This window comes from Chrysemys picta, chromosome 1 (genome assembly GCF_011386835.1).
Source record: "Chrysemys picta bellii isolate R12L10 chromosome 1, ASM1138683v2, whole genome shotgun sequence".
NCBI classification, from domain to species: Eukaryota; Metazoa; Chordata; order Testudines; family Emydidae; genus Chrysemys; species Chrysemys picta.
This window is the reverse complement of record NC_088791.1, coordinates 225,687,958-225,760,046: the sequence shown is the minus strand read 5'-3', so window position 1 is coordinate 225,760,046 and position 72,089 is coordinate 225,687,958. Positions and strand designations below refer to the sequence as shown.

Below are 72,089 nucleotides of genomic sequence, written 5' to 3'. Positions count from 1 at the left end.
TTGAGAATTAAACAGAGTGAGATTGGGCTGTTTGAGACTGTGGGTGGAATTAGTCATTCAGAGAATTTATCTTACAAAGTGGTCTACTGAATGAAATAATTAGGGGAGAACCACTGTTCCAACCAAATTAAGTTGCAGGAGGAAAGTTGAGTAGGCAGATTGTAATTATATGAACTGAAATTTTGCAAGGACACTAGAGTTAACGTGTTATGTTAAAATAACATTTTTAAAAAATATTTCCCTATGTTACAAATAACAAATTTAATTAATATAACAAAATATTTTTAAACAATGTACTGCTCCCTATTTTAAAAGTTTCTTTACCATTTGCATTTCTTTTAGATTGAACAATGAAAATACAGTAGATTAATTAAAGTCACTTTTTTATGGTCAGTCTCTAATCATTTGTTTATATTAATGCAATGCTGTAATGTTTGGATTGCAGAGACCACAGGAAAATGTTTGTTTGCTTTGTTTAAAGAAGACTTTCCACTGAAATAAAAAATATATCATGGAAACATTTATCTTGGTCTGAGCTTTTGTAAAATCTTATTCAAACTCCCTCACACATTAAACTAAATGTAGGGCCAAATTTCACTTAAGTGCCCTATAACCTTTGTATTCTTATAGCAAGAGTTATGGAATCAAAAGAAAATAGAAATAGACGCTGATACTGCCAAGTCTTGTGGATGTATTTGGGTAGTCTGATCAACAGGACATGCTACATGGACTATAAAGAATCCATGTCAGAGTATCTATTTTGAAGGGGACCAGCTGGAATCTTTACAGTAAACTGAGAATTGTAACATGTAATAATTAAAATTAAATATATTTTAATTTGTCAGAGTTTTTTAGTAGATTTTTGATGCCTTTCACTAGCATAAACTAGATTTCTCTCTTAAAAAGAAAAAGAAATACATGCCCATCATCCATTTTCCTACCAGTCTCCTCTAGGCATCCTAATGATGTTTTTCTATTTTTTACCCAGTGCTGAGTACCTCCAGTTGATTTGCAAGTCTGTCAAAGGGATGCCAGCCAATTTCAGTGTTTACTGCTGTTATTTTTAATGTGAGCTACAACATATATGGCAGTACTGGTGGCACTATCATAATTTTTAATATAATCCTGTGCTTTTCTTGTGGTGTGTGACCACCAAAATCACACCGAGAAACTGTATACCTTGACAAGCTTGACTTAGCTCTAGGCTTCACACTTTCTTTTTTGTGATTTTAGTGTGAGATGGCTTTTTTATATATATATATAAAAGTGGAAGCTATTCACAATTCATGTGTTTATTCTTTAGTTCTTACAATGCCATGATTTTGACTCAAGGAGATCACACAATAGTCAGGATGTTCAAAAGCAAGGTTAGACATGGAGTGGCTTAGGAGTGGGAGTTAAAAATAAAACAGTACCCTCCCGCACCTCTCATTAACCTTAACCTAAGAGTTCCTTTCAAGATGTAGGTTGGAAGACTCTACCCTCAGCATGTCTAACTCTGCATTTGTTAGAGATTGCTCAGGTAAGTGATGCATAATGGGTGGGATCAAAATGAATTTCTCCTTGTTGAATCTCCCAACATGGTGCAGTAAAATCAATCCCCTGAAACATCAAGAAATCTTTACGTACAGCTCTCTTGTCTCACCCTTTTACCGCCAAGTTCTTTGTGGGAGGCATAGATTCTTATTCATTCTTATGGCATGATTCTGTGTGATGATGAGAATCCTCCAATCACACTAAAGTCAGTGGGTGTGTAGGGCATTCAGCAACTGACAGGATCAAGCCTTTAGCAATATATTCCATTGTTATAATTCAGGTGAATATATTAACTACTGTGTAGCACAAGTAACCTTACTGGAGCCCTGAAAAAGTCTTTGGGATTCTCAGTACAAGGTGACCAGTAGAGACCTATTTGTAGCACAAGCCTTCTTACCTGATCATCCCCTGGATCACCCTTGTCTGGTTACAATTATGGCAATCGTAAGGTGGGAAACTGAGGCACAAGTCCACCCAATTTAGGCTTAATCATTTTTTGACTTTATCTTATAAAATTTTAGATAATCACTGTCACTTTTAATTTCTGATCATATATTTATAACAGAGAATACTTTAAATATCTGGAACGGCTAAGAGCCCAAGTTACCATATTCTGGAGCTGGGGGATGCTCTCCAGCACTTCGTTATGGTTGTCTCAGTTTCTGGTCTGAAATACATAAAATAAAAGCACGTTTTTGCTTGGTAAATTATAAGGGAGTCTCAGGTGTTTTTGAGAGTGAAATGAAACAAGAAACTGAAATCTCTCCAATAAATTAATACATAACTGATGCTGGCACAACAACTGGGAATTAATAGATGCAGCAGCTTTCTTTCTCTGTCTTCTGTTCACAGCTCTGTCAATGAATTTTGTACAATGACCAAACCCAGGAAACCAAGCCTTAAAACCAAAACATCCTCAGCTGAACATTTTTCTAACCAAAAACCCCTGAGGAGAAATTAATTACTTCCACATGACCAAGGGAAGCTTGATAATGGAGCCCTTGGGTTAGGAGCCACTCCTGAAACAAAAGAAGCCATTTGTCAGTGGAATCTTAGCAACATTTTTCATAGGCTACTTTGAACAGCTCTGTGACCTCGTGAGATACTGTGTGAAATGCATGGTGACGGACAGAGCAGAAAGGAGATTTCGTGCAATCTACGTTTAAGCTTGATGAATTCCTCTAACCTCTTTGACTGCAAATTGCCCACACTTGGCAGATTCATTTATTCTGTACTGTTCTTTGTTGGATTTTCTGGAAAGCAGTAGGAGTGATGCTCAAGTCAGTCCACTTGGGAGCCTGATCAAAAGACCCAGACAACAGTTGTAAGCAGAGAGGTTAAAGGTGCAGGACTGTGATTTACACAGAAAGAAAATTAAATCCCTCTAACTGATTACCATTCAGTAATGCAGATGCCATTTTGATAATGGTTATACTAATCCATAAGTGGTATAAGTTTCTAAAATCCTTTATTTTGTTATTGTTTCTGTGCACCACTCTTTCTGATGGGCCTGAAACTGAAAAGGTACATATGTAGAATTAAATATTGCTTGCAATCAAAGGCAATGAGAGCCAGGGGCATGAGCATAACATGGGGAGTTTGGGACTCCTGAGGTGAGATTCTTTGCTTTGACTGAAAGGGCAGCAGCACATAACTCATAGCCTAGGGATGGTGGTGATTTTAACCCACCTTTGTACCCTCCCAGTCCTGGGCTACTCTAGGGACTGGAAAGGCCTTCTCTGTAACCTAGACAGCTCTGAGGGCCCATCTCAGTTATAGCAGCCTGTGACATTAAGAACAGCCCAAGGGTAGAGGGCAAGGGACACCCTGATATCTAGCAATGAGTTTCAGCTGGCCTGACCAGCCCAGTCTACCCCAACTCACTGTTGTTACAATCTGTATCTAACAGGTTTCATGTAATATGTCATTGGAAAGATCATAACTCACTGGCAATTAATATTATTGTGTAATGTAGATGCAAGCAACTGATGAAAAGTTATGGACATAAACTGAAATTATAAGTCTTAAAATGTGTTTGCCAGTCAAATAGGATTTACTTCACCTTAAACAAAGGAATGTGGTTTCTCCACGGGGCAGTTACTTTCAAAGTACTTTGAAAGATAATGAGAATGTATTTATATATCAGATAAACCAAATTATCCAGGTAACAAGCAGGAGGGAAGAGACCGTGTGGCTACACCCCAGCAGGGAAGAGAAATTTAATCTGAGCTATAAAGATGAGGAGGGGCCTTTTATGAATGCCTGTAACATACTGGTGATTAATAGCATTTTGAAATGTGCGTATTAACAGTATAAGAGGAATTCTGAATACTCATTTATATACTATTTTAAAGTGTGTGGCTGAACAAAGGAAGGAACAGTTCCTGCTCAGACAGGAAGAGGAGCAGCTATTTACTGCCTCATATGTAAATTAAGCAGGGTAGACTCAAAACAACGGAAGCCCCATATACATCCAGAGAGATGGGAAGTTCATAGGAAAGGAGGAACATCATGAGGTCAGCTTCCTGGTGTACACAGCAAGCTGGGCACACAGGAGGGCTTCCTGCCTCTTGAAACAAGGTCATTGCACTTTGGGAGATACATGCAAGGACAGAAACCATTTTAGGCAGCCATCATTAGACAGACACAAGGGAAAAGAGCCCTCACAAGCTGAGGAAAATGGGTCCTTCAACCAAAGGGGGTGGGTGTTTAAATCTCAGGAACTGAATATAGGTGAGAAACTTGCTTAGGCAAAGGTCTTTCACCTAACAAGATAAGGGAAGCCAGCACCTTGTACTTTTGTGAAAGGTCCTGACTGAGGGAAAGTCAGCCATGGCTGGGAAGAAGAATGACTCATGAGAGAAACCATCTTGAACAAAGTCTGTATCTTGCTAAATTAAGTTTTAGACATTGAGCTGCGTTTTCACTTTATTTGCTTGTAACCCTTTCTAACTTTATCTCCTATATTTGAGTTCACTTAAAATCCTATCTTCTTTTGTTAATAAACTCGTTTTACTTCTAATCCAAACCAACAATCCTGTGTTTGCACTAAAGTGGATGTCAGCTCCAATTAATGTAGCAAACTCCTTTAAGGAGTTTTGTCTCCTTAAAGGAGCAAATGGGTTGTGCTATTCCTCTAAATGTTGCAGGAGAGGGCTGGACATATCAGAGCACAAGAGTCTGGGGACTGAGGGTGCATTGGGGTCACTTGCTAACATTAACCAAGTCTTGTAAAGACAAAAATGTGTCTGTGATAACTGCTGGCAGGCTGTTTGGTTCAAAGTGATGGAATCAGAACTGTATGGCTGTAACTGTGTCTCAGTGGGTCACAACTGAGAATGCAAAACTCAGGACAAACTGCTGAGAAACAGGACAAATGTAACCCACACACCTTGTGGGTGTGGTTTTCTGGCCCATCTAGTGGCTCTGAGACCACTTAAAGAGAGAGAGAGAGAGATAAAATGAGCCTGCTTAACAGCCAGTTGGCTTTTAGCTCATGTGGTAGAGGCTCATGCACTAAGCTCCAGAGGGCCCAGGTTCAATCCTGCCCAGGATCTGTTAGCATTACATAAACACAACCCAAAACTGGCGGTTATTCTTCCATAAGATATACCAAACCAGCAACAAAAGTAAACTTCTGTTTCACCACACTGGCTAACAAGTCATAAAAACAGTTCCTTGGGCATCCTAGTTCTTATATCATCACCAAAACATTGGATTTAAAGATGAGTAGTTCTTTACAACCAGTCTCAACAAATAAAAGGTTCTTCTGATCCCAAAGGACCAGCCACACACCCAGATCAATATATAAGTCAGATCTTACCAAAAAATCACACTGATGCCAATCCTTTAGTATTTAAAATCTTTCATATTCAATTTCATATGAAACATTTTATTCATAAAAAGAAAGAAAGAAAGGTGAGAGTTAAAATTAGTTAAAGGAATCAAATACATACAGTAATTGCAAAGTTCTTCCTTCAGGCTTGTAGCAGTGATGGAATAAACTGCTGGCTTGATAAGCCTCTGGTTGCTTCCAAATCATTGGAAGGTCCTCAGTCCCTTGGTTACAATGCTCCCATTAGTATAAGTCCATAGTCCAGAGGTTTGGGCAGGAAAGAGGTAAAATGGAGATGTTTCCAGGCCTTTAATATCTTCTGCAATGTGGAGGGAAACCCATTGTTTTAAACAAAAACCTCAGCCCAGCTAGTGGAATATTACAGGTAAAAGATGGAGTTTGGAGTTACATGGGCAAGTCACATGTCCATGCCCAATTTTGCTCAGTCATTGCAGGAAGCCATTATCTATACTCCAAATGGAATGTTTACAGGACAGTTCATTCAGTGTAGATGGGTGTCTCCCATGGTCCATTGTGAGTTGTGTCCTTTCAATGGGCCACTCAATTTGAATAGTCGCTTTAAGATGTGCTGACTAACTAACTTGTGGGCGTTACGCCAGGAGCAAACATTTGAAATCCAGGTATAGCGCCAATATGCATGACTTCAAATACAAAAATGATACATGCATACATATAGCATAATCATAACCAGCAAATCATAACCTTTTCATAAACATCTTACATACCACATATTGTACAAGATTTGTTGCAAATATATAACAGTGGTTGCAACAATGATCTATATGGTCATATTTTAATCAGATAATGACACAACAGCATACAGAACAGAAGTGCATACTGGCTCCTGGCTGTGTGTACATTCTGGATAAGGACCACAAATAGCAGAATCATTTTGTGGTACTCAGGGTTAAAATACAAATGATGACACAACCTCTCACTGGTCTGAATTCCATCCCAGAATGTCACACAACCTTTCTGAGCTGCACTATGGGCATCGTCTGAGATCCTGTAGTTCTTTGTGCTGCCTGGCACACTCGTGCCACCCCAGCTATGCACTGTATACTAAGGCTTACAATTGGGTCCTCAGAAGGCAGCCTTATAGCTATCTTCCACAATGCCTGAAATGGTGGAATCAAGGCTTTTAATGCCCTTTTACAGAAAGGGGTCAGATGGGAACTGAGGATCTCACCCAGGAATGCTCATTTGTAATTCTGGTTATGCCATTAACCTTTTTTCTGTGTCCTTGAGCTTCAATTCCTCATGTAAAATGTGAACAACACTTTGCTACCTCAGAGAAATGCTATGCATATAAATTAATTGACATATGTGGTGTGCTCAGATATTATAGATTCCATGCAAAAAGCAATACATTAATTAAATACTTTGTGTTGTCCTCCAGCTCTTTGACCAGGTATAACACTATTCTTAAGTAAAAATAATTAAATGCTTTTTAGCAAATTTGTGACTGACATGACATAACTAAACTCTTTGGCACTATTAATACAATATATGTTATTTTGAAGATACATGTTTTGTATAGTGAAAGAGAAAACACATATTTCAGAGCTTTTGGTGACTGAGAAACAATTGTAGTACAACCTTGGGCCCAGGAGAATAAGGTAACAAGGGTACTTTTCAAAGTTAACCTCTGAGGGCTTCTATTCTGAGCAATGCAGGTACAGGCCAGAGTGAATGTTCTTGTAATGTCTTAAAAATTAAACTGTCAACTCTGTTGACCTCACTGCAAGATACGTATTTTCCAAACTTCCATATTTCAAGCATTAACCTTAATGGAAGGTATTTCCCACTTTGTATTGCTTTGCTGTATAGAGGATCTCTCTCTCTCTCTCTCTCTCTCTCTCTCTCTCTCTCTCTCTTTTTGTTTTGTTTTTGTTTTTGTTTGTTTATCATTAGTGACCAAGCAGGAATGGGTTAAAGATCTGGAAGCTCCTGAGAAAGTGGAGGTCAGACAACTAGGTCCATCTGGTTTGTATGCAACACCCAGATCCTGAGAAAATGGAGGTCAGGCCCATGTGTTTTGTATACTAGACCCCTATCCTCAGTGGTCCCTAAACCTGTCCAAAAGCATAGGAGTTGGAGTGGCTTCTTCTTCAGAACTCCAGTCTCAGTGTTCAGAGTGCTCTCAAGGTCCAGGTGGGTAGTATACTCCGTAGCTGGCCGTGGCCCTCAGTACTGCTTTAATTCAACCTTTGTTTGTGGTTATTTCTTGGCCTGATTCCAGGGAATAGGCAACATACCCCATCACAGGGGACGGGGACTTTAAGCTTTTACATTACTGAATATTCAGAAGGCCAAGAGACTCAATTCCACACCAGTTGTAATCAAAGTGAGCTTTGACAATGATTGCAGTTGAAACAGGATCAGATACAACAGCGTAGAGTCAGGATTCACTCCTCTCCTGTAGAGCATACACAGCAAATGAACTGGAGACAATGTAAAGAGCAATGAGTATTTTGCTAATGCCTATGGCAAGTGCAACTAAGGAACTCGTCAAGCATTTCACATGGAAGCCTTGAGTATTCTACACCTGCCAAAGCCTGTAACGGTATCTAAGGGGAATTTACACAGGAAAATGAAGAAAGTCAATTTTAAATGGAAAGAGCAACTAACACTTAATGGCTTGGAGAGGGAACCTGAAAATAAATGTTCCCCAAATTAATTTCTTGTTCAGCAAAGTCATCTGTGATTTGGTTGGTCCTCGGGTGAGAGTTTACTTTTATTGTTTCATGATACATGATTACAGTATAACTTTATTCCTGGAAATCCATCAAAATATCATTAAAAAGCTGACAGAAGTGGTTTCATATTGGGTTTTGTTTATTTTTTTAATAAAAGGAAGGCCCCACTTGTGCTCTGCCTGAAATACTGCAGCCATAAATGAACGTAATGAGCACTCACATCTTTGAAAATGGGCTGGTTGTTTCCTGTTATGAAAATGTGCATTTGTTCTGCAGTTACTTCATCCAGCTGGGTGTGTCCAAGTTAGAAATCAAGGTCCCATTTGCCAGAACGCTAAAATACAGTGAGATCTGAGATTTGCATGCATGGATCTGAGCAATATTCAGTTTCATATTTGCTACATTCTTCAGGAACTATGTTTCAGGGGAAAATTGTTTTGTCAAATAATAGTAGTTCTCAGTAAGACTTTTGAACTTGTTACATAAGCTTGTCAAGAGAACATTATTACACACCCTCTGATATTTGAAGCCCCAGTTCTGTTATGGAAGGGCAGGACCTAAGGCTGTTTTGAAGGCCACGACTATAACAGGGTTCAAAAAAGAACTAGATAATTTCATGGAGGATAGATCCATCAATGGCTATTAGCCAGGATGGGCAGGGATGGTGTTCCTAGCCTCTGTTTGCCAGAATCTGGGAATGGGCAACAAGGGATGGATCACTTGGTGATTACCTGTTCTGTTCATTCCCTTTGGGGCACCTGGTATTGGCCTCTGTTGGACAACAGATTACTGGGCTACATGGACCTTTGGTCTGATCCACTATGGCCATTCTTAAATTGTTGTTTTGTTATTGCTACAATGTTAATGCTTCAAATGTATTTAAACAAAAAAGTATTTGGAGGCAGCATAACCTAGTGGATAGCAGTGGCGCCCAGAGCTGTACGCACTTTACACGTGGTATGTACCATTCCTGGATGCTGGTGACTGCTCAAGGTGAGATTCCCCAGGCAGAAGGAGGCCTCCCACTGCTGATTCAGGTTTAGTCCCTCAGCCCCTATGTCATGACAGGGGAATGGCAGAGCCAACATTGAGTGAGTGAGGTGAGTGGCTTTGTGACTTGGTGAATAGGGAGAGGAGGAGAAGGTGTCACAGCACTGCTCAATTTTGGCCCCGGTAAGCCCCCCATCATGATGGGGAGGCAGTGGGGCCAAAATTGAACAGCACTGCAACAATCCATGTGCTAGGTTGCAACACCACTCACTCAATTTTGGCCCTGCTGCTCCCCTGTCATGATGGAGGGGCCACAGGGCCAAACCTGAGTTGTTTTGTAACCCCCGTGTGACAATGTGGCAGCTGAGGTCCCTGCTCTTCTTGGTGTCGGAATGCAGGACTGACCCAAGGCTTAGAAGCAGGGAGAGGTAAGGAGTAGGAACTGGGGGTGGGGGTAGCAGATTCTCCTGGGAAGGGACAGTGGGAGGGGGTTCTAGGAGGGGGTGAGTGTAGGGGCTCATGGGTCAGGGAGTCAAGATGTTTTGGGGGGTGAGTGCATATCATGTAAAATTTGTCCATGACTTGTGGTTAGGACACTCAACAGGGATGCTGGAGAACTGGATTCTATTTCTAGCTCTGCCATTGACAGTCTGTGTGACCTCAGACAAGTCACTTCATATATCTGCACCTCTTTTTCCACTCCCACCCTTGCCTGGTCATGCCTGCTTCCACTGTAAACTCTTCAGGGGAAGAACTGTTTCATGCTCTTGTACTATACTTAGCACAATGTGCTCTTATTCTTTTCCAATTGAGTACTCCTGTATGAAATAATAATATTATGATTACAGGCCATCATTAAAACTATGGGAGACCAGATTTTCAAAAGAGCTTAGAAACTAACAGCTTCCACTTAGACAACTAAATAGTTGTTTTCAGTGGGAGCTTCTGGGTGCTGAGCACTTCTGAAAATCTGGTCCTGGATTTAGTGCCTGTAGTTTGAGCTGCACATTACTGAATCTATGATGTGATTAGTGGTGGTCAGAATAATTTCAGTGGAATGTTTTCCCATCAGCAGCTCATCAGGTGGGCTGTCATGGAGCTGGGGCTCCCCAGGTTCCCAATCTATTGGCTCTAAGGCAGCCCACTTGGCAGACTACCGCAGAGCTGGGGAGCCTGGGGATCAGATCTCATTTCAAAAGCACCAAAATGGTCCCACTTCAGGGAATATTTCAGTGTTTCTGAAAGGCGAACAAAACAAACTTCCAGTTCTGCAAAAAAATAAAGTTTTAGATTTTCATCCTGATACAGGATGAAAATTTTTCCAAATCTTCAGTTTTTGTGTGTGTAGAATTGAAAGCCTGTTTCCCAGCTTTAGATATAAAGATGCCAAATGTGTCTAAGGAATAGATAACCAGCCGCGGCTTATCAATAAAAACACATTAAGCATCTTTTAGTTATTTTGGAGGAATAGAGCCTAAATTACCACTTATATGATATGTAAAAGGAGCCTCTTTGCCAATACATTTATAAGAAATGGCTTGATTATAATGCTACACCACTTTGCATGCAAATCGACCAGGCAAAAAACAGTCATATTTTTGACAATTTTTGAAATTAATATTATTTCTTTTTCACTCAACTAAAATACATCATTGCTTTGAAAACAAAAATTCTTATGTCTGGAAGCAATAATCTGAGCACATTAAGAATTCCATCCCATGGAAAATTCCAGTATTTCAACATTTGGTTTAATTTTCAATGGAAACAAAATATTTTGACGTTTCATTTCAGTTGGTTAAACTGACCAGAAATGTTTGATTTTGTATCAGTTCTACATGAAATTTCATCTCCCTGTTATGCCGCATTGCCTCATGAGAGTTGTAGTTGAGGAGCCTTGTGTCCCTATTCTCCCTAATTGCCCAGGCTGTCTGGCCGAACTACATCTCCCATGATATACCTGCAGTCATGTGACTCCCATGGTGCATCAAGTGACTCATTCATAGAGGAGATTGCATTTCATGATGGCATATGTAGCCCAGTCAGGGATCTCAGCTAGTAGGAGAAAAGGAGCACATCAGACATCCTAAATACAACTCCCATGAGGCAATAAAGCACAATAGAGAGCTGCAGTTTAATGCTGTAATTACTCAAACCAAAACATTTTGAGTTAGTTCAACAAACTGAAATATTCAAAATTGGGTTAAGATGACCTGAATGCAAAATTTGGTTTACATTTTCCTAATGGGAAAAATCAGAAGATTGTGATTGTGTGGAAACTGAAATTTCTATTGAAAAATCATTTAGGTGGGAAAATTTCCAACCAGCTGTAATAATAACTTTACTGAACATACAAGAAACTATACAACAAATGCTATTCTCATGTGCCAGTAGATAGCAATCTTTATATAAACTAACTATATAAACATGCGCATGCATATATACTGGCATTACATTTTATATGCTAGTCTCATAACATATGTAACGGTCAATGCTGATATTAAGTGAGACACTGAGTAAGCACAGGATAGAAAAAGAGAATTATCATGTGGTTAAGCACTGGACTGGCATGCGAAAGGGCTACATTCAGTTACTGGCTCTGCAGCAGACATTCAAGTCCTTTAATTTCTCTTGGTTTCAGATTCCTAGATACAAAAGGGGTATAATGCTTCCTTACTTCTGTGACCCTAAAAACATCCCAATGCCAAAGGGCAAGGGATTCACTGGTATTAGATAGTGAGTTTCAGCTGACCTGACCAGTTCAGTGTACTCTAATGCACTTATGTTATACTCGTATCTAATGGATGTCATGTAAGGAATCATTGGAAAACCAATAACTCACTGATCATTAATATTCTTGCGTTATGTATGTATGGTAAATGCCCAAAGGACTGTACAATTGTGATGGGAATATGGGACTTATATGTGTCTGAACCAGACATGTCTGGGGAGTGGGCTTACAGATTTCTTCTATTCAGGTGCAATCACAATCACAGACAAGTGGCCATTCATGTCGGATGCTACAGGACAGATCAATTTGCATTGTAGAAAGCATCAGTGGGAAAGAAACCAGCACGGAACCTTCTTCGTCAGACTTCATGGCAGCTTTCCTCACAGCAAGGGCACTGGACTTCAAGAAGGATACACTTCAAAAGTTCACTAGACTATAAAAGACGGGGGCAACAAACCCCAAGTTATCTTTCACCTAAGAAGACAAAGGAACCAAGAACTTTGGACAAAAGTGGATGGTCAGCCATCTTGCTGGAAGGGGAGATGTGGTAAGAATCTTACCTTGAACCAAGACTGTAGTTTTGATAAGTCTTAGACACTAGAAAGTGTTTTTTACTTTTATTTGTTTGTAACCATTTCTGACTTTATCCATTATTCTTGAACTCACTTTGATTAGATAAACTTATTTTACATTTAATGTAAATCAACCCAGTACTGTGTTTGTCTTGAAGTGATTATTAATTCCAGGTAAGGCAACAAGCTGCTGTGCTTTTGTCTCTTTAAAGAAGCAATAGACCTTATTATTCCCCCGAATGTTCCAGGAGAGGGCTGGCCATTTCAGGCCTACGGTTTTGGGGAAATTCAGGACTGGGGATGTGTTGTGGTCACTTGGTTAATAGTAACACAAGCTAGTGGAGCCCAGAATGTAGCTGTAGTGTAACAAGCAGGTTGCTGGAGTCAGAGGCTGCTCAACTCAGAGCCATTGAGTGCATGCTTGAATGCTGGCTGGGAGCACTGAGAGCTACAGCAGCAAAGCAGTTTTAAGGCACTCAAGGTTACAGGACAAGTGGTGACACAACCTCTCACAGATCTGGGTCGAACCCCGAAACATGGCAACCTCACACAAATGTTGTAAGGATAAATTGATTGATGTTTGTGAGATGCTCAGGTACTACAATGCTGGGGGCCATATAACTATGTAGATAGATAATGCCTTTCTGATATCCTAGAGATACTAAATGGAGTATGAAGCCCACAGTGATAGCCCTTACTTTGTGAGAACATATGAAAGGTACTGAACTGAAGAGCCCTCCCTCTTACACAATCAAGAGAATCTTAACACCCTCCACTTGAAGTCTTGGCTCTCTACGTCCCTGGATTTGTGTATGGATTATTACAGCTATAGGGCTGCTGAAATCTCTTTTACTGAGACAGATCAGAGGGACAAAGTGGGATACATCTGTTACCTGGGGTTTTCAGAACCCCCAACAGGGTCACATTAACTATTTCACTTCAGGTGGTGTTAGGAATAAATCAATAGGAACTCAGCAATTCTGTTTGATCAAGGATTAAATGCAAGTAAGCATGCTCTTGTCTAACACTGCAGTTTATTAGATTTAAGCACTCAGAGACATAAGTAATAGGTTTAGAACATTCCAGTTATTAGCCTATATTCTGAGATGGTATTGAGTAATCAATGATGGGTTAGTGCTGGCCAAATGCCTCCCTGCCGAGGATGTCAGGAAAACTGTCTCTCCCAGGATAGCTCCAGAGAACTGCTCCCAAGTACACTCTATTATCTAAACTTTTTAAAATTAATTCTACAAAACACATAGGTCACAATGACCCCTACTAAATCATCAGTTTTCCTAACTTTCAATAAACTTTTAATATCAGAGGCATCTAGATTCAAGGCTGTCCATCCACATATCTTCTCTCATTCTCATTATTTACATTTTCCTCCTCTCCTCCCATTCTGATTAGCAAAACTGACAGTAGTTATGAGCTTGCTTCTGAAAGCCTGTCTCCAAATTAACCCTTAACTATGTGGTGTTCTATTTCATTAATCCATAGTGGCTGAGTGAACATAATATGGTTGATCACATTAGCTTGATCACATTCTGGGGTATGTATACCCTTCAAATCCAGGGCAACACATGTAGCTGTTGGGTGTGTGAGAGTGTGTGCAGGGGGGATATTCATTTACATGCATATCCCCATAAACCCCAATCAGCATAGCACTGTGCCTGTTGCTTTTTGAGGGGGAACAGGTCTGTTTGTGAATTAGTGTGACCATCTTCAGGGTTGGTCAGTGCTTGGGCTAGCTGTCTATGCAGCCCTGTGTGGCTACTGCAATCCATTCTGCTGTTCGAATGTGGGTCACGATTTGACCCTTAACTAGGAGCAGTCTATGGAAAGAAGTTCTTTTAGCTCCCAAGCTGTGCTACCCATAAATCTCCCTTTATGGAGCTCTTATAATGGCATTTTTTAAATAATCCTGTCTATCCCCCTCACCACCACTTCTTTTTCTTTGCTTGCTTGAGAAAACCAATGAAAGTAAATACAGAAACAAGCATCCATTGAATGTGACGACTGATGTTTTAAACCTACCAAAGTCAGGCTATTCAGAATAAAGATTCTGAAGACATCTTTAACTTTACCTCATCGGTATCTGCACTATGAGCTCACCCACCCCACCACTATTATAGTTAAAAGAGCAGAGCTGCTACAGAAATATGCACACAACATTTAATTTAAAGCATTCTTGAAAATGCCCCTCAGTACTGTGTTGGGGTTACCAGATGGTTCTCGGAGCTGCAGGTGTCCTCCTTGTAGGTCAGCTACCTGGTACTAGAGTGAATGGGCATGGATGATCAGGAGTAGAGAGCTGTTAATTTAATTGCAGTCAGTGCAATTAGCCTGCAGTTAATTTTATTTTATTGTAACTGGATTTTATTTAATATGTTTTCTGTGCAAGGCAGTTCCACAGGTGCCTCCACAAGGCAAAACTGCCACAGGCAGTGAAATAGCAATATCCATGCTGTTTGACCACATTCTGACAACCAAATTACACAGCACTTCATGAATAAATAAGAAAACTGTGTTTTTCCCCTGACATGAGGTGAATGAGGTCTGATCCTTTTAATGGTTAAAACTGGCTATTTCTTGTCTCCATTGCAACTTACGCTCTATATTGCCACTTGTTCCAGCCAGCAAATGGTCTGAACATGTGTGACAAAGTGTAATTTTAAAAAGCCCCTAGCAGTGTGAATATTTTTGATATGGCACCTTAATATCAGCATAAAAAGATGTATTCTTTTTTAATATAAAAGTAAAGTACTTTAATAATTGACAGTACAAGGATTTCCCCCCCTCCCCGTGACCATAGCTTTATATGTCGTGCATAATTTATAACTCCAAATGTTTCTCAAAATATTCTGTGTTTTGAGATCACAGGTATACATTTACTTTGTAAAGTCATTTTAAAAATAAATGACTCACTAAATAGGATTGCTAGATGACTAGCATTAGTACTGCTCTCAATAATTTAGTTGATATTTTAAAATATATTTTTCCAATGTATTTAAGATTCTTTTGAAGTTTAAATAACTATGATTTTTATTCTCTGGGAACTTGTTAATGAAATGCTTTCCAAAAGCACCTAATCTTCTTTACAAGCACAGAGAACTGACTATAGAAGTTTTTCTCTGTCCAGTTTAAGAGGCTGGAATTCTAATGCAGTCACTTCTCTCTGTAAAACGGGGGAGGGTGGAGGAGGGAGGGAATGTTAAGGCAATGTTAGGGTTGAGAATTTATATGCACAAAAATATGCTATTCAAACACAATGATCACTAGAGCAATCAAAACTCAGTCCTAATGTGCACATGAAATACTTCATTACTCTATATGATGTTAAATGTTTACCTTAATATGTACATGTAATATCACCAGTTTCCTTGACAACCTTAAATTTGTGTGTGTAAATTTGCAAACAAAGTTTCATTATACTTTTTTTGGCATTTAATTTTCCTTTGTTTTAAATAAATAAAATAAACCTATTCAATGCTCAATTTCATTTTTTTTAAAAGAAAAAAAAAACACCTGTATGTTTGTGCAGAGAAAATGGGGAAGGGGGAAATGACACTCCCAGGAGCTCTGGACGTAGGACATTCAGTAACTGTACTCCCTATTTACAGACTCACAGATCCGTTTAAGGTGTAGATCTCAGAGTGTGGAGAAGATTATTGTAGAAGTATACTTCTAGGGCTTTACTGAAGTCATCTGAAATATCCTTCTTTATCTGAGGAACTATCAGTCTACCTAATTTGAATAGTTATATGAGCCGTGTTGTCTCAGATTTTCCTCTCTTTCCAGGATGCCCACGGGGAACACAATCTAACTCCCTGTGATTAATTGCACATTGAAATAAACGCACGTCTTTTTCAAATTCCTCTAATTTTTCATTCCTCCTTCAGTTGATTACCTGTGCTGACTTATTTTATTGTTCTGCTCACACGATAGCCACATAAAGATACTTATTTTTTTTTAACTCTGGCCATAGTATCTACAAGATCTAAACAGAACCAGTGTGCCTATCTGTTTTCCCCTCTCCATATACAAAAATCTATTTTTGTTCAGTCTAACTTTATATTGTGTTTTAAGTGCAGTGTTTATGAACTACGATGATGCACAAAGCACATTTTCTCATATACAATTGAATTCAGATGTATGAGCCCTTGAAATTTACAGTGGATTGCACTCCATTCATTCTGACATCAATTCTCAGGCTCTCTTATTTAATAATTATACGTTCTATTTAAGAAGCCTCTGACTGCCAGAAGCTGGGGGTGAACGACAGGGGATGGATCACTTACCTGTTCTGTTTATTCACTTTGAAGCACCTGGCATTGACCACTCTCAGAGGACAGGATACTGGGCTAGATGGACTTTTGATCTCACCAAGCGTGGCCATTCTTATGTTCTTAAGAAGGGAGTATTTTATGAGGCAGTCAACGCTGCAATTATAACATTTTATATGGCTGTCATTAGTATGAAGATCAGTGAGGGCCTCAAAATGTATTTTCTGGAACCATGTTTCATAGCCATGGCCAATGGAGTTTGTTACTGTTAAGTAGTTATTACTGGTTTGGGGAATATTCTTATGTGCTCAGGATTAATTGATATGATTCATGCTGAGGTAGCTGAGTCAAAAGTAGACAGTGAAGTTTTGTACCATAGAAGAATGCTGGAGTTAGATTTGAGTCACTCACGCTTTCATTATATCTGTAAATTTAACTCTAGAGAAACTTTTTTTTAGTCTGAAAAATTTTCAGCACTAATTGCTTTAAGTACATTGATCACAGTCAATCAGTTTCAGTGAAAAGCCTTCACAATTTGAACCTTGCTTCCCCCTGCATTTCAACAAAGCTCAAGTATGTTGCTTTTCCAAGCACACCTCAAGGACTGTCTATTCTCCCAGGGTTTTGGTTAGGCTTTTTGTTCAGAGAGAGAGAGAGTTTTATACTCAGCAACAGCTAAACTAGGTAGGTATTCCTTGGATTAGATACAATGAAAAAACCTCTTACTTTCTCTATTTTCTAGGTCAGCCTGTCCGCAAAATAGACTTTTTCCTCCAGAGGTAGGTGTCATTCTTTCTTCTGTGACCCTCTTGGCCAGCCAGTATCTCTGACACAGCTTCTGGTACAGACATCTTAAATTCCTCCTCCCTCCTGGCTGCCAATCCTTGAGAGTTTGTGGCTATTTTTGATTCAGAGGGTGAAATGGAATTCATTATTTTCAGAGGCAGGCTGGTCATGGTTACAATCAGCATTTCAATGTTTGATCACATACGTCATCTGGGCAAGGTGTAATAGTCTCTGCTTCATATAGTAGCTACTCCAGCCATATCTCCTAATATCTTCCAGTCTAGCTCTGCAAGTAGTTCCCCATTACCTCTTTAAAAATACAGCCTTTTGGTCTCATTTGCACCTTAGTCAACCTAAAGGGGCAAAGTGACTGACTCTGAATTTGCGCGTCAGTTATTCCTGATTAGAGGCATTAGATTAAGTGTTTGAAGCTACAGGATTTTCATTTTTTTTTAACAGTTCCTTTGTCCCAGCTGTTTTCACTCCATATTAAATATAAATTATTGACAGATTAAAGTCTACCTGTCAATGTCACTCTGGCTTTTCTTTTCATCTCTTAATGACTGGTATACACATTAGCAAAAAGATGCACATTTGTCACTAATGATTGGGAGGAGTAGTTTAATTCTCATTTTATCAGGGATTTACTGTATAATTATTGGTGTGGGAAAAGATATTGAAGCTAATAGTATCAAGCTCTCCTTAACAGTAAGTTAGAGAAATATTATAATCCTTTGATTATGCAAGTTAAATATTGCTCTCCATAAACTCCAGGGCATGGTGCTGTTATCGAGATGTCAGTAGCCATAATTTATTGCAAGTTAGGAAAGATACTGATCAGAATGGGGTAGAAAACTTACCTTAATTATAAATGATGAATGTGGCACTAGATTTGATGATTTTTACTAGTAATCTCTCTTCCTTTTATTTATACGTGAATTTCAATGTTTGTGAAAAGGCCCACATTGACAACCCTGGGATGTTTTTCCTTTATCCACAAATATGTACAGCTTCAGAGCAAGCTGCCCTGCAGCACATAGTCAGTACATGCCTCATATTACAAAACCAGAAGTACTTTAAGTTTGAAAGGGCACTTCAGTCTCTACAGACTGGTGCCTTGTGATCTCCAGTGAAACGGTTCCGTTCAGCATGAAAGAACATGGTCACAGCACACCATCTGCTTAAACCATTATCAAGTTGTCTGTAGGTATCCCAGCAGAATAGGGTTGCCAACTTTCTGATTGCAGAAAACTGAACACCCTTGCTCGCACCCCTGCCCTGAGGTCCTATCCATGCCCTGCCCCTTCTCTGAGGCCCCGCCCCTGCTCACTCCATGTCCCCTCCCTCTGTCACTTGCTCTCCCCCACCCTCACTCACTCCACTCACTCATTTTCACCGTGCTGGGCCAGGAGGTTGGGGTGTAGGATGGGGTAAGAGCTCTGGCCAGGGGTGTGGGTTCTGGGGTGGGGCTGGGAATTAGGGGTTTGGGGTACATGAGGGGGCTCCAGGCTGGGCACGGGTTTGGAGTGTGGGAGGGAGCTGGGGCAGGAGTGAGGAAGGGAGTATGGGATCTGGGCTGGGGCCAGAAATGAGGGGTTCAGGATCTGGAAGGGGGCTCCAGGCTGGGGCAGAGGTGCAGGAGGGGCCTTCAGGCTGGGGCACGTGGTTGGGGTGCAGGAGGGGGCTCCAGGCTGGGGCCTAGGGATTTAGAGTATGGGAGGGGGCTCAGGGCTGGGGGAGGGGGTTGGGGTGTGGGAAGAGGTTTGGGGTGCAGGCTCTGGGCAGCGCTTACCTCATGTGGCTCCCTGAAGCTGCAATATGTTCCTCTAGCTCCTAGGTGGAGGTGTGGCCAGGGGGCTCTGTGCACTGCCCTCATCTGCAGGCACTGCCCCCGCAGCTCCCATTGGCTGACCAGAGCCACCAGAGTCCCTTTTCCACCGGTTGTTCCAATCGAAAAACAGATGTCTGGCAACCCTATAGCAGAGAAGGTATTTAAAGGAAGACACATATATCTTTGAAGCTATTCCCATGTTTGAGTGGCAGCATGGGAGAAAGCAAGAAGGTGCTTATTTGAAAATTTAACAGAAGAGTGATTGAGGCTGTCATAACCTGCCCCTTCCTGGACATATACCTTCAATAGCTCAGTCACTAGTTCACCAAATCTGCCTTTGTATCCCTCTAATCTTCTGAGGAGATTTGCTTGTAATTCTTATGTGCAAGGCCCTTGAAAAAAAAGTTATATTCAAAACCCACTGATCTGTCAAACCTAGAAGTTGGAGGCATGCCCCAAACACTAAACTTTTATTAATCAGTGTAATACATAACACGAGTATCCAGTGACCGTCCTGCTTCTTACTCTAATCGGGTCAGCCTAAGCTTATAAGAGCCCAACAGTGCTTCCTCTCCACACAGGAGCCAATCCTTCAAATTCAACCCCTCAAAATCTGTGGGGTTTCAAACTTAAAGTACTCCTGGTTTTGTGGGTTATGTCCAAGAGTCCAAACCTCTGTGTCTATGCACCCAGCAGTGTGTGTTCTTTTTGGTCTTCATCCCATAACATACCTGATCACACAATTTTGCTTAACACTTCTCTTATGACTGCATCTCCTATCAAATATCAGAGGGGTAGCTGTGTTAGTCTGGATCTGTAAAAAGCAACAGAGAGTCCTGTGGCACCTTTAAGACTAACAGATGTATTGGAGCATAAGCTTTCGTGGGTGAATGCCCACTTCTTCGGATGCATGTAATGGAAATTTCCAGGGGCAGGTATAAATAGGCTGGCAAGAATCAGTCTGGAGATAACGAGGTTAGTTCAATCAGGGAGGGTGAGGTCCTCTGCTAGCAGTTGAAGCGTGAACACAAAGAGAGGAGAAACTGCTTCTGTAGTTGGCTAGCCATTCACAGTCTTTGTTTAATCCTGATCTGATGGTGCCAAATTTGCAAATGAACTGAAGCTCAGCAGTATCTCTTTGGAGTCTGGTCCTGAAGTTTTTTTGCTGTAAGATGGCTACCTTTACATTTGCTATTGTGTGGCCAGGGAGGTTGAAGTGTTCTCCTACAGGTTTTTGTATATTGCCATTCCTGATATCTGACTTGTGTCCATTTATCCTTTTACGTAGTGACTGTCCAGTTTGGCCAATGTACATAGCAGAGGGGCATTGCTGGCACATGATGGCATATATAACATTGGTGGACGTGCAGGTGAATGAGCCGGTGATGTTGTAGCTGATCTGGTTAGGTCCTGTGATGGTGTTGTTGGTGTAGATATGTGAGCAGAGTTGGCATCGAGGTTTGTTGCATGGATTGGTTCCTGAGTTAGAGTTGTTATGGTGCGGTGTGTGGTTGCTGGTGAGAATATGCTTAAGGTTGGCAGGTTGTCTGTGGGCAAGGACTGGCCTGCCTCCCAAGGTCTGTGAAAGCGAGGGATCATTGTCCAGGATGGGTTGTAGATCACTGATGATGCGTTGGAGAGGTTTAAGCTGAGGACTGTAGGTGATGGCCAGTGGAGTTCTGTTGGTTTCTTTCTTGTCTTACAGCAAAAAAACTTCAGGACCAGACTCCAAAGAGAAACTGCTGAGCTTCAGTTCATTTGCAAATTTGACACCATCAGATCAGGATAAACAAAGACTGTGAACGGCTATCCAACTACAGAAGCAGTTTCTCCTCTCTTTGTGTTCACACTTCAACTGCTAGCAGAGGACCTCACCCTCCCTGATTGAACTAACCTCGTTATCTCCAGACTGATTCTTGCCAGCATATTTATACCTGCCCCTGGAAATTTCCATTACATGCATCCGACGAAGTGGGCATTCATCCACGAAAGCTTATGCTTCAATACATCTGTTAGTCTTAAAGGTGCTACAGGACTCTCTGTTGCTTTCTCCTATCAAACAATTTCCATTTCAACATAGTTCCTTCTTCACAAACGCCAACATAATTGGCAGAGAAGGTGGGGGAGTTGATGTCTCTATAGAAGTTGATAGATGGCTTTAAAGGCCTTTAAAGTGAATGAGTAGGCTGTGCTTGATGCAGTGAAGAAGGGGAAACCAGGGATGGGACACAGAGCGATGGCTGAACTGTTGGAAGCAACAATCCAGGAACATGATCTTTACAGCAGCATTTTGAATGGATATAAGTGGAGCAAGATTGCATTTGTCAGGGACAGAAAGGAGGAGGTTGAAGTAGTTGATACAGAGGTCACAACCAGGACATGGGTAATCTGACCTAGTGGTCAGAGCAGGAATCAAGAGCCAGGTATGGTTGGTTTACCTGGAAGCCAGAGTCTGAAACAGACCAGAGAGCAAACAGTCAGGTGCAGGAGGTGGCAGGGTCCGGAGATTAGGACCAGGGACAGCAGCGGAGGCAGTTCTAAGTTGGGGAAAGCCAATTGCATGGACAACTTCCTGTTCCCTTGCTTGGTTTAAAAAAAGCAGGGAACCAGTCAGAGCTCTGATGAGGAAGATCCTCCGACTGAAAGAGTGATTAGAGATGTAGGAGAAAAACCAGGAGTGGACAGTCACAAATGCTGAGGAAGGCAGGGCCGCCCAGAGGGGGGGCAAGTGGGGCAATTTGCCCCGGACCCTACAGGGGCCCCCACGAGAATATAGTATTCTATAATATTGCAACTTTTTTTTATGGAAGGAGCCCCTGAAATTGCTTTGCCCCAGGCCCCCTGAATCCTCTGGGCAGTCCTAGAGGAAGGATATCAAGAAGAAAGATCATTTTTGACAATCTCAAAGGTAGCCAATAAGTTGATGGTGGAGTACTGGTTTCAACTGCCTTTGGCTAGGGAGCCAAAGACTTAAAAGGTTTAGGTGAAAAGCACTACAGTGGCATGCCAGGAGCATAAGATGGATTGGAGGAGAGGAACTCCAGACAGCAGTGTAGACACTGTGTTCAATGAGCTTGGAGATGAAAGGAAGAAAGGAGATGGAGTAGTAGTGGAAGAGACCAATGGGTCAAGAGTGTTTTTGGTTCTTTTTTGTTGTTTAAGATGTGGGAGAGTGATGCATGTTTGTATTGTGAGAAGAAGCCTGAGGAGAGGTGGAGTAGAAGAGAGGGATAAGAGTGTGGTAAGGGAAGTCAGAAGACGGGATAGAAAGAAATCACTGGGTCAGGTGAAGGAGTTACAGAAGTTTCACATCTGCTCTCCTGGATCAGTAACAGGGAAGGAGAAGGAGAGAGTCATAGAAGTGAGAGAGAAAAGGAGCTAGGAGAGGGGAAGGGAGCAAAACAATCTCTTCCAAAGTAGATTGATTTCATCCTCTGTTCAATGGGACTACACACACAGGGAGGTACTGCCCTGTGTAATTGTGGCAGAATAGATCCTAGGTAAATGTACATGCACAAAAGAGAGACATGATTATCATGGGGAGTGCATATATATATTTCTTCTTTGATATTATCATCTGATAAAGAAACTTTAGCGAAACATAGGATTTAAAAAAGAAATCAAGCTGGTTACATTTTGCCCTCTCTCTTTTGGGGGTTTTGTGGAAACTGCCACTGATGGTGAGGGAGCCTTTGTTGATGTATCAGTCAACTACTATGGCTATTCCTGTGTCATCTGAGAAGAAAGAGCAACCCTCCAGTGCCCTGGCAGGATGAAGAGTATTATATAGTGGTCAAAGCAAGAAGAAAGGCATTGAGTAAGGCGAGACTTTCATTAAAATTTCAGGATTTGATAGATTATAAAAGGAAGCATATTCAGGCGCAGAGGGTTATTAGAAGATGTAAGAAATCATGCTGGTAAAACTTCTGTAGCAGTATTAATCACCAGGCTTCAGTAGAAAAGACATGGAATAAGATAAGATTAAAAGGATCAACGGGAAAGGGGTCAGATCTTTTGCAAAACCTACTTTAATTAAAGGTGAAACTACTGTTGATTCAAATATACAAAAAAGTTAACATGCTATGTGGCAGATTTGCTAATGTTAGCAGTGATAATAAATATAGAAGGTGATTTTATCTGTGTCAGGAAACCTTATATTTATTTTATTCATTTATTTATTTTTGGGAAATGTGTAATTATAATCTTGGAGAATGGGATGAGATGTTAAATATAGCAACATGATACTGTCAGTTAATTAACTTGAGTTATATCCTTCCAACATAGGTAATATGATTTATGAAAGTTTAAACATGTAAATTATAAATGAACAATGGTAACAGTTTACTGTAATTATTATTGTTCTGCTGCACTGCACTGTAACAATTCTACTGACAAGAATAAAAAACTCATTCTTTTAACATTTTCAAATTGGAAAAAGAAATTCCTTTATGGAAAAAGTCCTCTGGATTTAGATAGGGAATGCAACTTTTTGTAGAACTTTAAACTCCCTTAGATAGATGTTCTTTTTACTCTGTTCTATAAGCTGGTTTAAAAGTTCAGGCAAAAGAACATCCCTCTCTATTACAATGGATAGTTTTTAAGAGTATTTCCCTGGAACCCTCTTGAATTCCTACATGACTTCTTCTGAGAGGTTGTTAGACTGAATTACGGAGCCATTTTCAAAGTGATTCATCCATCCTCAATCCTGAAAAAGAACCTACTCAGGTATAAACACTTATTCATATAGCTCCTTTTGCAATTTCAGGACCTAGGTAAAAAGTTAGTATCATCTTTATCTATCACACTCTTTCAAGATTATGAAGGACTAGGTTTTTTTGGAAAATCAAAAATATCCTCCCTTTTTATTAGAGTGTTTTTTGTAAAGGCATTAGGCGATTTCATTCATGGAATGTGGGGCCTTACTTATCCATGCTATGTATGAGAGATATATGCAAAATAAAAGAGAAGTTTTACATTTTGTTGAATAAGGAGTTCAATATAAAAAAGTTTCTTAAATTGTGTTTTTATGGGCTGAGCAAAATATAAAGCCAAGCATGTCCCATTCATACTGAAAGGGAAAAGTGACCTCCCCTTTCTTTATAATATTTGTAGTTTATAAAACTTCATCTCCTCTTTTTTCTGACCATCTCTACATTTTTACGAAGGGACCTATACATTCAACAGTACATCAACTTGAATTAGAAATGATTCATATACAACACTTGAATCTTAGATAAAAGTATTTATGATTATGCATAGCTAAAAGTGCATAAATACAGCTGGTCAGAAAATATAATTTCTGCTGTCAGGAAATTCTTACCTTTCATAATTTCTTTTAGTTTTGAAAAAAATAATAAAGGCTGGAATTTTAAAATTTCCCATGGAACAGAATTTTTGTTAAAAAAAAAAAAACTATTCTGAACCATCTGATAATGGCAAAACATTATAAAATAATGTCAAATGTTTAATATGGTGCATGTATACTATAATATTACAGTTATATTATATAAATGTTGACACTAAATAAAACGAAAATAAAGTATTAATAAAATGTTTCCACATTATCAAAATGAAAAGTCAAAACAATATTTTAACACTTTTCCATTGAAAATTTCATTGAAATCAACATATTCCCATGCAATGTACCTAGATTTTTAAAATGCAGGCTAAACAAACCTGTGTAATAATATGGTGCATTGCTTTATAATAGTCTTCTTTAAACCTCCCTCATTTATTAGAGTCTATACCAAACAATGCTCCTGGCTTTTTGTTTCTCTGTTTGTTTGTTGCTTTTTCTTGAGAAATTAGATTCTCATCTTTGCTCAGAGTGGAGTCCTTGAAATACTTGAAGATTTTCTCATAATATACCAAAATGTTGCGTTTGAATTGAGCTAACATTTTAAGATAAAAACTGGTAGCTTTCCCTGCACTCAATACTTTATTTTCTAATGGCACCATTAAATGTCATCCTACAGCAGTGTTATTTTGAACTTAGCGACATAGTTGATTTTTTAAACTAAATTGGCTAGATCTTGTCATGCAGTGGTTAACTTCAGATGAGAGCTATGATAGAAGATAAGGAGCAATAAAATCAAGAGCTTTGTGATCCTAGCCAGAGGGAAAAAGGTAAATCCTTTGCTATGAATACTGTGATGGGTGTACTGGGCATTTGCTACTCCCTGCTGGATGCCCTGCCACCTTGGCACACTCTGCTCATGATAAGCTACCAGCAGAACCAGTGAGAGTTGGTCTTCCAGCACCTAGAAGGGCTGGGAACAGGCAGAGGTAAATCAGAGCCCACTAGGCCAGATAAACAGGGTTGACTGTTTCAACTAGGGGCCAGTTCTGGGTGAAGCCAGGGTTTCCCTTCCCTAATCCAAGTAATCTGGCCCAGTCAGGGGTCCAAATTTGACAATACCGGCCTTGAGTTTCCAGGAAGACTACTGTTTATATTATGGACTTTAACATCCAACTGGCTATTTTGAGATCAACATTAATTTATTTTTTGTTAACTCTGGAAGGGTATTGGACAGAGAACTGACCAGGATGGACAACTGGTCCATAGAGACAGCAGATTAATGCAGGACCAGGACACAAAGGGGGTCACTAGGGAGGAAGAACCTCTGCAATGCTATGTCCTGGTTCATAAATGATCTGGAGAAAGGGGTAAAGAGTGAGGTGGCAAACTTTGTAAATGATACAAAATTACTCAAGATAGTTAAGTCCAAAGCAAACTGCGAAGAATTACAAAGGGATCTCACTAAACTGGGTGACTGGGCAAGAAAATGGCAGATGAAATTCAGTGTTGATAAATGCAAAGTAATGCACACTGGAAAACATAATCCTAACTATACATGTGAAATGAGGGGGTGTAAATTAGTTGTTACCACTCAAGAATGGCTATTAGCCAGGATGGGCAAGGATGGTGTCCCTAGCCTCTGTTTGCCAGAAGCTGAGAATGGGCAATTGATGATTACCTGTTCTGTTCATTCCCTCTAGGACACCTGGCATTGGTCACTGTCCGAAGACAGGATACTGGGCTAGATGGACCTTTGGTCTGACCCAGTACAGCTGTTTTTATGTTCTTAAGAAAAAGATCTTGGAATCATTGTGGATAGTTCGCTGAAAGCATCTGCTCAATCTGCAGCTGCATTGAAAAAACCTAACAGAATGTTAGGAACCATTGGGAAAGGGATAGAAAGACAGAAATATCACAATACCACTATATAAATCCATGGTATGCCTAGACCTTGAAAACTGCATGCTGTTGTGGTCACTACATCTCAAAAACAAAAAAAAAGATATTAGAATTGGAAAAGATACAGAGAAAGGCAACAAAAATGATTAGGGGTATGGAACAGCTTCCATATGAAAGATTAAAAGAGATGGACTGTTCAGCTTGGAAAAGAAATGAGTAAGTGGGGGATATGATAGCCGTCTATAAAACCATGAATAGTGTGGAGAAGGTGAATAAGAGAATATTATCTACCCCTTCACATAACACAAGAACTAGGGGTCAGCCATGACAAGGTTTAAAAACAAAGAAGAAGGAAGTACTTCTTCATGCAATGCACAGTCAACCTGTGGAACTCATTGCCAGAGGATGTTGTGAAAGACAAAAGTATAACTGGGTTCAAAAATTACAATATAAGTTCATGGAGGATGGTCCATCAGTGGCTATTAGCCAAGAGGGGGGAGGGATAGCTCAGTGGTTTGAGCATTGGCTTGCTAAACCCAGGGTTGTGAGTTCAATCCTTGAGGGGGCCACTTGGGGATTCTAGGGCAAAATCAGTACTTGGTCCTGCTAGTGAAGGCAGGGGGCTGGACTCAATGACCTTTCAAGGTCCCTTCCAGTTCTAGGAAATAGGATATCTCCATTAATTATTATTTAATACAAGATGGTATGGATGCAACACCATGCTCTGGGTGTCCATAAGCCTCTGACTGGTACTGGTTGAAGGTCGATGGTTCACTCAATTGCACTGTTCTGTTTATTCCCTCTGAAGAATCTGGCATTGGCCACTGTCAGAAGACAGGATACTGGATTAGACATGACATTGTTCTGACCCAGTTTGGCCATTCTTATGTTCTGACCTGTGGGTTTGCTCTGATGTAGTACACACCATAACAAGTACATTCTAAACAAATTAAGCTATATCAGTAGATTCTTTTTCTCTGGTGTGCTAAAAACAGAAGAGATCCAGAATAAAATAACTTAAAACAATCTTATATTTAGTAAATGTATTTTGAGTCAAACAGAATTTACATTTATATTCTTACAAAAACTGGAGTTCTGGTCAGCTCAGGGCTCTGGTGAAATTGCTCTTTCCCCAGCTCACTAACAAGAAGAGGCACCTTTTGACATGAATAAAAATCAGCCAGCCAACCTTCCTACTTCCTAACAAAATTACCTACTTTGGACTCCTTACTCTTTAATGTACTGATAAAATGGAATCACTGACCTTTCAGTCTCCAGACCTTTCTCAAAGCATCTTTATTTTTCCCCTATAAATCTATACTATAATCTTTCAACTGAGAAAGGTAATTAAGACAAAGGACACAACACAGCGTGTACACTCCTGGTTTTTCATGGCTCTGTAAGGACATGTTACCTAATTCCGGAAACAGAACGAAAACAAATAGACCTTTTTCTAGTAACAAGATCAGATTTTTAAAGGTATTTAGATGCCTAAAGTTGCAAACAGGCACCTAGTAGGATTTTTCACGAGTGCCAAATTCCTATGTCCCATTAGGGGTTTTAAAAAAATATGGCCCTAAGGCCCAGATCCTCAAAGGAAAACAATGGAAATTAGGAGCCTTTGAGGATCTAGGCTCAAGTAGCTTCTCTGATCTCTAGAGGCCCCTTTCCCCCAGCCATTGGCAGTATTAATAGCAATGTAATGGGAGATGACAAGCACCCAGGGAGAGGGTAATTAAGGTCAGTCCCATGGAGGATGTGGATTAAAACCTTTAAATTGACTCTTTTCCCTTTACCCCTCTGTAAGGTTGTTGTTCTATGGCCAACACTCACCTGTGGAGTGAAACAACATGTTGCTTCACATTCTGCAAAAATATGCACACAACACACTCCATAAAAATGTACTAGACTTTTTGTAGATGCAAAGCAATTTCAGAATTGATGTTGCCACCTGCAGTATCAAGGGACTGTCATTAAAACCAATCTGTTTCCTTTGTGAGTGTTATAACATTCTGCATGACTACCCTGACCACCCTTCAGTAATATAAAGTAACTGAAGCCTTAGCATAGAAGCAAGCAAGCTACTTGGCATCAGTGAAAGCTGCCGTATGTGTTTGACCTCTTTGAAATTGCTGGCCTGATGAGTTTAATATGCCAGGGCTCTGGAGTGAGATTTTTCCCTTAATGAGCATAGACCTTTTTATAAAATTTAAATTTAATTCCAACTATTAAGAACTTGCCAGTCCATTTCAATGAGAAATTCATCAATTATATATCAGCTTTACACAGTCCTTTTTGTACTGATATCTAGGCCTTTGCATCAGAAAGCAGATAGGGTCTTGAAGATTTGCCAGGCCTCATTTTGTAAAGGAAATGGATTATATAAAGGGACAGCTACTTTCACATTCCTAACAGCATGGTAAATCGGACTGGGGGGAAAAAAAAAAGCTCTGGGCTAACAACTGTAAATCCTGCTAGTCCCTTCTAGAGAGGGTTTATCTGGGTCTTTAAGAAATTGGAAAGAGTCTTACTACACCTAATGACAAACATCTCTCTCATTTTAGGCTACATAACCTCCAGCCCCAATAACATTAATTTCCTTAGCACTTCAGTCCCATCCCCCATTGTATGTTGTGTTCTGAGATATTAGTTCAGCTATTTGAGAATCCAGAAAACTGTGAATGACACACTGTGAAGGTTTGTGAATAAATGCAAAAGGAAGGGCCATAGAACAACTGAAGTCAGAGAATAGCTGTAATAAACATTGCTAAAGCAAATTACTAGATTAGGCTATTAATAGCAAAAAATTGAATTGTCTCTAGCTAAGGAACTCTTATAATCAAAAAGGGGGAACTCATGGGAAATCTATAGCAAGGATTAGATTAGTGCCATTTTCTCACATTATCTTTTAACTAGTTACATTTTATCTCAAATTATACCCATGATTTATAAGTCATCACTTATATTCCACCAATTTCCCATTGCATTTTAGTTTTGAATATATTCTTGGTCTTTGTTTATCCTATCCCACATTGTCCAGGAATACTGCACAGTCTATGATATTTTATCAAAAGATTTCCATCCTATTGGGTGAAAAACAAGATCCACTTCAATTTAGGTTTACACAGGTTTTTTTAGCTTTTATTTTGTAGGGTTTTAGACAATGCTATCTGTGAATTACATATACATGTAAAATTGACAAGGCAAGAAACATAACTGATCAAATTACCTCTCCTGGGTCAAGGTGACTCTTTTCAAATCTCTGGTATCTGCTATGTTCTTTCCCTGCATCTTTTCCACTCTCTTGTTGTCAATCTATATAGTATCGGTTGTTCCATAACTTTGTGCAGACTCCAATTTCTAAGTTACCTCGTTTGTGCACCTACATATTCTAAATATTCTCATGAATAAATCACAATAACCTAAATTAATACATTTTTGCTTATCCTGCTACAATTTACTATTATCTGTCTACTTATGTCATTTAGGACTTTGCTGTTAAACTCACTGGCTTCATCCAGGTTTTTTTTCTTCTTCTTCTTCTTCTTCTTTTCTCTTACTGGTCTGTTTTTGTGGGTCTGGGTTTTTACTTACTAGCTTGTCTTGTTAGGAGGTGAGTGAAGGGAACCTGAAGCTAGCAATTCCCTTATGACACTCTGCTTCACCCTGCTGTGTACACAGATCAAGGTTTTGATTAATAAGTCACAGAAACCAGTTTTCATGGTTTACACAACCACAAAACTGTTTCAGAAGTTCTGAAATGCTGCATCAGCAGAGATGCATACAAAAGCAAAAGTTCCTTTTATGTTCTTATAATACCATATATAATATTCATTTCTCAAACACTATTTAGTATATATATTTGACTAAATTCATTTCTAACATTTCTTAGCCATTGCCCCTTCACTGCAGGGCAACAGCTTATATTGCACAGCACCTAGACTTACTTACCCAGAGCTTCACCATACTTTGTACTTTTCTCATTATGTCTTGTGATTTGTTATATAGATTTCAAATTGACTGAGTACAAATACTGCTCCCCATGTGTGTAAAGATGCTTTGGGATAAGAAGAAAAGTAAAAATAAGTGCACATCTTGCAAGACACTATTTCCCATTTGATACATAATATACCCCCTGCCTCCCGCCAGCATGTTATATTGCACTCTAGGTGAGGTTCCCTAAGGTGCAGAGGGCCCCTACATCATTTGTGCCCCACATTGGGGCTGAATTGATAGGCTGCCACCAGAGTGAACGCAGGAGTGCCTTTGCACAAAGCAGCTCCACAAGGCAGGCACAGAGGGTGCAGGCTGGCTTGGGGATGGGTCACAATCTGTATTTACATAAAGCGAGTGGCTCCAACAGACCATGGAAGGAGTCAGTAGAAGTTGTGGGGAATGTGGGTTGCTACACTGCAGCCCTGGGCCTCGGACAAAAGTACTACATCCCCAATCCTGCAGCACTTCACCAGAATAAAAGCAGGCTTTTTTGTTTTGGTGAAGTGATTCCATCCACTCAGAGGTATGCAAATTAAATTAGGGGATTACTGTGGATAAACGAAGGCTTTATAGTCAGTAGTGCATGGAGATTTAGCCTCATGCCTTCTATTATCCATCACACTGAAAATGTATGACAAAGGCTCATTGTAGTATTTACCAGTTCTCAGATTGTACTATATGTTTAATTTTTATTTCACAACACTGAATAAGAAAAAGGAGGGGAAAAAACAGCCAGAGCTTGCACAAAATTCTAACCAAGAGTCACTAGTGAGGTGAAGCCCTGTGAAAGAGCACAGCACAAAATGAGGAGAAGACAACTAATGGACACTTTTAATCAGGCACATAAGGCCAAGAAGTACCAGGTGCAAAATCCAATATGATCACCAGTGCACGGCAATGTAAGAATCAGAATCTGGTCAGAATCAGTTGTAACTCCTCTGAAGTCAGTAGACTTACACTGGAGTAAGACCAATGTAAGAAAGATAATTGTTTTGCTCTTAGTAAATGGCATATAAAGGGAAGATAGACACAAAGTTGAGAGAGACCACACAGAAAAAAGGTGACTTTTAAATGCATCTGGTATGAACATCTGAAGATATAGCCATCTGGGGAAATGATACAGCTACACATACAGGAAATAACTAAAACTACAATTAAACTGCCAATGGCACAGGCTCTTTTAGGAGTGCATAATGTAAAGCTATTAAATTAACTTACAGCTTCAAAAAGTCTTGCATTTTGCACTTAAACACTATTGGTACTCATTTCAAAAGCCTTAATGTTCTGCAATTGATAAATGGTTTGCCAAGGGCCAGGATTATCCTTGCCATGGGGTTGGAGGGAAAAAACTCTCAAACTCTGCCTAATAAACCAGGAAAACGACAAAAATCAGACGAATGTAGTATTCTGTCGGTCTTTCATGAATGGTATGAAGTAAAACATGCAGAAAAACTATACCATAAACTGCAGCAATCTTTTGATCTGAAATAATAATATTTTTTTAAAATTACTATTAAGGCTATTTTAAGGTATTTAGTAGTTAACATGCACTTACTTGCTTAGTACTATGCATATTTATAATATCTTTTGTAGGCAGTACAAACTATTCTTTTGTATATGTTTTTCTCCTGTTAGTCTACAAAATGAACATAAAAAAAAAGAAAGGGATAGAAGCATTTGCTTGCTCAAATGCTCTCAGTCTTTATTTTGGCATGTTCCGGGATAAAACGCTAGGGTGGTGTTTGTGTGAGCATTCTAACTGAAAATGAAGTGTGTTTACCATGAACAGAATGACATTGTTTGCTGACTGCTATAATGCTCCTGTTGCTTGAGAACAGAGCAAACATAAAGGGAAAGTGGAATTATGTTTTGGTTCAGAGTAGTGGCTTAGTGTTCTGTGTAAATATGATGCAGTGTTTGTTTAGAGGATTTCTCGTCTATAAAAATATTGGGCCAAATCCAGGCCACAGTGAAGTCAATAGCAAAACTCCCTTTTGACTTCAATGGAACCAAGCTTTGGCTCAATTCAGTTTAAATACACTAATGTGTCTGTCCAGGATTGAAAGTTGGCACTTTGTGACAGTTTCAATGTCTTGAGTTTCCTAGATAGCAGCATTGCTGTTGGAAAAAATGGGGGTGGGCTGCATATGGCAATACCTTAAAATTTTGGGCTCTTCAGAAACAAATATGGCCTTCTTCATTGGAGCCTGAGTCCGCAGTCATAGTTAGCAACATAGCTAGCCACATTTACTAAGTAGAATAAAGTCTCTTTACTAAGAGTAGAGCATTGCTATGTAGCCTTTCAGATTTTGTAATTAGACTATTTAAAGCGAAACAGCAATTTCTCTAAAGACAGGCAGCAAGGATACAATTTTGAGTGAAGAGGTTTTCTGGGGGTTTTGCTTGTTTGTTTTATTGTTAAATAAATTTGTATCAGATACAGGGGGAAAATATACTCCCAGATAGTGTTATTCTGAATTTCCTCATAGTCTTCTTTGACCTTGACTAACCTAAATAGCTTTGTGTTATCTGTAAATTTTGCCACCTCACTGTTCACCCTCTTTCTACATATCAAAGATATTAAACTACAAGAGTTCTAGCACAGAATCTTGTGACATCCCACTCTTACCTTTTGCTATGTTGACAATTACCATTATTCGTCGTCTTTTCTCTCAGAGAGTTTTTAACCCATTGATATATTTTACTTCTTACTCTGTAACTACTTACTTTCCTTATAGATCTCTTGTGAGGGACTTTCTCAAAGGGTTTTTGACAGTCCAAAGCAATTATGTCAGCTTGTTCTCCATTATCTCCTGTTACCTGGCAACTCATTCTCAACTAGAGCTTCACAGTCCACAAACATGTCATTCACCGTGTTTTATAGCATCTACACACAACCGCCTAAAATATGCTCTGCCACACCAGATTGATGAACTCCATGAATTCTGCAGGGAAAGAGAAGTTAATTCCTCTTTTTACAGAGGCCAGAGCAGTATATCAGATCACTGATTCATTCTCAATTAGTTAATCCAAATCAATAGCCTGCATGTATATTGCTTGATAGCTATTTAGATTTAGAGGTGATCAATAAAGGCCAGTCTGTGTTCACTACAGTGTTGTGATACTAATATAGGACTGGTTACTGCAACAGAGGCATATTATTTAATATCAGTATTTTGTGATTAACAACTGGGGTCCTTAAAAACCCAAATTTATTGCAACCAGGCTTAGCTAAAAACAGTAAGCCATAAAATAAAGTCTCCCAATAACCATCTACTTCTATGAGGCAAGTCATACAGATTGTCCATTAGGTCATACATGTTCACAATAAATGGATAGACACACAGATGCAGTCAATTGCATTCAAAAATATTAGGAAAGCAAGCAATAAAGTAAAATCCAGTGTTGACATTCTGCCTGGCCTCTGCAATGGTTAGAGTTACAATATAATCATCTACATATCTGTGAAATGCATTAATAAACTCAGATAAGCACACAGTGCAAATATATGGAGATATACCTATTCTATCTCATAGAACTGGAAGGGACTCTGAAAGATCATTGAGTCCAGCCCCCTGCCTTCTCTAGTAGGACCAAGTACTGATTTTTGCCCCAGATCTCTAGGTGGCCCCCTGAAGGATTGAACTCACAACCCTGGGTTTAGCAGGCCAATGCTCAAACCACTGAGCTATCCCCCCCAAGTTTCAAGCGAACCTTTGTGAACAGTCACACGCAGACATATATACACTAGTGCTCTCAGCACTGGCTAAAGGATCAGCGGTTTTCTTTAGCATTATTTTTCATGGCTTGACTTGATGAATGCTGTATTAAGAAAGCAATTCACACACAAGCATCTGACAGATAAGTACAGGTTAATAACAGAGAAATAATTATTTTATGTGCACAGTCCAAGGTACTTGCATGCACTATGGAGAAATCTAATCATACAAATCTTCACCTCTTTTGAGAAAGGTAACTCCAGTTCAGCTGATGAGGGAGGTATATGCAACAAGTTTGTGGTGTTAGTTGTGAATGTTTAGAGAGGTCACTAAGGGACAAACAGCAAGGAGGTAAGAGTCTGTGTAAAAAGGAAACAAAGAGTCTGGCATTCACTCCAACTGTGGTGTGCTGGTCTCTAAGCTTTTCATGGTGGCCGAGTGGGATCAAAAAAAGAGCCAACAGATCACAGAACACCCTTGCCAAAAGGGAAAAGGGAGAAAGGGAACAAACAAGCAAACCCTCAAGCCCAGCCAGAAATGGCCAAAAAGCTGTACAGAGCTAGCTTCAGAACAGGTAGAGTTAGGGTTGCTACCTTCAGGACACAGAAAATCCAGCCAATGGTCACCCCTCCCCCACTCCTGCTACCAATAACAAATAAGGTCATTCCCCACACAAGAAGACTCCTGGAAACAGCTGAGGAACAAAGACTGAACTGGGGGGAGTGTTGGACCAAGGCTAAAGGGATTTCTAGCCTATGAATGAAACTCCTGGGAATTCCAAGCTGTAAAACAAGTGCAGCTTGCCCCTTAAGAATCTGCAGCCTGCTTGTATCATCTCCTAGGGTAATTCATATCCAATCAATCTAGTATAGTAAGCTTAGTTTATTTGCTAGGTAATCTGCTTTGATCTGTTTGCGATCCCTTATAATCACTTAAAGTCTATCTTTTGTTATTAATAAACTTGTTTTTGCTTTATCTAAACCAGTGAGTTGGAGTGAAGTGCATAGGAATCTTAGCTCAAGGGGCAAAGGCTGTTGCATATTCCTCTCCACATTGAGGGAGGGAGCGAACTTTATGAGCTTATGCTGTACAGTTCCCTGTGCACCGCAAGATGGTGTAATTTTGGGTTTATACTCCAGAGGGGGTGTGTTCCTGAGGAGTTGGAAGTTGCCTTCGCAGTAGCCTTTCCATTTTTGGTTCATTGTAGAGGCTGGACAGAGAGCCTGCATGTAACTGCAGCTAGGTGTGGCCCTACCTGTATGAAGGCTGGTGAAAGTGCAGGGTGGAGGGCTTTGCAGCTTGTCACAGCAATACAGTGTGATATGGAGCCCAGGCTGGTGGGTCAGGGGGCTCAGTGGTACCCCAGTTCCAGGTGGAACCCCGAGGGGAACCCGTCACAACCACATTGTTTTGTCTCAGTACTGGATGGGGAAGAAAACACCCCAAAAGAGGGCTATCCAGCTTAAAATGGAGGAATGCCCTGATTACTCCCAGGAGCCTCAGATCCTGAGGAAGCCCCCCTACCATCCTCTCCCAGGATCCCCTGCCTCCCCATTCCTTAACTCTCCCTGGTGGTGAGCCTTGGCTCCATCCCACTTCCCAGTACTGAGAGGAGCCCCTGATTTTATTAGATTGAGGGCCTGGCATACCAAATAGGATCCAGATGCCAGACATGCTTCCTGGTACACAACATGTGGCCTAGTTACAAGATTGCAGTGCAGCTGTACGTGCACGCAGCTTACAGGGAACGTTAGGCCCAATTAAAAAAAAAAACATAATAAAAGGCACATTCAATCTTTTCACCGCCAATCAGCAAGGTGGTACAAAAACTAGCCAAACTAGTTATAAAACCTCCAGGTGACAACCCTAGAAAGAAGAGGCCTGTAAACAAAGTCTAGAGAGAACTGCTATCGGAGTCTCGGCTGCAACAGGGAGAGAAGATAGGAAAGTAAGGGACAGTGAAATTAAGACCCACAGCAACATCACTTTGTTACCTATGTGAGCAGAAAGGTGGTATGCCATTTTAAGGAAGTAAAGAAAAAGCGTGTGTGGTGGGTGGACTCTATAGTCTGGTAGAGCAATGGAGATAGCTGATCCAGACTTTTTCCAAATGCCAACCCGAGCACAATTTGATTTTCAGACCCTGATGGATGGCCACTTTGGTTAAGCAGATTCCAGAGGATCCATCAGGCTTCCGGTTTAGAACAACAATCAGAAGAGAAACAAGTTAATACTCTGCTCTATACAATGGGACCTGTAGCAGAGGACCTTTTCTGGAAACCTCACAGATGCTCGGATAAAACAGAAGAATTGAATCACCATTGAAGGCTATGCCACTATGTGGTTTTTGAGTGGGCACAATTTTCACTTACACAAGCAAGAGAAGGGTGAGTCAGTGAATGGTTTCACAACAGCCCTGAAAACCAAATCCAACACCATGGCTATTGGGAGATGAGTGAGAATTTATCAGGGACAGGCTCATTGTAGGGGTGAGGGACGGTCAACTCTCAGAAAGGCTACATAGTGATTCTAACCTCACACTAGAGACACGTAAGAACATAGTCCTTGAAAGTCAGTGCATAAAGAAGCAATAGCACCAGGAATAACGTTGAGAAGAACATAAAAATAGTTATACTAGGTCAGACCAAAAGTCCATTTAGCCCAGTATCCTGTCTTTCAACAGTGGCCAATGCCAGGTGCCTCAGAGGGAATAAACAGAACAGGTAATTATCAAGTGATCCATCCCCTGTCGCCCATTCCCAGCTTCTGGCAAACAGAGGCTAGGGACATTATCCCTGCCCATCCTGGCTAATAGCCATTGATGGACCTATCCTCCATGAACTTATCTAGTCCTTTTTTTATAACCCTGTTATAGTCTTGGCTTTCACAACATCCTCTGGCAAGGAGTTCCACAGGTTGACTGTGCGTTGTGTGAAGAAATACTTCTTTTGTTTGTTTTAAACCTGCTGACTATTAATTTCATTTGGTGACCCCCTACTTCTTGTGTTAAGAGAAGGAGTAAATAACACTTCCTTATTTACTTTCTCCACACCAGTCATGATTTTATAGACCTCTATCATATCTCCCCTTAGTCATCTTTTTCCAAGCTGAAAAGTCCCAGTCTTATTAATCTCTCCTCATATGGAAGCTGTTCTAATAATTTTTGTTGCCCTTTTCTGAACCTTTTCCCATTCCAATATATCTTTTTTGAGATGGAGTGGCCACATCTGCACACAGTATTCAAGATGTGGGCATCCCATGGATTTATATAGAGGCAATATGATATTTTCTATCTTATTATCTATCCCTTTCTTAATGATTCCCAACATTCTGTTTGCTCTTTTGACTGCCACTGCACATTGAGTGGATGTTTTCTGAGAACTATCCACAATGACACCAAAATCTCTTTCTTGAGTGGTAACAGCTAATTTAGACTCCATCATTTTATATGTATAGTTGGGATTATGTTTTCCAGTGTGCATTACTTTGCATTTATCAACATTGAATTGCATCTGCCATTTTGTTTCCCAGTCACCCAGTTTAGTGAGATCCCTTTGTAGGGGGAATCTGCTTTGGACTTAACTATCTTGAATAGTTTTGTATCATCTGCAAATTTTGCCACCTTACTGGTTACCCTTTTTTCCAGATCATTTATAAATATGTTGAATAGGACTGGTCCCAGTACAGACCCCTGGGGGACACCACTATTTACCTCTCTCCATTCTGAAAACTGATCATTTATTCCTACCCGTTGTTTCCTATCTTTTAACCAGTTACTGAACCAATGAGAGGATCTTGTCTGTTAACCACACCGTAGAAGCCATCCATATCGAAAGGAAAATCTCTCAGGATGCCCATAAACAATATCCAAACTAGTACAAGCACAAAGAGATCCAGAGAGGGCTATTATAGCATAGAGTTAAGAAAAAGAATACAACAAGAGCATGAAAGAATGCCCAGGATGTGGCAAACCATCTCATGGCAAACAGCTTTGTCCACATGCAAGAAGTGTCTAAAAGGAGACATTAAGCAGAAGTTTGCAGATCTAAATGCATGGCAGTAGATCTTTCAAGAAGACCCAAAAGACACTGAGATAGCACAGCTTGGAGCCATAGATGACCAAAACGAAGCATCATGATCACGCCAGGAAAGTGTAAAATACACTTCAAAATAGATATAGGTGCTGATGTAACAGTGATTCCTGAATCACTTTAAAGGAGAATGAAAGCACCAACACTTCAAGAGTGAAAAAAATATTGCAAGACCCAGGAGTCTTCATTAAACGTGAAAAAAAAAATAATTTTGGCCACTCAAACTCAGACAGAAGGTTAGAATAGCAAGAGATCTACTCTGTAGATGGTCTATGCACTTCTCTACTTGGCCACCTAACAGTCACTCCCCTAGGCCTCATTATAAAGCATAGAATCAGTCACTATGGATCTAGAATCTGAGACTAGGAAGAGATTCCCCAAATTATTCCAATGATTGGGGAAAGCAGAGCAGAAATACTATTAATAATGATTGGTGGTTACTTCATTAAAAACTTATATCAAATGCAAAGCCAGTTGCTCTGTCAACACCTCTAGCAAATGGATTCAGCTCTGTAAAACTGTTGATGGGAAGGAATTTGAGGTCCACTATCCCAACCATCTCTTCTCAACTAGACCCTTGTTGCCCTGACTTCCAGATACACCTCTACCTTGATATAACGTGACCCGATATAACACGAATTCGGATATAACGCGGTAAAGCAGTGCTCCGGGGGGGGGGCGGGGCTGCGCACTCCGGTGGATCAAAGCAAGTTCAATATAACGCAGTTTCACCTATAACGCGGTAAGATGTTTTGGCTCTCGAGGACAGCGTTATATCGCTGTAGTGGTGTACTACAGAAGGAATATCAACAGAAAACCTGTCAGAAGAAGGACTTCCACAGATGCCATATACAGTGGCGGATTAGTCACTGGGCCAATGGGGCTCATGCCCAGCTGCTCCGGCCAATTGGAGGACCCTGGAAAAATTGGCACCCCCGCACCCTAACCCGCTCTGCCTGGCCTTGTGAGCTGATGTATGGGTTCTGCTGCTACAGCCAGGTGTGGAAGAACTGGGACAGAAAATGAATCATTCCTGTGAAGCACTGTACCCCTTTCAGATCTACTGGAGCAGGGATGTCTCTGACTGCCTTGATCTTGTTGGGATTTGCTTTCAGTCTCTCTGTTGTGAGCAGATATCCAATGTATATCACCTCATGCTGTTTGAGTGGCATATTTTCTGGGTTGAATTTTATGTTCTTGTCCCTGCATTGCTGTAGAAAAACTTATAGTTTTCTGTCAAGGTCTCATTCAACTTCTGTCTCACTACTACCTTCACCTACAATGTAGATATCATCTACAATTATTTTCATCCCAGGTAGTCCTTCCAGTGCTTGGGTGAATCTTCTCTGGAACACCTCTTGTGCTCCACTTATGCGCATCAGCATGCACAGCTATCTGTAGCAACCAAATGGTGTTGCAAAGGTTATTAGCAAAGATTGTCAGCATTCTGGACTCTTTATCTTGGCTTATGCGCTCACTTCGCAGACTGTAAAGATTCTAATTTTGGAAAGTTCTGACAAGATTTAATCAATTGTGAACAGGCAATAGTGGCATGTTTTCAATGCCTATTTCAGTTCCTTTGAGCCTATGCAGATCAATTTGCCTGATGGCTTCTTTACCACCACTTTGCGACTTACCCAGGCTGTAGTGGCCTCTACAGATGCTATGAAGACTTTTGACCTCCTTGCATTCTGGATTATGTAGTGCCACAGGAATTTTCTATAGGGCAAGCACACAGGTTCCTTCCAATTGCAGTTTTCCTTCAAGGTATACGTTGCCTTTGAAAATATCTCCATATTTTAAAAAAAAGACGTTTCCATTGTCTATGGGACTCCGTCTTTTGGTACTTGCACTGCAACTATAAAATTATGATGCTGCACCCTGATCAGATCCATAACTTGTATGTCTGTATTCTTCCAAGAGAGGACTGTGGTGCTTACAATTCACCACCATGTACTTCAGTTGGAAGCATCTGTTATTTTTTTCAGGTTAGTTACTGTGAGGTAAAATTTTCCTTCAGGTGGCATCACACCCTGATTGTACATTATTAGATTGCATGTTTTGTAATGGGCACATTCAAGTCCAATTCACCCTGAGGAATCACATTGCAGGAGGCCCTGTTATCCAGCTGAAATGACATAGGGCATTTCCCTATTAACATTATTTCATGCACAAAGATTGGCATTGTCCCTTGTTGCTTTCCTGTCCTGACAGCCTGAATCTGATATGCCCTTGGACTTAAGCAGAGAGTCATGTTGTCATCACTGTTGTCTGATGTGCCATCCACTTCTGACTGATTCTTTCTGGGATCTGCCCCTGCTCTTGCAACATACTAAAAATAATGCAACTCGCCTCATTCCTTTAACTGCTGTCCTAGTGTGGGGCCGTTCTTCTTTACCCATTTACGCTGTCTCCACAGAAAATGCATCTCACTATGGGTATGGAACCCTGGTCACCTGCTCTCCTTTGCTGTCATCTCACTGCATGTACTTCTGGGGGTGTTGTGTCTCCGAGGGCTTCCATTCTTTCTCTTGAAGCTCCCACTGCACACCCAATGTCTAAGCATCTGTCTAATGTGAGATTGCCTTTCAGTAGCAGCTGCTCCTGCAGCTGGTGACCCCAAATGCCACAGACTGTCCTGTCACAAACCAGGTAGTCTGTCAAGTCCCCAAAAATACATATAGCTGAACTCCACAGTTTCATTCTGCTTTGGGAAGCAGTAGTTCCCCTACGGCTCCTAGGACTGCTGTGAGGCATGGGGCAGTGGAGAGCTTCAGAGTGTTGCAGACCCCTCTGCTTTGTTCCCCAATAAGGCAAAGTAACAGTTTTACTTTCCTGCTGTTTTTGGCCTGGTGCGTGGCCAACTCTGTGTACAGCTTGAACGACTCCTTCCACCAGGTCCATTGCTGGGGTAGGTTTGTGTCTGCAAAATCCAGGACTCCAGGGGGCTTCTCAGAGTTCCATGGCTCACGCTATCAGCTTCAGCACTCACAGTTCAGATGCTGCCACCATCTTTTATTAGCATAGAATGAAGCTAAATGCAGGTTAAGTTGAACAAGTGAAACTTTATTAAACCCTGGGACTATCCTGTCCAGTTGGCTGAATTGCTTCCAGCCTAACTCTCTACATTCCCAGTCCTACTGGTGTTCCATCAATAACAGGCCTTCCATGGAACATGAGCCCTCCGACTCCAGTACCACTGGTCATGCATTACCAGAGAAAAGCCCTGGGCTAATATTTTGACAGTGTTCTTCAGATCTGTTTTATCCATAGCCATGAAGAATACTGCGCATTCCCCTACAACAAATTCTAATGTAAATGATTTTGTAAGGGATGTTAAATACTTTCCATATTTCTGTTGTGACATGATGTAATGAAGCATGAGAAGAGTTGATTACATATTGTATACAAGCAACGGAATTTCATAAGTAATAATGTCACATTGACATAGATTTTTTGTGCTCCCAGAGATGATTGCTGGCAAGTCAAGCTCTGGTTACATGAATTATGAGTTTAACATACCACCCAGCTTCAGTTATGTCTTGCTGGTATTTGTTGGTTATTCAACTACAAAGTCTAACAATGATCTCAGTTTTCTTTTCTGAAATGTTTTATAAACTGTAGATATTAGAAATTGGGAACCCATTCTAAACCTCTCTGGATTATCATCTCTTTTACAGCACTAAGCAAAGTTATCCAGAGGCCAAGCAGCTAGGTACACCAGCCATCAAACAGGCTGGGTTGTAGCATCACAAGATTTCCCATGCACCCTCATAGGATATTTTATATTTACCTTGGTATTTTGAGTTCTCTTGCAGTGATTCTCACTGTTATCAGTACCAAACACCACAATGCAAAGGAGATTCAGCCCATAAAATCCACTGGCTAATAGAGATTCTGAGGCTAGACAGGCTAATATTTGTCACCTGTTCTTTCACCAGGGTCAAAGATAAAACACAAACGCATTTTGCAGGTAATCATCCACTTGTACTTTCTTATCAAAAGCTGCATTTCTCTTCACGCAGAGTGATTAATGTGCCAAGATATATCAGATCAAGTTAGGCTAAATCACACAGACTGCTGGGAACAATCATTTTTCTTACTCTCAGCAGGATCTGGAGGACTGAACTGGAGTAGCATTCACAGAGACAGCAGAGTTTACTTGAAATGACAGATCATTACTTTGATCTTGGCACCCAGGCGGTGGTGCTGATCTGCCAAATCATTGACGCACTCTACACAGACACACCCCTGTGCAATAATGCAGTGAAGATCACCACCTGACCCTAAGTACACATGAGGCATTGCCATATAGTCTTACTTATTCCTTACTTATTTCTTCCTTCCTCTAAAGCTCAGGGCCCCTGAATTAGAAAAATCTGCGCGTAAAAGCATACTTCAAAGGAAACATACATGATTTTTACATTGAGAATGAATAACGTAGAACATAGCTTCACTCTAAAACATGTTTTTCACCATGACAGAGCTGAAGTGGAACTGAGCAATATATCAAAAACAAACTGAAGAGACTCGTGTTACCATACAGGGATGTACCATTGTCTTGGGAAACATGAGTGTGGTTCTTGCTTTCAAACAACTTTGAGGTGCTGCATTTTCGTGAAGTGAAGAGACTATTACTTTCTGATATGGAAACACGACTCCCACTGGCTTCCACTGGAAGTTGCATGTGTGTATCTTGGATCAGAATTAGGCCCTTGGTTTATAAATTGCTTTCAGAGCTTTAAAACTGAACAGACACTATGATAGAAAGGCTGTACTTTGCCACAGGGAATCCTGATCACTTCTTATTCTTTTCAGAGTAGCAGCCGTGTTAGTCTGTATCCGCAAAAAGAAGAACAGGAGTACTTGTGGCACCTTAGAGACTAACAAATTTATTAGAGCATAAGCTTTCGTGGACTACAGCCCACTTCTTCGGATGCATATAGCATCTTTGCAGAGGCATATAAGGGCTCCATTGTGATCCACCTTAGGTAGCAATAGCTTTAGTGGGTGTTCTCTCAGATACAAGCACCTCTACTACTGTTTGTGCTTCCATTGCACTTGAAGTCACTGAGAAATTTTTTTGAGAACAAGCAGCTATTTTCTTATCCTATCTCAATCAGAAAATAAACTGGAGTTTATAATTTTTTTAAATATACTGTAATTAAGATGTGTTTTAGCTTGTGTGTTTGATATACTGCCTAGTATTACTACGTAAGTGTCCTGTGTGTACTTAGGGTCAGATCATGGTCACAGTAAAGTGTGTGTATGAGGAGTGGGGGAGAGAGAGAGATAGGTGTATGGTCCCCCTTTACTTTCCTGTACTTGCGACTCCTGCTATTATGGGTAGAAGTGCAAGGTGGACAGCAGTTGTCACCAGGCTCCTTAATGTAAGTAGGCAGAAAATGGTTTGAGATTTGGTTCCACCTCCCAAAGCACGTGCCATATCGGCTGAGCCAGCAGATTTCAAGATGGTCTATTCCTGAGGTAGCACAAGTATTGATGCCCTTTACTCAGGGAAGATTTAAAATATAGTCCATGAAGTACACAATAGGGTATACTAACCTGAAAACCATCTACTTGTTTTAGGCTAGATATTGTGGTTTTGGGATTCTCTCATGGCATTTTCAGGATTCAGTTTTTTTTCCTGACAAAATACATACAGAAGCACTGTCCCTTCAGTTAATAAATAATGCACAATATGCCCTCCTCGGACAATTTCATTTATGAGAGTTGGCCAGACCCTCCATCAAAACCGATCAGCCCATATTGCTTTTTGAGTAATGTAACTGTGAGGACATCTTCTTAGCACATTACTCCCTCAATTCTCCTTAATGTAAACCTTCTGATTATCTTACAAAGTGCAATGATCTATGTCTAGATTGTTTGTTCTGTTTAAACTCAAATTTATTATGTCTTTCTACATATTTCAGGGAGAGTTGTAGTGTGATATTGAGGAGATTTATTGTCCTGACAAGTGCATTTGTTGTGTGATAATTGTATGAGATAGCAGCTTTTTTAGCCATTCTGATCACAGGATACAAGCCCTTTTCCAATATCTAGTTAATGCTCATCATCAACCCCCTTCCAGACTCTCAGGCCTGGATTAACTAGTTTGGAGTGTAATGGATTGGTCTATTTAACTTACTATTCATTCTTTGTTTCTTTACCTTCTTATCTTGCACAGGCAGATCCTCCAACCTGGTCAGATAGAAAGCAAGTTTCATCTAAATTACCTTCTCCATAACCTTTGCATATAAACACACTTCTGGCAGAGATTCTATGTACACAAGCTTGGGAGCCCAGCATATGTAAGGAAATCAGGATTGGGCTCTTTATATGCAACTGAGGCAGGTGCTACATTTTCAAGAAGAAAGAGAGAATAAATTAAGACATAGTACAATACAGAGCAAATGTTAAACAGTCTTAATTGTGTGCACACATCTATTCATTTGCTAATAATTCACCATTAACTTATTATTATTTATATTGCAATAGTCTCCGGTCAGGATCAGTGAGCCATTGTACTAGCTGCTGATTGGCTGTTTGTCCTAAACTCCTTCTGCTGAAGAGGCAGGAGGAGCATGCCTCATACAACCAATCAGCACGCACAAAAGAATACCCTGCATTCCACTGGTAATATGGAGTTTGCAAGCATGACTTGTCAATTCATTCTTAAGGCATCCCACCATCTATGCAGTTGCTGCTGAAGTCTTGGAGGCTGGATCCACATTGGGAGTTTCTGGCTGGTGAAGAGAGACGACCCAGACTATGGTCCTTCCTGTTCATGTTCAGTTCCCAGGGGGGCAGTAGGGGTCCTTTCTGGGCCTTGCCTTTCCCTACTACTGCTTCTGGTGAAGACTAGTGCTGGAAGAACTAGTCACTATTTGTTTGCTTCTAGTACCTTTTTATGTTCATGAATTATCTGAGAACAGACTTAGATTCTTATGACTTTGTTCATTATTTGATGAATGGCATATGAAAACATATCTTAGCCTATGGATAAACCATGGCTCCTGCTTTGAATAGTAGGTAATTGTAATTTGATATTCCACTATGTGATTAGTCACCAAGGTCACATGTGATTGTTTCTTCTTCCCAATTGGATGACTTCTAAACCCAAATAGAGCTTTCTAAATGGCTGTGTGAAATTTTCAAATGCCAATATTTTGAAAATAGATAATTACATGAGTATTAGTGTGCAAATTAATATTTATACACGTGCTCAACGCTTTCTTTTTCCAAATAAAAGGGTTGTGAACACTTAGTACATTTGAATGAATATCTAGGCACATTTTTGCAGTGTTTGCCCATCATAGTTCTGATAGACATTGTCATTAATAATGTTACCAAAGGTTACATTAGCTTTGAACATTAAAAACCCATGTAGGTACAGTATGTTTAATGGAATAATTTACTGCACAGTTTTTCTGGACACCCAATTTCCTATGCTGCTTTCTCTCCCCCACTTTATATTAATAATTTTAGGAGGGCAATGTTAGTACTGATTAGATGGCAGTTTAGCAGTAAATTGCAAATGCATCCCAGTAAAATAAAGAGTATTTATCAAAAAAGTCTACTCAAGTTCCCTCCAGACACCACTTCAGGTACTCATAATCTCTCTCTCTTCCCACCAGGTGGATGCTCAAGGAGATTTTTGGAATAAACAAACAAACAAACAAAAAGTCCTGTCCTCTCTTTCTTCCCTTATGGGAGAGGGATATCTCTGGGACAATAAAGGGTGCTAAGGGTGACCTACTCAGGCAGTCTTCCTGGGTCAGCCCTTTGGGCTTATCTAAATGGGGTCTACCTCCAGCTCCTCCCCATGGGCCATATTGCTCTGAGGCTGGGTCTTGCAGCTTCAAAAGTGGTGAGGATTATTACTGTCTCCCTCTCAGCAAACCACCCCCTTCCCGTGGCAGCTTTTTCTTTTAATTTCCCCACCCTTCAGACAGAACAATCCTTGTAGGTGCATCTCATTGGAGTTGAGCAGGCCCAGAGGTGTAAAAATCCTCATAATACTCAAATAACCATTTTAAAAGTTTCTTCCTAATTTCATGCAGTTAGTTGCTGGTTTACACCCCAAAACACGAGGATTTATATCCCTGGTATGTATTTTAGCCTGTTTAAGGTAACTGGATGTTTTATTACTCATATACCTGTCTAATTCTTTTCTGAAGTCTACTATGCCTTGGACTGAAAGTCATTTGTGGCAACTAGATGCAGAAGCTGAGAGAAACCAGTGGAGGGATTCAAAGAAGAAACTGACTTATCCAAGTAGTGGAATAGGAAGATGATTTGAGCTGCAGTTTTGGGTAGCCTGGACCAAAGATGCAATTACAAGAGTTGATGTGGGAACTACGTAAAGAGAGGAAAGGCCTTATCGAGTCAGACCAAAGGTCCATCTATCCCAGTATCCTGTCTACCGACAGTGGCCAATGCCAGGTGCCCCAGAGGGAGTGAACCTAACAGGCAATAATCAAGTGATCTCTCTCCTGCCATCCATCTCCCCTCTGACAGACAGAGTCTGGGGACACCATTTCTTACCCGTCCTGGCTAATAGCCATTAATGGACTTAACCACCATGAATTTATCCAGTTCTCTTTTAAACTCTGTTATAATCCTAGCCTTCACAACCTCCTCAGGTAAGGAGTTCCACAAGTTGACTGTGTGCTGCGTGAAGAAGAACTTCCTTGTATTTGTTTTAAACCTGCTGCCTATTAATTTCATTTGGTGACCCCTAGTTCTTGTATTATGGGAATAAGTAAATAACTTTTCCTTATCCACTTTCTCCACATCACTCATGATTTTATATACCTCTATCATATCCCCCCTTAGTCTCCTCTTTTCCAAGTGAAGAGTCCTAGCCTCTTTAATCTCTCCTCATATGGGACCCGTTCCAAACCCTTAATCATTTTAGTTGCCCTTTTCTGAACCTTTTCTAGTGCCAGTATATCTTTTTTGAGATGAGGAGACCACATCTGTACGCAGTATTCGAGATAAGGGTGTACCATCGATTTATATAAGGGCAATAATATATTCTCAGTCTTATTCTCTATCCCCTTTTTAATGATTCCTAACACCCTGTTTGTTTTTTTGACCGCCTCTGCACACTGCATGGACATTTTCAGAGAACTATCCACGATGACTCCAAGATCTTTTTCCTGACTTGTTGTAGCTAAATTAGCCCCCATCATATTGTATGTATAGTTGGGGTTATTTTTTCCAATGTGCATTACTTTACATTTATCCACATTAAATTTCATTTGCCATTTTGTTGCCCAATCACTTAGTTTTGTGAGATCTTTTTGAAGTTCTTCACAGTCTGCTTTGGTCTTAACTATCTTTAGCAGTTTAGTATCATCCGCAAACTTTGCCACCTCACTGTTTACCCCTTTCTCCAGATCATTTATGAATAAGTTGAATAGGATCGGTCCAAGGACTGACCCTTGGGGAACACCACTAGTTACCCCTCTCCATTCTGAGAATTTACCATTAATTCCTACCCTTTGTTCCCTGTCTTTGAACCAGTTTTCAATCCATGAAAGGACCTTCCCTTTTATCCCATGGCAACTTAATTTACATAAGAGCCTTTGGTGAGGGACCTTGTCAAAGGCTTTCTGGAAATCTAAGTACACTATGTCCACTGGATCCCCCTTGTCCACGTGTTTGTTGACCCCTTCAGAGAATTCTAATAGATTAGCAAGACATGATTTCCCTTTACAGAAACCATGTTGACTATTGCTCAACAGTTTATGTTTTTCTATGTGTCGGAAAATTTTATTCTTAACTATTGTTTCGACTAATTTGCCTGGTACAGACGTTAGACTTACCGGTCTGTAATTGCTGGGATCACCTCTAGAGCCCTTTTTAAATATTGGCGTTACATTAGCTAATTTCCAGTCATTTATTACAAATTAAGTTCTGCTCATTTAGCCCAGTGATTTCTCTTTGCTTTCAAGTACAACGGCATTAAGGCTGAGTTTCAATTTTATGTGTTTAATATGAAGGAGGTTACAATATTCTAGTTTAATATTTCATTTCATACATCTGGTGTTATCTTTGTTTAATGCCCTTAGTCTACTGTGTTGCCTAGTGGAACTTGGCACATATTAAATACCCAGAAATGCTTTCACACTAATAATGAAGCTGTTCAGATATCAGATTTATATATGTGGAAGAGAGGGAAGATAAGTTTATAAGGAACTGATTATATATAACATTGTATAACTATCTAATGCTGAATAGAGAGAGAGACCAACTCTGAGTAGGCAACCTTAGAGAAAAGAAATTGGCTTATTTAACTAGGAGCTCAGACAGCAAACTCAGCTATAAGAGGTGGCAAGAGTTCCTAAGGCATCAATTTCTTCTTCCTGCTCACTGATAGATTTTATGTTGCTGATCCCAGGATATGAATAAAAAGATCATTATTGCCTGGTGTATCTGGTGGAGATACTCAGACATGCTCTCTAGAAGCAATTGTCAGGAAAATGTACTGTTGGTATGAAAAAAACCCACAAATGCAGAGAACCTTCCATGTCAATTCCAAAGACACTGGTCTACAATTTTTGAAAAGTCGTCTGCTTCAGAGATAAAATGTGCTATTTATTATGTATTTTGATGTGCTGAATTCAAATATGACAATTAAAACAACTGATTGGCTACTGTTTCTAAGATATTTAAGTTTATACATTTTATGTCTGTGTATATTGTGTAGATAGTAGAGTTTTAATCATAAATTGTAAACCTAGGTCTTTTCATGTGTTTATGGTTGCTTTACATGATAATATCTCACCTGTCCTGTTTATGTAACACTTTAAAAATCAGCAAAAGGGTTATATAAATAAAATTTATTATGAAACAAAAGGCAAAAAACGATTATGTACAAAGTTTAGTCCTATTCGGCGCTTCTTGGCTTGTCTCTTGTATTCATTAAATGGAGCATCTCTTGTCACTGTCCAGCAATAGTCTGCAAGCATTGATGGGCTCCATTTGCCCTGATAGTGTTTCTCCATTGTTGCAATGTCCTGGTGAAATCGCTCGCCGTGCTTGTCGCTCACTGCTCCGCAGTTCGGTGGGAAAAAATCTAGATGAGAGTGCAAAAAATGTATCTTTAGTGACATGTTGCAACCAAGGCTTTTGTATGCCTTGAGGAGGCTTTCCACCAACAACCTGTAGTTGTCTGACTTGTTGTTTCCGAGAAAATTTATTGCCACTAACTGGAAGGCTTACCATGCCGTCTTTTCCTTGCCACGCAGTGCATGGTCAAATGCATCATCTCAAAGAAGTTCACGAATCTGAGGATCAACAAAGACACCTTCCTTTATCTTAGCTTCACTTAACCTTGGAAATTTTCCACTGAGGTACTTGAAAGCTGCTTGGGTTTTGTCAATGGCCTTGACAAAGTTCTTCATCAGACCCAGCTTGATGTGTAAGGTTGGTAACAAAATCTTCCTTGATTCAACAAGCGGTGGATGCCGAACACTTTTCCTCCCAGGCTCCAATGACTGTCGGAGTGGCCAGTCTTTCTTGATGTAGTGGGAATCTCTTGCACGACTATTCCATTCACAGAGAAAACAGCAGTACTTTGTGTATCCAGTCTGCAGACCAAGCAAGAGAGCAACAACCCTTCAAATCGCCACAAAGCTGCCACTGATGTTGGTCATAGTTTATGCACCTCAAAAGTTGTTTCATGTTGTCATAGGTTTCCTTCATACGGACTGCATGACCAACTGGAATTGATGGCAAAACATTGCCATTATGCAGTAAAACAGCTTTAAGCCTCATCTTCGATGAATCAATGAACAGTCTCCACTCATCTGGATCGTGAACGATGTTGATGGCTGCCATCACACCATCGATGTTGTTGCAGGCTACAAGATCACCTTCCATGAAGAAGAATGGGACAAGATCCTTTTGACGGTCACGAAACATGGAAACCCTAACATCACCTGTCAGGAGATTCCACTGCTGTAGTCCAGAGCCCAACAGCTCTGCCTTACTCTTGGGTAGTTCCAAATCCCTGAGAAGGTCATTCAGTTCACCTTGTGTTATGAGGTGTGGTTCAGAGGAGGAGGATGGGAGAAAATGTGGGTCCTGTGACATTGATGGTTCAGGACCAGAAGTTTCATCCTCTTCCTCTTCCTCATCTGACTCAAGTGAGAATGATTCTGGTGCATCAGGAACTGGCAGTCCTTCTCCGTGGGGTACTGGGAGTATAGCTGATGGAATGTTTGGATAATGCACAGTCCACTTTTTCTTCTTTGACACACCTTTCCCAACTGGAGGCACCATGCAGAAGTAACAATTGCTGGTATGATCTGTTTGCTCTCTCCAAATCATCAGCACTTCAAAAGGCATAGATTTCCTTTTCCTGTTCAACCACTGGCGAAGATTTGTTGCACAAGTGTTGCACCCTATGTGTGGGGCCCACCTCTTGTCCTGATATCCAATTTTGCAGCCAAAATAAAGGTGATAGGCTTTCTTAACCATAGTGGTTATACTGCGCTTTTGTGATGCAAAAGTCACTTCACCACAAACATAGCAGAAGTTATCTGCACTGTTCATACAAGTACGAGGCATCTCTGCTCACTTTGGCTAAACAGAAATATGTCCCTTTGCAAAATCTAACATTGACAAATAAGAGAGCACGGCACTGTATGATTTCTAGATCTGATATAGGGCAATTTGTTCAGCAGAGTGATGTAAGCTTCGTTATGATTGCATCATCCATGACTTCTAGGAATAACATGATGCAATTCATATCATGTATGACGCAATACCAGCTTCAGATTGCATCATTCATTGTCTTGCCTGAAAAGCAAGTACTGTCCAAACCCAGTCATAGATTTATTCATAGATCCAGTCAAAGATGTATTTTAGTCATTTCTGGTTTAAATTGAGATCCCTTCCCTTTATAACTCACTTATCCTCCGCCATTCCCAAGTCAAGGGTCGTATATACTGACCCAATAGCATATCTTGAAAACTAGAGCCAATCAACAATTTTAAGCATCATTTTCATTCTCAGTGACCCAGAATTAGTAAAGTTTGACTACGTTTATTTCAGAAGCATTTTGGCTGTAGAGCAGTGAGATCAGATGGAATATCAAGATCCCCACATTCTTATCTCCATCCAAATTTTTGATAACACTTGCAGTTCACATGTGCAAGTTTACAAGTTGTCTCTGACTACAGCACAAGAAGTATACTGCTAAAGGCCACACATTGTTAGAACATCAAAAACTTTATAATGGAAAGATTAGCTGAAAGCTATATTTCAGTTACAGTGATGCATAGGAACAAGATTCCTCTTTTGCTCCATAATCACACTATATAAAATATATTGATAGATTAGTGGGCAGAGTGCAGATGTAGTAGTTCAAGGTGTGTGGAAAATTGTGCAACCATGTGATAAATGTGGTGGTGGCATGCTTATGATACCAATAATCACATATGTGATATTATATTTATTATAATTATTATTTTTTCCAGAATCATGTGCTAGTTAATCAAATGGTTACACAATTTTCTACAAACCATGCATTCTGCCTCACCTTATTTTCAATGGGATTTAGGTGTTTTTTAAATTTTTACCTCATGCATTTGCTGAGAATCTGGGAACATGTGCTGAACTTTAAGCATACGCAGCTTTAACCATATGTTTAAGTCCCATTGAGGTCAACTGTTTATATACAAATGATTATGCCATATTAAAACAAAATCTATTCAAAATATAAACATAACAGCCACACTGTACATGTTGACTAACTGAACTGTATGTGGTATTTATATTGCCTTTCAGAAAAAGGAAGTTTTTGTTAAAGTGACTGACTCTAAATGGTAGAAAATGAACCTGAACAGAGTGCAACATTTCATATAGTTATAATTACCTTCGTTTTCATATTCATTCTTCCTTTTTCTGACCTATTTCACCTGATGAGTTAACCTGAATGCTAATTCTCATTTATCCTGTTGTATTCCAGAGTGCAGTTTTGTAGCATTGTTGCTTAAGGGATCCAGCTGTATTTTAGCCTTTTTGAAAATGCCAAAAAGTAAAGTATCTGAACTTGTCTTTAAAACTTAACCTTCACATTGAAGAAACAGAAAACAACTCTCACTTGAAATCAATACAAATGGTTGTCCCAGAAAACAATGTTGTGAATTACAGACTACAAAAGTTTACCAGAAGGGTCTTGCACACAGGACTTTCAAGAATGAGTCTCATGACAGGGAATGCAGAACTGGGCTGCATTAATAAGAGTATCAGATGTTAAACAAGGAAACCATTCTCTTCTAGCACGGCTTAACTGGAATACTGTAGTCAGTATTGAAGACTGATATTTCAAGAACAAGTAGACAAGTTAAAGTCAGCAGGAGAGCAACAAAAGAGTTTGGGAAAATAAGATCTGTGGAGAAAATACATCAGAGAGATAAATACTAGGGATGGAGAAGAGTTATTTAAGGTAAGGGCCAATGCTGGCACAACAACAAATGGATATAAACTGACCATCAACAAGTTTCAGCTTGAAATTAGACACAAGTTTCTAACCATCAGAGGAGTGATGTTCTGGAAAAGGCTTCCAAGGGGAGTAGTGGGGGCAAGAAACTTACCTTGTTTCAAGACTGAGCTTAAAAAGTTTATGGGGAGGGTATGTTGAGGTTGCCTACAATAATATATGGCCCACTTCCTGGATCCCAATAGGATAATATGTGGCCCATCTGCAATTCCTGTTACAAATATCTCCAACATCCAGAGATGGGACACTAGACTCCGAGTTACTACAGAGAATTCTTTCCCAAGTGTCCAGCTGGTTGGAATAACCAATCACCATATTTGGTGATGGGAAGGAATTTTCCCCTAGGTCAGACTGGCAAAGACCCTGGGGCGGGGAGGGTGAGGGGGGGCAGTGCCTTCCTCTTCAGTATGGGGCACGGCTCGTTTGCTAGTTTGAACTAGAGTAAACGGTGGATTCCCTATAACTTGAAGTCTCTAAATCAAGATTAAAGGACTTCAGTAACTCAGCCAGAGGTTATGGGCCTATTGCAGGAATGGGTGGTTGAGGTTCTGTGGCCTGCCATGTGCAGGATGTCAGACTAACTAGATGATCATGATGGCCCCCTCTGGCCTTAAAGTCTAGGAGTAATATTGATGGCCCTTGATTGCTTTGTCACAACTTGTCAGACAGTCTGTCCAGTAGATGTCAAGTCTTTGCTACAAAATGGATACTCTAACAGACAATGGAGATTGCAATAATAAATGGCATTCACAAAGCAAAATGGAATTCATAAGTTTTCAAAGACATATTCCCCCACACAGTCACAGTAGGTACTTTATAAGTATCATAGGCAGACAGACTCTGCAACCAGGAGGAAGCTGAAAGAGATAAGTATATTTTTAAATACATTGTGAATCAAAAGTGGGAGGACTGCGGTGCTGTGGTGGAAGTGGAAGGGAAATGCAACTTGAATTCAGCATAGTAAGAGATTCTTGCTGCCTGAGACTTTGCAGGCAGTTCTTTTTAAAATTGCAATTAACACAATAGATGTAAAGATTTTCCTAAGTTTTCATTGCAATATTGAGAGTTGGTATATACCTCTTAGCCCCCCAAAACCCATCCAAACAACTAGAACAGAGCTGTGTATTATTCATCTCTAAAATATTATATTCATTCATAACTCCAATAAAATACACAGCCATTTCTATCAAACCGGTGTACAGCATACACCACACATGGTAATTTATAAACCAATGGAAACAGATCCCTATATGAAAGGATAACACCTTTTTTGTCATCAGATTTCTTAGAATTTGATTTTATATCATTAAAGTAAATGGGAGCATTGACATTTATCTCAATGGGCAAAAGATCAGACCGTATATGAGTTTAATTTGTCCAGATCAGTTAACAAAGTCTTCCAAAAGTGAAGAAAGTATTTTTATTTTAAATAGCAGTTAACATTCATATTCACCATACACAATCTCTTGTAGACTTCATAAATGGTATTCATACTTCTAAGATTTGTGTCACCCTTTTTCAAATGTCCAGTGTGATTAGGAGTGCGGACGTATGGCCAGATCATCCTGTGCTCCAGCTATACTCTGACTGCCAAAAATGACGGTTGAAGCTGTTGCAGATGAGCACAAATTAGAGCAGTTCTCGGGTTTCTCTAGCTTACACTATAAACCAGTCCCCAATAGGACCCAGAATTGGGGGCCAGAGGCACAAATTTATATAAAACCACCTCTCAATGCCAACCCCAGGCTGTGTCAAGCTCATTGGCTCAGTCACAAATCTGATCATAAGAACTGGGAGGCAGGGAAAACAAATTTTTAACCCTATGTGAACAAAAATGAGCAAACCTTAAGTGATAAGCTGATAAATTAAAAATTGAAAAAAGTAAAAACTTACAAGTTTATCATTTGTGTATTATTTAAATGGTAACTAGATATGCATACATTTAACATGCTTTGTTCTGAGATTGGAGAGATTTTTCTCATGATAAACTTCTTGTCTAACATTTTCTGTATTAGACTGTGGAGTAGTCACACAAGGGAAATGTTGAGTACCAGATCACTGGGAACATCTAAAACTGGACTTGATGTTTGCTGAGTTGTGCCTAGAGTTGGTGCACAGATTTCCTTTTAAATTCTAAGATAGAGCTTTAACCCTTTTGGAAGCCAGTCCTCCCCCCTCATCCCCTGCCATTTCAGATGGTGGTCAAGCCTCCAGTATACTGGGTTACAACTCTCTACTCCTTATAGAAATTGTTTAGCTTTTCCTTGACAATAGACATACAATAATTAAGGTTAACTTAGACCCAGGGTTAGTGAATCTATACAACAGATTTCATGTGGGTTAATTGTAAAATAAGGTTAAATTGAACTAGGATAGCTTGGGAGGTGGTGGTAAGAAATAGTGAAAGAGCATAGAAAACTTACAGGATGTGTGGTTGGGAACAGGGGTGGCTCTAGGCACCAGCAAAGCAAGCAGGTGCTTGGGGCAGCCCATTTGCAGGGGTGGCAGGGATCCAGCACAGAACCAACAGGGAGCCCTGGTAGCTGTAGTTCCTTGGTTAGCTCCCTGCCTATAGAGCCAGCCCTGGAGCAGGGAAAGAACTACATTTCCCAGCATTCCTTTGGCCACTATCAACAGGAAAGAGGGGGAGGGAGTGAGGAAGCTGAGACCTCATGCTGCAGCCTGCTGTGAATGGAGAGCTGCACTGTGAGTAGGGATTCCATGTTTTAACATTAAAAAAATAGGACACTTCACGGGGAGGGAAGGTAGCCCCACCCTGCCACCAGCCACTCCCTCCAACTGCCCCCCACAGAAACACCAACCCATCCAACCCCCCCTGCTCCCTGATCACCCCCTCCCAGGACCCCTGCCCCAACTGCCCCCCAGGACCCCACCCCCTAGCTAAGCCCCACTGATCCTTGTCCCCTGATTGCCCCCTCCTGGGACCTCCCCAACTTCCCTCCTAGGACCCCACCCCCTACCTGTCCCCTGACAAACCCCTGGGACTCCCATGCCTATCCAACTGCTGCCTGTCCCCTGACTGCCCCCATCTAACCCCCGACCCATCTAACCTCCCCTTCTCTCTGCCCCTGACTGCCCCCCCCCGCACCTCCACCCCATCCAACCCCCCCCAGCTCCCTGTCCCTCGACTGCCCCCCCCCGAAACCCCCTACCCCTTCTCCAACCCCCAGCCCCTTACTGTGCCACTCAGACCAGCATGTCTGGCTTTGCGCAGCGCCAGACACGCTGCTGCATACATGCTGCCATGCTCCCCTGCAGAGCCACAGGGCCCCCCGCCCCCAGCACCTGCCTTCCAGATTTGAACACCTCAAAATTCAGGAGTGCTCAAGCTCAGTTTGGGCAGCTGTTACTTCATTTCTCCCAAATCAAATATTCTGATCCACTGTAACTTGCTGTAGAAAAAGAAGGATAAAATTGAGCAAGAAATGCTTCTCAGTGGTTATTAGGACTGGAATTGCTATTTTCAACAGCCATTGCCTTTTTTGTTTGTTTGTTTGTTTGTTTGTTTAAAAGGAAGACAGTGATATTGCATTGGCAAATTCCCCATAGAAAGAAAGAGTGGAACAAAAGAATAATAAAGGCACCTCAACTTTTCCTCATTTATGTAGGACAGTCTTATAATATGCATCCAGATATCCTCCAATCACACAAGCTGAAAATTGTTCCACTTTACTGCAGTTCTGTAACCATATGGGAACCAATCCTGTCTGTGTTCTGTGCACAGCTAAAATTCCTGCTGAATGACCTGCCCTGGGAGCAAGTTACCAGTGACCCAGGGCTGCGGTGGAAGGAGGGTGCAGGTGTGTGGGGGGGAGCCCAGGGCTGGGGCGGCACAAGGTGTGTGTGTGGGGCAATGGTGGGGGGGTAAGGGGGAGCCCAGAGCTGGGGCGGCAGGGTGTGTGTGTGGGGGGGGGGGGAGAGCCCAGGGCTGGGGCAGCAGGGGGTGTGGGGGGGGGGGGGGGAGAGCCCAGGGCTGGGGTGGCAGGGGGGTGCGGGTCGGGGGGGTGGGAGAGCCCAGGGCTGGAGCGGCAGAGGGGTGCGGCGAGGAGCCCAGGGCTGGGACGGGGGGGCAGCCAAAATTTTTTTTGCTTGGGGCGGCAAAAAACCTAGAGCCGGCCCTGGTTGGGAAGGATATTAGACTACAGAAACTACCATACCAGATTAGACCAGTAGTTCATCTAACTCGGTATCCAACTATCAGACCTCCAGAACCAAATGCTGAAGAGAAGATGCCTCCCAAATTGGCAATTATGGAATAACCTGCCCACAGTGGAAGTTCCTTTTGAAATCATGCTAGCTAGAGACTGGTTTATGCTTTGGAACATGAGGAAAGACCCTCATTTCTCACATACTACCTAATGTAACTGTTGATATCATAAGCTATATAAATGTTTGCTCTCTTTTTTTATATCCCCTTCCAGCTCTTGACCTCTGTTATACCTAGTAATTGTATTGTGTAAGAAAAAAAATTTCCTTTGACCAGTTTTAAATGTGTTGCCTTTAGTTTTCATTGAATGTCTCCTCAGCTTTTTCATTGTTCTTGCATATGAAAATCTTCCACACACTTTTGATCATTTTGGTCACCATAATCCCCAGTGTGGCTAGGGGCAAGGACATAGGGCCAGATCACCCTGTACTGCAGCTATACCTTGCTGCCAAAATTGACAGTTAAAACAGTTTCAGCTGAGCATGAGTTAGAGCAGCCCTCAGGCTTCTCTAGTTTACACTAGAGATCAGTCCCCAGTAGGACCAGAATCAGTTGGGGGGAGATGGAAGAGCAAAAAGTTATGTAGAACCACCTTTCAATGCCACCCCCACCCACTGTGTCAAGTTCATGAGCTCAGTCACAAATCCAAATCAGGGCTTTTAAAAAACAAACAAACAAACAAACAAACAAACAAAAACTTTACCACCTTGGTTTTTATTTGTTTAACATAAATTACACAAGTAACAACTGCATTGAAAGGACACTATGCTGTTAAAAGAATAGTCTCCCAAAAGTGTAACTTTGTTTATGGACCAATTCTAAAGAGCACTTTGGGGCTCTTTTGGGTTTGGCGAATGAGTTACTTAGCCATCCCATTTAGTAATCTCCTTAATTTAAATTACATTTATGATGTTATTGGGTGAATAATTTCAAGCACTGAATAAGTTTGAGAAAAACCAATCTGTTAATACATGATTCATGAATACAAAGTGGCAAAATGAACTGAATAAGCAATTCGTTAAAAAAAAAAAAAACATTCACCCAGCTCATGTATACTCTTTGAGGAAAAATAGACGTGGTTGCCAAGTGTAGCCCTTTGGTGTAGAGTATTGATGTAAATCTTTTTCTGCTAGGTGTATAATGCTTGGTTCATCTTTCACTTGACTGCTTGGGAGAATATAGAGTATTTCATGAGAGTGCTGACATAACCTTAACAGCTATAATTTTGCCATTTACTGGAGGAAACGGCTTCAAAGCTTTGAGCAGTGTACTGTACCTTTGACACTAGGTAAGTTGTCACCAACATCTAGAGCATTAGCAATCTGGAGAGTTAAAATGGGACTGCCTTCCTCAGATAGCCATGACTTCTTGACTATATTAAGTGGCAAAGATCTCTTAAAGGCTATCCATGAAAGCAAAGCAAACTAGCAGCCCCTAACAAGAAAAGAGTAAAAATACATGTCAGCAACTGACAGAGTGAAATGTATTTGGAAACATTATGTCCTCCTCACCTTTTAATCTTTCAAAAGTTTTAGTTGATGTACAGTGTGTTCCCATAGAATCACAGAAAGTAGAGATGGAAGAGCTCTGTTACATCATCTAGTCCCTGCTCATGCCAATAAAGAACTGTTCCCTACTTTATAGTGTATCAGGGTTCTTATGCCATGTTAAACAGTATTTGATCATCTGAAGCTGAACTGGCAGTCAAATAAATGAGGGCTTCTCCCATTTCCTGAGAGTGAATATCCCACAGTCAAACTATGCGTACATGTTTCCTGATACTCTAAATTTTCCTTTCATTTACTTCAGCATGTCAATTATATCTTTTCTGCTTTCTCTAGGAATCAATCCCTCTGGCACCTTTAGCTACTACATCATTTTGCAAACTCCTAATATACTTTCAACTATCTCCCCCAAGGCCTTTTTTGGCATTACAGCTTTCCAAGCATCTGTCTCAAGATTATTTTTCCTGAAATAACTAGCAGGTTTCTCTGTTAAATATGATTGTTTCCTGACTGTATTTTTAGCCTTTGTCCACTTTGTATTCTTTCTCTCTTTTCACTGGTGTTAACAACTTCTTCCAAGTTAGTATCAACTGTGATCTTAATAATTGTTATTTTTATTTACCCCTTCTTCTAGGTCATTAAGATGCAGAATAAAAACAGACTTAACCCTGATCTGTGTAGCACTCAGTTGCAAACCTTCTCCAGTCTAATACATTGCCTTTTATCATTGCCTTTGTCATCCTTCAGTTATACTGTAGTCTGTGAAACAGGGTCCAATATCAAAGCCAATTTCAGTTAATTTTTATAGTAAGGTGCTCTATCAAATCCTGTATAGCAATAATATTACTGCGGTCCTGGAATGCTAAATCAACAGCATTTCCTTCATCTAATTCTATAACAGTAAAAAAAAAAAATCAGGTTTGTCAAGATTTGTTTTTTCTAGCAATGAGCCCACACTCAATCCAACCGACTCTCACTGAACTTTGAGAGCATTCAGAGCAGGGCTTACAGGATCATGATCTATGTTTGCTTAATAGAATATTCTCACAGCTTTAATTTTTTTTTTATTACCTATTTGGAGTATATATACTTTTTCCAGTTATTATTGTTTGTATTACCATAGCATGTTAGAGCTCATGTCATGGATCAGGGAGCCCTTTTGTTGTATGTGCTGTGCAAACAAAGATCAAAAAGATATAGCTCCCTATTTTAGTAGGGTTAAGCTTACTCAACAATAATTGCCAGGGCAGTTCTTTTTCCATTGTTAAAGATGAATACTGTATTTCTTTTGTTCATTCATCTGGGAGCTCCCAGAATCGAAAAACCTGAGCCTTCTAGCATGCTAACCCACATTTCCTCCAAGTTCCTCTTAGCTATTCTGAACGCTGAAAGTTACTGCACAATCTCTTGCATGCGTTCACTTCTCAGTCAGAGTACCTAATCCTCACTCTATGACCATCCCCTACACCCCAGGAAACATCACAGGGACAGATAAATTATGATAATCAGCCATCCTATACTGATATTTTACTTCTTGTACTGCCACTTCTAAAAAGGACAAATCAACCTTCTCATATCACCAGTAACCACTAACACTGCCTTTATCTAAGTCAAGAATTGCAAGAAAGTGCTCTTTTGAGTTCATGATGCTATGTGCCCCCCATACTCACACAAATACAGAATAGGTCTGTTAGGGTTCTCTGAGCCCTATATTATCTGCCTAACACTGGAAGGATTCATTCTAGAATCATGCTCACTCATTTTTGTCCTCATTATGTAACACTTTTAAAAAGATGATTTTTATTTCTACCTGCTTTATTACCTAGTTCCATCCCTTCTGCTTACCTGGCTGAGCCCTGTTTTCCCTCTCCTACCCCAGGTAGTATATTTGCTCACTCAGACTTCTTGAAGTACTGCATTCCAGAGCCATCATTCTCTGCAGTGAGAGTAAGATAGACCATTGTTTTCACACACAGAGGGGAAAAGAAAATAAGATATTTGTAATAAATGTTTAAAATAACTATTGTGAGTAAACATCTGCCGATTATTGTGTAATTTTGTATTCTGAGGTTAGACCCACCCTACCAAGACTATTTTGATATATACCTTCCTCCCCTTCATTTTTTTTTTTTAAACTTTCCTTTCTTCTCATCCAATCAAACATGCAAATACTCTTCAGTCTATGGCTATTTCATGTGAGTAGATATAATTGTGAGACAGTATGTACATTCTGTACTTAGTTAACTACAAACATATTAGGCTCTGCTGTCAGTTACAACTTTTAAGCCCTGCTGAAGTCAATGAAATGACAGATCAGAACTAGATGCTTTGTTAGGAATTTAGGTTTCTTGCCTCTTGTAGTGCCAGCCATAAGATGAGTTATTTATGAAAGGCACTTCATGGTATTTTAATGTACCACAGTGATTTATTTATATCAAAATAAAATTGCTGCAGTAATATCGTATAATTCTTATTAGAGTCCTTCATTTTGATTCATTTCATTTATGCTGAGTGTATAGCTGCAACACCTAGTTGCAACACAGAAATAAAGAAACTCCACAAACACCATTAGTTTCAATCTAGAGTTATGAGTACTTCTATCACATACCCTCCAAACATAAAAGCAAGGCTTACATCAGCCACACAGCATATAAAGTCAAGCAATTCCTACAGTTCAGGATCAAACATATGCACAGTTTAAGTCTCTATCTCATCTAACATCCTCCAACTTCCCCAGTGTTCTTTCTGCTTTTCTCTCTGGTGATTTATATCCTCATCATGTACCAATTAGCCTCCATAAGGCAGCGGGAGTTAATTGGGGGATGGGGGAGGGAAGATGTTGACAAGCTCAATTGTTAACAGCAGCCATAGGGCTTCTGGCTATGTGGGCATGATTTTAACCCCTCATTTGAAAGACCAGTGGAAGGCTTATCCAGGCAGTCACTTATGATTTAATATTTTGACAAAAAGCTGTGGAACTACATTTATTATTATGATGTTACCCTACATAGGCTCCACGTGCTGAGTAACAAAATCATTATCTCCTATACTCCCACAACCCCCTGCACAATTAGTAGGGTGATCGTGCTAAGCCTCTGCATTCATCATTTCATCCTGCATTTTGTTAGTGGAAATATTAGCTTTAAACCAATGGGTAAGATAAGTTAAATAGCTTTCAAAATGACAAATTCTCAATAATGCTATCTTAAGTGTCAGCATTGTAAAGATAGTTTCAAAGATAGTTTCATGTTCTGAAGATTCAGAGCAGGCGCAGCAGGGACAGAAGGTTTGTGAGGAGGTTTGGCAGCATGTGACCTCCAGAAGAAGAAAGAGGAGCGTCCATGCACCAGCAATGGAGATACAGGTGAGGAATCGTTTCCATGTTCTCTCTACAGGCGCTAATGCGGAGAGTGGACTAGATGGCCCATCTGAGGGAAGGGAGCAGAAGGAGACTCCACCGATTGGAAGGCAAAAGATGCACTTTCCTAGGGATGGGGGTTCCACGACCACCACTCCCAAGAGGAGGAGGAGGGTGGTGGTGGTCGGGGACTCCCTCCTCAGGGGGACTGAGTCATCTATCTGCCGCCCTGACCGGGAAAACCGAGAGGTCTGCTGCTTGCCAGGAGCTAGGATACACGATGTGACGGAGAGACTGCCGAGACTCATCAAGCCCTCGGATCGCTACCCCTTCCTGCTTCTCCACGTGGGCACCAATGATACTGCCAAGAATGACCTTGAGCGGATCACTGCAGACTACGTGGCTCTGGGAAGAAGGATAAAGGAGTTTGAGGCGCAAGTGGTGTTCTCGTCCATCCTCCCTGTGCAAGGAAAAGGCCGGGGTAGAGACCGTCGAATCGTGGAAGTCAACGAATGGCTACGCAGGTGGTGTCGGAGAGAAGGCTTTGGATTCTTCGACCATGGGATGGTGTTCCAAGAAGAAGGAGTGCTAGGCAGAGACGGGCTCCACCTAACGAAGAGAGGGAAGAGCATCTTCGCCAGCAGGCTGGCTAACCTAGTGAGGAGGGCTTTAAACTAGGTTCACCGGGGGAAGGAGACCAAAGCCCTGAGGTAAGTGGGGAAATGGGATCCTGGGAGGAAGCACAAGCAGGAGAGCGCAACAGGGGAGGACTCCTGTCTCATGCTGAGAAAGAGGGACGATCGTTGAGTTATCTTAAGTGCCTATACACAAATGCAAGAAGCCTGGGAAACAAGCAGGGAGAACTGGAAGTCCTGGCACAGTCAGGGAACTATGATGTGATTGGAATAACAGAGACTTGGTGGGATAACTCACATGACTGGAGTACTGTCATGGATGGATATAAACTGTTCAGGAAGGACAGGCAGGGCAGAAAAGGTGGGGGAGTTGCGTTGTATGTAAGAGAGGAGTATGACTGCTCAGAGCTCTGGTATGATACTGCAGAAAAACCTGAGAGTCTCTGGATAAAGTTGAGAAGTGGGAGCAACAAGGGTGATGTCGTGGTTGGAGTCTGCTATAGACCACCAGACCAGGGGGATGAGGTGGACGAGGCTTTCTTCTGGCAACTAGCAGAAGTTGCTAGATCGCAGGCCCTGGTTCTCATGGGAGACTTTAATCACCCTGATATCTGCTGGGAGAGCAATACAGCGGTGCACAGGCAATCCAGGAAATTTTTGGAAAGCGTAGGGGACAATTTCCTGGTGCAAGTGCTGGAGGAACCAACTAGGGGCAAAGCTTTTCTTGACCTGCTGCTCACAAACAGGGAAGAACTAGTAGGGGAAGCAAAAGTGGATGGGAACCTGGGAGGCAGTGACCATGAGATGGTCGAGTTCAGGATCCTGACACAAGGAAGAAAGGAGCGCAGCAGAATACGGACCCTGGACTTCAGAAAAGCAGACTTTGACTCCCTCAGGGAACAGATGGGCAGGATCCCCTGGGAGAATAACATGAAGGGCAAAGGGGTCCAGGAGAGCTGGCTGTATTTTAAAGAATCCTTATTGAGGTTGCAGGAACAAACCATCCCGATGTGTAGAAAGAATAGTAAATATGGCAGGCGACCAGCTTGGCTAAACAGTGAAATCCTTGCTGATCTTAAACGCAAAAAAGAGGCTTATAAGGAGTGGAAGATTGGACAAATGACCAGGGAGGAGTATAAAAATATTGCTCAGGCGTGCAGGAGTGAAATCAGGAAGGCCAAATCACACTTGGAGTTGCAGTTAGCAAGAGATGTTAAGAGTAACAAGAAGGGTTTCTTCAGGTATGTTAGCAACAAGAAGAAAATCAAGGAAAGTGTGGGCCCCTTACTGAATGAGGGAGGCAACCTAGTGACCGAGGATGTGGAAAAAGCTAATGTACTCAATGATTTTTTTGCCTCTGTCTTCACGCACAAGGTCAGCTCCCAGATTGCTGCACTGGGCAGTACAGCATGGGGAGAAGGTGACCAACCCTCTGTGGAGAAAGAAGTGGTTCGGGACTATTTAGAAAAACTGGACGTGCACAAGTCCATGGGGCCGGATGCGCTGCATCCGAGGGTGCTAAAGGAGTTGGCGGGTGAGATTGCAGAGCCATTAGCCATTATTTTTGAAAACTCATGGCGATCGGGGGAGGTCCCAGATGACTGGAAAAAGGCTAATGTAGTGCCCATCTTTAAAAAAGGGAAGAAGGAGGATCCGGGGAACTACAGGCCAGTCAGCCTCACCTCAGTCCCTGGAAAAATCATGGAGCAGGTCCTCAAGGAATCAATTATGAAACATTTAGAGGAGAGGAAAGTGATCAGGAACAGTCAGCATGGATTCACGAAGGGGAAGTCGTGCCTGACTAACCTAATTGCCTTCTATGATGAGATAACTGGCTCTGTGGATGAGGGGAAAGCAGTGGATGTGTTATTTCTTGACTTTAGCAAAGCTTTTGATACTGTCTCCCACAGTATTCTTGCCACCAAGTTAAAGAAGTATGGGCTGGATGAATGGACTGTAAGGTGGATAGAAAGCTGGCTAGATCGTCGGGCTCAACGGGTAGTGATCAATGGCTCCATGTCTAGTTGGCAGCCGGTTTCAAGTGGAGTGCCCCAAGGGTCGGTCCTGGGGCCGGTTTTGTTTAATATCTTTATTAATGATCTGGAGGATGGTGTGGACTGCACTCTCAGCAAGTTTGCAGATGACACTAAACTAGGAGGCGTGGTAGATACACTAGAGGGTAGGGATCGGATACAGAGGGACCTAGACAAATTAGAGGATTGGGCAGAAAAAAACCTGATGAGGTTCAACAAGGACAAGTGCAGAGTCCTGCACTTAGGACGGAAGAATCCCATGCACTGCTACAGACTAGGGACCGAATGGCTAGGTAGCAGTTCTGCTGAAAAGGACCTAGGGGTCACAGTGGACGAGAAGCTGGATATGAGTCAACAGTGTGCTCTTGTTGCCAAGAAGGCTAACGGCATTTTGGGCTGTATAAGTAGGGGCATTGCCAGCAGATCGAGGAACGTGATCGTTCCCCTTTATTCGACATTGGTGAGGCCTCATCTGGAATACTGTGTCCAGTTTTGGTCCCCACACTACAAGAAGGATGTGGAAAAATTGGAAAGAGTCCAGCGGAGGGCAACAAAGATGATTAGGGGTCTGGAGCACATGACTTATGAGGAGAGGCTGAGAGAACTGGGATTGTTTAGTCTCCAGAAGAGAAGAATGAGGGGGGATTTGATAGCAGCCTTCAACTACCTGAAGGGGGGTTCCAAAGAGGATGGAGCTCGGCTGTTCTCAGTGGTGGCAGATGACAGAACAAGGAGCAATGGTCTCAAGTTGCAGTGGGGGAGGTCCAGGTTGGATATCAGGAAAAACTATTTCACTAGGAGGGTGGTGAAACACTGGAATGCGTTACCTGGGGAGGTGGTGGAGTCTCCTTCCTTGGAGGTTTTTAAGGCCCGGCTTGACAAAGCCCTGGCTGGGATGATATAGCTGGGAATTGGTCCTGCTTTGAGCAGGGGGTTGGACTAGATGATCTCTTGAGGTCCCTTCCAACTCTGATATTCTATGATTCTATGAAAGCTACTATGATTTTACCCCAGAAAACCAATTTATCATCTTGCCTCTCTAAATTTATGCTGTACTGTGGGTGTCTTAGTAAAACATGTATCATATATGCTAGTTTCAGAGGTGTAGGCTGGGAGAGAAAATTACAGTTTATTACTTTTGCTTTCTTTCTCACGTGTAGGTTAGCTCCCTAAACCTCATATGTATTTTACTCTGCTATGTGGATACAGGGCTGTTTTAGAATTATAGAATTTCAGGGTTTGAAGAGACATCAGGAGGTCTTCTAGTCCAACCCCCTACTCAAAGCAGGACCAACCCCAACTAAATCATCCCAGCCAGGGTTTTGTCAAGCCAGGCCTTAAAAACCGCTAAGGATGGAGCTTCCACCACCTCCCAAGGTAACCCATTCCAGTGCTTCGCCACCCTCCTAGTGTGGCAATTCTTGTGCTCAGTTTCTCACTATGTGCTTTAACAATGGTAACACCCAACTGTTGGCATTAAACCCTTGTTTATAAGGATGACAAACTTTTTCACTGTTCCCTTTTCTGGTAGTCAGTCTCTTAGGTGAATTATAGTCCTATTTGCTATTTGTAATTCATTCATCTCCATAGCATCTGGAGGCTGTCAAACCAAATGAGGTTTGCTGTGTTATAGCCATGTTGGCCAGAAGATATGAGAGAGAAAGGTGGGTGAGGTTGTATCTTTTATTGAGGGTTATTTGGCCCAAAAGCTAAATAACAGCATTATTTGGGAAACAACAAGATGTTTGTGACGCTCTGACACTGATCATTCAGCTTGTGTGTTACGGAATCATCCCCCCCACCCTGTGTGTGTCTTGTCTATTCAGATTGTGAGATTGAGGCAGGGACTACTGACTACTCGGTTTGCATGATGCCTAGCACAATGCGGTCCAGTTCTTGGTTAGTCCCTAACCACTACCATAATAAGCAAAACAATAATATTTGTATTCCTAGCCTCTAGAATTTGGCAGTTTAGAATTCTCATATCCCTGTGAGAAAGGTTTCCATTGCCCCAGGCTCAGATAACTGTCACCACCAAGTTTCTTACTTGGATATTTTACCATGTGTCACCTGTCATTGATCCCTTATTCCAAGGATCCTGTCCCCAGGATCAGGGGCTCACTGATAAATATAGTAGGTGCTCTTCAAAGATTGTTGCAGAAAAACCCGGTCACCACGTCTCCACTCCAGAGCTAATGTAATTAATCAAGTAAGAATTCATTATAGTAAGCCCATGAATGAATTAATGCAGAGTCACTTCCTGGCACCTTCAGCCAGGTCCTAGAAAACCCACCTCCAGCATGCAAGTCTCAAATCTCTTCCCCACCCCAATCTTCACCCACCTGCTTGAATTCCAACAACCATTCCATGGTGGCTCCTAGCAACCAAAAATACCTTTGAGAGTCCTCAGATGTTACATCACTGTCCCATGTCCCTCCACAGGTTTTGCTTCCTCTACAACCCCATATACAAAACATTAACTGAACACATTACCTACCATTCTATGCAAGGCCAAAAATGGAAAAATGATTTTAAACTTGTTTCTGTTTTGACCCTTTTTTCATTTTGGAGATCCCCCCCGCTCCCCCCCCACACACACACACACAATCCTTTTTTTTTTTCAAAATTGTTGCTAACATTTCTTTAAAAAAAAAGGTTTTTTGATCAATGAAAAACTCTGACATGTCAATAATAGCTTTGATAAAGTTTTGAATTAAAATATTGATTAAAATTTTGAAAAAAGTGAGAAAAATTCAGCAGTTTATAGTGAAAAATGTATTTCAATAACATATTTAAAGAGTTTATTTGTAACGTTTTGACCAGATCGGTTAAAAAACCTGATGGAACATGGAGATTAACTATTGACTATCGGGGGTTAAACAGAACAGCTAAGCGGGGGCACCAATAATGACTGTTTACCCAGAATTGGTGGAGTTAGTAATCCCTGACATGAAGTGGTTCTCAGTACTCGACGTGGGAAATGGCTTTTGGAGTTTACCTTTAAACCAGAGTCTCAATACAGAACATCTTTGTATTCCAGGGCATGTAATATTGCTGGAATGTTTTGCCTATGGGGTACTGTGATGCACCCACAATATTTCATACTGTAATGAGAAAAATGTTAGAGAAGGAGGCACTGAAGAATAGTCCAGTATGTAGATGACATTTTAATAGTCAGTGAAACAGAACAGGAACATGAAGCGTTAATGCGGCAGTTACTGACTAGCTGCCAAACGTACGGCTTGAAACGTAACCCCTCTAAATCCCAGATTAAACAAAGAGAAGTGCAATATCTTGGAATTCGACTCAGTACAGGGGGAAAGTCTGTGGATAAGAAAAAGGTGAGTGTATTGTTAACCTCTCTATGCCGGTAGATACTAAATCTTCGCAATCTTTTTTGGGGCTTACTAACTTCTGCAGAGAATTCATGGTTGGGTACGCGGAGAAGGCAGGTCCCCTATATGAGGTACTTAAGAGACCACAGTGGACCTGGACAGAGGAGGCAACTAATGCATGGGAAAGCGTGAAAAAAGGGTTAATGGAGGTACCTACCTTGGTCGCCCCTACAAACAAATTCCCCTTTGTGTTGTACCCTAGTGTTAAGAACTTCTGTATTGTTAGTATGCTTATACAGGATACTGGTGCTGGGGAAAGACCCATTGCTTATTATAGCAGAGCATTAACAGGTCCAGAAAGTAAACTGGGAATTTGTGAGCAAACTGCTCTTGCTGCTTATTGGACATTACAAAAAGCTCAGGCAATTATTGGAGCAAGCAAGGTGATTGTAAAGAGCCACCATGCACTGGGAAAATTACTCAGGAAAATCTATCTAAAGGACATGTGAGAGTAGATAAGGCCATTGAATGGGTCTTTGCTCTCAGGTCCAAGAATGTTCAATTAGTTCCACTAAAAGAACCTGAAATATCTGTATGGGGATTGACTATAAACGGTCAAGAACATGTTTGTGAACCCCAACGAGAATCCAAAGCACACCCTATCTTTAAAGCAACCCCAATTGAACAGGTGATTGGAAAAACCATTTGGTTTGAGGACGGTAGCTCATATTACACCAAAGAAAAAGGAGTCACTGGTTTTGCAGGGATTTGTTTAACTGAAAACCTGCAAAGAGTTGACTTTTTCCAGTACAAATTGAGCAAAGGGGGAACACAGTTTGCAGAAGTGTCAGCGGTCTTAGAAGTTTTAGCTAAAATGAGGAACAAGCAAACGGAGCTAATAATAGGAACGGATTCAGATTATGTTTACAAGGGAACCACCATGTACCTTTCATGGTGGAATAGTGTAGGTTTTACAGGAACTGACAGATCTGAAATTAAACACAAGACCTTATGGCAGCAAATAGAGCAATTGGCAGGGCAGTATCAGAGGATCCAGATGGTTAAAATAAAAGCCCCTAAGAGGACAGGTCCATTGAAAAAGGGAAATGAACTAGCAGATAAATTGGCTAAAGAAGCAGCCCTTACTGGAACACTGTGGGTGTCTACACCTGTGGCAGTAACCACCCAGGCACAGGTAAAGCAAAAACAAGAAAGTGAGGGAAACAACCAGAAAGAATTTCAGTTTTTACAGGACCTGCAGGCAAAAGATGACTTAATAAAGCAATGAATAGTAGAATTCCCCTCATAGTGGCGGGATGTCCCATTGAGAGAGGACGAGGGAGATCTAATTCTGGCAAAACCAGAAACTGAATGGGTTTTGGTAATCCCTCAGCAGATACAGTACCTTCTTTTAGGATGGGTACATGGTTCAATTGTGGGAGGTCACCCAAAACAGGAAGAGGCATTGGAAAAACTTTAAAAACTGGGATGGTGGCCTGGAATGAAAGAGGATTTAAATCTGCATATTCATAGCTGTTTAACATGTGCGAAGCAAGACCCTACTAGAAGAAAAAGACATGGAGAGTTAATGCATCAAGTGTTAAAAGGACCTCTCTAATGTTTACAGGTTGATTTTGTAGGATTCTTGCCTACTACTCGTAGGGGAAATAGATTTCTGTTTGTAATTGTGGACCATTTAGCAAATGGGTAGAAGCATTCCCTACTAGAAAAGAAACCAGCAGGGCCGCTGCAAAAATGTTAACAACTGAAATTTTTCCAAAATGGGGGCTGCCACACAGCATTGATTCTGACAATGGTCCCGCCTTTATCGGACAGGTATACCGAAGTATGGGTACCTGGGACGGTATTCCCCTACTGTTAGGCATCCCCTACCACGCTCAAGCTGGTGGAAAGGATGAATAAATCTCTTAAAATTGAACTGTCTAAAGTGTGTAATGAGCTGGGAACAAATTGGGACATGTACTTCCTTGGGTTCTGATGAGGAGCAGAAGCCACCCAAACCACATGACAGGGATTTAGTCCCTATGAAATACTCTTTGGGAGACCTATGCCCGGCTGGGAAAACTTGCTGTATCCACCAGATTGGGAAACAATTACAAGACTGGCAACTACCACCTGGAGGAACAGCTTTAAATATTGGTTGGGCACGGAGCAGCTGCAGCACTGCAGGCTGCAGAACAGCAAAAAATGAATCAGCTGAGACGGAAAATGTACCCAGACAAGCCCCCATGTGTCACAGGGGACTTCTACCAGTGTACTTCACTGCCTGGTCACTTTGTGTGGCCTCACAGTCACAAACACACCCCACATTGTTGCCTTTTCACCATGGGTGTATGTATTCTTTCATTACCAAGTATAGCAGTATACTGCAGGCTTACAGCCTTCACACCGTCTAAACTTAGCCCCAGCTTCCTCTTCTTTCCACTTACATCATTAGCCCAGTGATTACCACCCTGGTGCTCATCATTAAGGCTACAATTTAATCATAGGTATTTTTAGTAAAAGTAATGGACTGGTCATGGGCAATAAAAAAAAATCATGGCCTGTGACCTGTCCCTGACCTTTACTGTAAATACCCCTGACAAATCCTAGCTAGGGGGCCTTGCTCTGCTGCTCAGAGGGCCCCTGGGGCCAGCCCCACCAGCCGCTGCTTGGGCTATCTGTGGGACCAGCGGCACTAGCTACTGCTCAGCCAGTCCCTGGGGCCAGCAGCCAGGGGATGCTGAGCAACAGCTGGTGTGGCTGTCCCTGGAGCTGCTGCTCCAGCCACCCCTAGAGTGCTGCTCACGTGGTCCCAGGGCCAGCTGCACCGGCCGCTGCTTGGGCAGTCCCCGGGGCCAGCTGTCCGGGGATGCCCAAGCAGCGGCTGCTGTGGCAGGCTGCGGGGCCGTTCCAGCAGCGGCTGGTGTGGCTGTCCCCGGGACTGCTTGAGCAGCTGGCCCTGGAGCTAGCTGCTTGGGTGTCCCTGGGGCTTCCACACTGGCCGCTGCAGAAGTCATGGAGGTTGCGGAAAGTCATGGAATCCATTACTTCGGAGACCTCCATGACTGATACTCATCATACCCCAACAGAAAGTGGTTAACTGGACTTAGCTGAGCCTGAAGCCTTTTTCATGCTGCAGCCACATCAATGACACCCTGTCAAAGGTCCCAGTGGAGCTTTTCTTTTGATCTTTTATTTATAGTGCACAGTCACAAACCTGTGCAAGCAGGTCTTGCTGGGACCTTTAGGACTAGAATGACAGGAAATATTCAGCATTCTGAGAACTTGCATCCTCTTGCTCTAATTTCAGAACTACTTCCCTAGTGATTGAATTTTTGCTCTATAATGTGTCTGCATTCAAAGGCCAAGATGGACTGTTATGGTAGTTCAGTTTCATACTTATTAAACATGAACAGAGATCAGTTTAGAGAGAAAACAAACTCCCCAGGCCAGGAAGGGTCTTTTGTCAGAAACAGACAATTTGACATTTAATAAAGAGCTTGACAAAGCCAGCCAGTTGGAATGGTCACTCCAGAGCGCAGTTCAGCATCCACTAATCTATCTGAATCGCTATGCTAGTAATACAGAAAATCAATCCTAAATCATGCTGGGCTGGCAGAGATTATAGGTTTCAAGGACATAAAACAAGAGGACCAGAATCACTCAGCAAGGGGCTACATTGTATGTCAGCAGATAGGCCATTTAGTCAGTTAGTATTGCCAGAGGTGCCCCATGATGCGATGATAACTCCAACATCAGTCAATATATTTTGGAATCAGCTAGAGTCAAGTCATGCATTTGTGAATTCCATTTTGTCACAGTCCTATACTTTAGGAAAGCCAAGGTATTTCTTTTAGACACGATGATTTATCTTAATTACTCATGAGCATACACCACTGAACACTTATACACCATCCTGTCTCTGTTTAGAAACCAGACTTGGATCCCAGCTTTTCCTCACTCTTGCAGGGACCAACCTTATGGGACTTGTTTCACACTGTCTGGAGTGACCCTTAACTGTGAATGCCTATCTCAGTGCAGACTGTCAAAAACAGGGTATCAAGTATCAGAGGGGTAGCCGTGTTAGTCTGAATCTGTAAAAAGCAACAGAGGGTCCTGTGGCACCTTTAAGACTAACAGAAATATTGTGGGTGCATGCCCACTTCATCAGACGCAAGACAGGGTA

At 41.2% G+C, this 72,089-nt stretch overlaps 1 long non-coding RNA gene across 2 annotated transcripts; it reads right to left on the bottom strand.

The window, feature by feature from the left end:
• Nucleotides 1-17,213: 17,213 nt before the first annotated feature.
• Nucleotides 17,214-30,128, bottom strand: LOC135983955 (uncharacterized). Of its 2 annotated transcripts, none has more exons than XR_010601826.1 (3): nt 29,991-30,128; nt 19,246-19,427; nt 17,214-17,565 (listed from the first exon to the last, which is right to left on the bottom strand). It is a non-coding gene; the product is annotated as an uncharacterized LOC135983955 (long non-coding RNA). The 2 variants fall into 2 exon arrangements; XR_010601825.1 differs by having other exon boundaries at nt 29,712-30,104.
• Nucleotides 30,129-72,089: the final 41,961 nt, after the last annotated feature.